This window comes from Delphinapterus leucas, chromosome 17, assembly GCF_059928025.1.
Source record: "Delphinapterus leucas isolate spDelLeu-1000000601 "Yukka" chromosome 17, BTC_Dleu_Yukka2, whole genome shotgun sequence".
NCBI classification, from domain to species: Eukaryota; Metazoa; Chordata; class Mammalia; order Artiodactyla; family Monodontidae; genus Delphinapterus; species Delphinapterus leucas.
The window spans coordinates 63,908,786-63,980,874 of NC_143145.1; the positions used below are offsets into that span (position 1 = coordinate 63,908,786).

The 72,089-nt window shown below is 36.9% G+C and overlaps 1 pseudogene; it reads right to left on the reverse strand.

The window, feature by feature from the left end:
- Window positions 1-14,133: 14,133 nt before the first annotated feature.
- LOC111164936 (glyceraldehyde-3-phosphate dehydrogenase pseudogene) lies at window positions 14,134-45,190 on the reverse strand (annotated as a pseudogene).
- Window positions 45,191-72,089: the final 26,899 nt, after the last annotated feature.

Genomic DNA, 72,089 nt, shown 5'->3' on the forward strand with positions numbered 1-72,089 from the left:
TAAATGTTTTATTTTTAACCATAATAGTTAACTTCATTGTTCACTGCTACTGCCCCCACATTAAATTCTTGCTAAAATTTACATCATTTAACTGTGACAAAACAGTTAAACTAGTATTTTAGTTCTATGTAAACAAAGTAATTAACAGACAAAAAGAACTTTCACTTTTCAACTGATTGCCATAAGGCTGTGTTGACAGTCAAAGGAAGAGATAAATGAAATTATAAACCATGAGGCTGTCAGCATTGATTTCAATGTAAATCAGGCCTGATTAGAATTAACATACAACACTTACTCATTTACTAACAAATATTTATCATATGTCATATTTTATTAGAAGGGCTTAAGAAGGCTCTTTACACATGATCATTGATCAACTGGTAGTGTATATGGGCTGAACTGAATCCCAAGGTAAAGGAGTTAGTGATATAGTCACATAAAAGAAAATAACAGAGGAATATTCTATTAAACACCAAATCTCTCTTTGTTTCCAGCATAGCTGAGCAGGCAACCTATGGAAAAATTGGCAGTGAACACGCTATATTTAGAAACATAAATGAAGCCCTGCTGAGAAATATCTTGATCCGATTACTTGGGCTTCTTTCAGAATAAAGTTGTCAGGCAACAGATAAAGATCTAATTTCTCAGGAATAAGGGTGTATGTGTGGTGGTGTGTGTGAGTGATGGTAGACAGAATACCCAAAGCACCTTGATTCTAAATGGTTGGTTGCAATAGGTTGACTCGTGCCGGTGAGTATAATAATGGGAAGGTGCTAATGGCAATAATTTTTTAAAAATCTTGATTCTCACAAAGCAAACAGTTTTTTTTTCTTTTTTCAAAAGACAGCAATGCAATGCAGAGATGAGAAAACCAACCTGTGATAACTGCAGATGTCAGAGGCCAGATATGTGTGTGCCACAGCATACCATTAGAAGGACCAAGCCGAGAAAGGCATATTTCTTGACGGTATTGCTGAGCAGAAAATATATAACGTGGCTCGAACTACAAACAGTTGCAGGCTTTACAGGCTTTACCCACAGAATAGAAAAGCCAAGGGCCAGCAAATGAAGGTCTCAGACCCCCAGTGGAAAGGCAGCAAGGCAGAGATGAGCAAAGAGCAATGTATCATTTTCATTTTTTGTGTATGAAAAATCAAAATATTTGCTTGTAATGGTCAGTAATGGCTAAAGTATACTGTTTTCTAAATCTCTAGCAAAATACTCAGCAAGGGTCCAATCTTTGTATCTCACTCATTCCTAAACACACACACACCCCTCCCCTTTAGGTGCATGGCTGTCACCTGCTGTAATCTCTGTCAATATCTTTGCCAGGCTGAGGTGTTCTAATTGGATACAAAAGCAATCAATGTAATGGGACATAGTTAACCTCCCAGAAGCATCTTAGTCTACTCAGCTGTGACAGCTTGTAGGAAATTTAAGTAGTTCCAATAAATCACTCAAAGGTAGGTAGTATCTGCTAATAGAGAATTTCAGGAAAAAAATATCGGGTAGGAAACATTCTAGCATTATATGCATCAATCTATGATTCTTTAAGCTTTGCCCTAATTTCTGTCCCTCTTTAGTATTCTCCGTACAGTAGTGTTTTTCTAAAGGACCAAGCTTGAATTGGATTTTCCTAAATTTGAGTTTTTATCCTGAAGTGTTTTCATAATGTTTTCTTGGCTCAATATTGACCTTCTGGTAATTTTTATTAATAAGGTCCAGTGCTTAGTATCACATTCTCACATGGTCCATATTATGCATGTTTCTACACACACATGCCACACACATGTTGACAATTCAAAATGAGACCAGCATTATGACATGGACGCATGGTATTCACAGATTTAGCATCCCAGGTTTTCGCTATTCACAAAACAAAACTTCAAAGGACCATGAGATCTTGTGATTTTTAATTTAGCCGAGGCAAAAAAAAATTTCTGAGGCTGTTTTGCAAGAGTATGTTATGTAGGTCATGGGTCAGCTCAGCTAATCCTTGAAATTCTGCTCATATTTTGTATATTTTAGATGAGAAATGCTAAGTTATGTTGAGGTTAAATGACTTATTCAGGGTCAACAAATGGTGAATAGATGTACTGCATCCAATCTAGATCTCTTGAACTGTGCCTAGCAAATCATTAAAATTATAAATTTCCTACATAATCACTTCAAGATCAATTCTTAATCCTTCTTTTTAAGAATTTTCCAGACTTATTCTGCACATCAGGAAACAGATATTTTTACAAGTTGAGGGTTAAATTGTTTAAAGCATAGTAAATTGATACTTTTATGTGTTTCATAAATTTTGAAACCTATATAACTTGGAGCTATAGACAACTTTCATAGTTAACTATTCTTACTGAATTGCAAGTTATCTCATTTCCAGACAGAATCCACATCTCAAAACATTTCTTTAACTGGCTTCTTTTTCTCTCTCCGTTTTCTCTCTAGAATTCTACAGTGACATCCTGACAGAATTCTACAGGACCTCAGGGACATTTCCAACCCATTGCTGCCTGTGTGTCTTTGAGTACCTCCAACCCTTAGAAAGCAGTGAACTGGTGGAACTACACGCTAGTGGGTGGAAGAGCCCCAGTCTGGCAATCGGGAAAGAAATGACTGTAGCAAGCACACCCTAAGAGGCTCATGCAGATGCCTTCTAGCTGTCAGCAGAGGGGTACCATTTATACTCCTTGCAGTCAGTCACAAGAAAAGAAGCAACCCCATTTTCCCAACCTATATAAAAGCAACAGCCTGATTCACGACACAAAGGGGAAAGACATCTATGGATAAACAACAACAATAAGAAATAGAAGTTATTTAAAGCAGAAAAACAGAATGTTTACTTAAGAAGAAAAATCAATTTGGAAAAACAAAAACTGGTAGCTTCCAATGAAATAGAACCAATAGAAAAGATGAACAAAATCTTTGGGCCCAAAGTAATAAGGGACCTCAAGGAGATAAAATTAGAGCCCCAAAAAGACTTTTTAGAATAAATGAATATGGTTTCTGCTTTTTAAAAAAGTTGAATTTAAAAAATGAAAAATAAGAGAATGATAAATGCCAGTTGGCTATTTAGGGTTCTCAAGGATTAAGAGAAAGTGATATGCCATAACAAAAACTTAACTCCCACAGAGCTGGAATTTATGAATGAGAGAACATGAGACATGCAGAACAGATTCAGGAGATCTAATGAGAGTATTATGAGAGTGCCCAGAAAGGCAGTGGAGGACAGATAGAAAATGGATCATTAGACAAAAAATTTGTTTTAACGGAAGCTACCAAAAAAGAAAAAAGAAGCTACCCTGAATTGTACAGTATTCAGATCAAAAGAATTCACCATGCCATAGGCAGTATTGATGAATACACACACACACACACACACACACACACACACACACACACATCTAGACATATCATAGCAACATTTCTGAAATGCAAGGAGAAAAAGAAAATTTTACAGCTCTCAGAGAGAAAGTTACAAAAGAAAGAGAGAAGACACACTTTCCAAATCATCGTTCACTAGAGTTAAGTCTATGTTGACAATGGCAGAATGATTGGAATTTTGTAAAACGTATTTTAAAAGAATTGTTGAAATAAAAAGACATAATTTAAGAGACAGTCTCATAATAGCATGATACTAAAAATTCTAAATTGTTTTAACTAAGGATTTGGAGCAAGGGTGGAAGGAAGTGGGAAACTAAATATTTTCTAACGGTTTAATTTCTACATGAAGTGTGAAGACACAGCAAGTGAAACATCTTGGGAAGAGAATATTCAACACTCCTAAAATATTCTAAAACGCTAATTTTGATTGGTAAAGACTGGAAGGGAATCACATCAGAATCTAATTCTAAATTAATAAGGGTAAAGGGGAACAGAGAAACTTCCTCAAGACAACAAAAGTGAAGTAAGATAAAGAGAAGAAAAAAGTAATGGAAAAGAAGATAAAGTAAAATTTAAGGAATAAAACCACTGTTATGTTACCAGAACAAATGTGCAGAAACACTGAAAATAAACGAACCGTTTAACTTAAGAAAATAAAAGGAAGAAATAAATCAAAATGGAATTAATCATAATAAATAGTATATGTAGTGAAAATAATTAAAATAGAATACAAGGGAAATATTGAAAGAATAATAAAAGCAAAATCTAGGTTTTTTAATGACTACTTAAATAGATAAGCAAACTGAATAAGAAAATAAGAAATCTTAGGAGAGTAATATTAAGGAATATACATGTGGATAAGGTATTACAATTGCTTAGATAAGCAATTAAAAGTATTAAAGATAATATAACACACAACTTCCTAGCAACATATTTAGACAGCTAGAACAGTGCTGCCTAATAGAATTTCTGCAATGATGGAAACATTCTCTCTTTGCATGATCCCCATGGTAGCCTTTACCCTTATGTGGTTGTGGAGCACTTGAAATGTGGCTAATAAGACTGGAGAACTAAACTTTTAAAATTTATTCAATTTCGATTAATTTACATTTCAATAGTCACATACAATTAGTGGCTACCACATGGGGCAGCACAGAGGAAATGATGTTCACCTCCTGAATTTGACACAAGGAGAAAATCTGAGTAGATCGATATCATACAAAAGATCAAACAATTGAATTTCTGCTAATTTAAAAGGCAACAAGCCTAGACTGAACAGCTGAGTTCTTTCTAACCTTTAAAGATCAGATAATTCCTATGTTATTTAAACCATTTCAGGTAGTTTAAAAATAAATGGAAATTTCTCTAATTCATTTTATAAAGTTGGAAAATCTTGATCCCAAATTCGACAAAAATAATGCAAAAAACAAAACCATAGGCCAATTTCACTAAAGAATAACAAAACAAAATTCTAAATATTAGCAAATCAAAGCTAGTAGCATATTTAATGTTTCATAACTAAGTTTTCTACTAAAATTATTGGTGTAGTTCAACAAGTGAAAATCTGTCAACATAATTAATTGCACCATTAAGTTAAAAAGGAAAAAAACATTCTTATAACAACAGCTGCTGTAAAAGAATATGATAAAATGCAAACTCATTCCTAAAAATACCTTAATTTAAAAAACTTACTTAAACATGTTAAAGGTTACCCAAAATCAATAGCAAATTCTATAAATGGTGAAGTACTGTAACCGTTTCCAGTAAATCATAAAAAAGAAAAATATTATCTTTACTGTTAGTTCAAAATTATTTTAGACTTCCTAGACAAAGCTTCAAAACAATAAACTTAAATACTATAAATTTTCAAGAATACGCTGATTTATCTTTATTTGTAAATGAGTGAATGCCTTAAATGGTTTTCTGAATTTAAATATTACAATAAATTTCAGGAAAAAATTTATGTAAACTTAGCATGTGAGAGATCTCTCAAGAAGTCAGGGACTCTGGAATACTCAAAATAATGAAAGAATAAATCTGACCACCAAAATCAAAATATTTCACATGTCAGAAAATAACATAAAGTTAAATACTAATGATTTAGAAAAAAAATTTGTGACTATGAGAAAGTGTATTTATTTAATTTCTTACCAGTATTATAAAAGAAAAAGAGAAATAATTCAATAATTTAAATAATTTACCAAACTATTTATGAGGGAGGAATTAAAATGGAAAATGAGCAAATAAAAGATGGTTAATCGTATAAGTGGTCAGAAATATGTAAATTATGACTATAGTGAGATACCATTTTATTCACATTAAATTGACCTACAGTTTCAAGAAATGGTATCATCCAATGTTGGTAGAATGTTGATTGCTACAGTCTTTGGGAATTAATCTGGCAAAATTTATTAAAATTAAACGTACTATGACTTATGTTCCACGAAGGTCACTTTGGAATTTATTCCACAGAAGTAAATGTATATGTACAGGAGCTGCATTGCAGCACTGGTTTTAGTAATATAGAGCTAGTATGACGCCCATGGATGGAAGACCTGTGAAATATGGTGTGACTATTTAACAGGTACAGATGTAAGCTATCATTATATATAGAACAGATAAACAAGGTCCCACCATATAGCACCCAGAACCATATTCAATATCCTATGATAAACCATAGTGGAAAAGAATATTTTTTGAAAGATGTATATATATGTATAACTGAATCACTTTGCTGTACAGCAGAAATTAACACAACATTGTAAATCAACTATACTTTGATAAAATAATAAATGAATAAATAAATAAATAAAGGGATGAGTTTGAGGTGTCTCTGTTGTCCTGATGGGATGTGTATGTTGTACTGTTCAATACAAAAATCAAATTATAAATTAAAGTGTGTAATATGATTCAGTTTTTATATAAAATAAATCCTACATATGTGTTTATATGTTTCTGGGAACATGAATAAAATTGTGGGAAGACACACCTATTAGGCAGTGTGTTTGTTGCTGTTTGATATTTTCCCCTTTTTAAACTTTCTTTTACATTATATTTTTTAATTTTAAAGAGTAAAACAATCTTGCTGTAGCAAATGAAGCTGTGTAGTACAAAGATATACAAAGGAAAGCTAAATATTGCCTGCATCCCACCTCTCTGTTCCCTTTCTCCAATGCCACTCTTTGTGATAACAAATGCCAACAAGCCTAAGGTGCATCCTACCTCACCTTTATCTTTGCTTAAACAAATATGAATATATACAAGCATATGCACATACATAATGGTTTGCTTCTGTGTAAGGAAATAGAATCATACTGCACACATTACTTGGTGACTTGCTATTTTTACTAGGCAATCTATCAGGAATATTCCTGATATACAAGTGAAATATAAGTGTGGGTGTGTGTATGTGTGGGGTGTATGTCTTTATTCCCTCTCTGAGCACTTTCACACACACAATTTTAGTTGAGTGGATACGTCACAAATGTTGGGAGAATTTTTTTTTCTTTTTTGGTATCAGTTTAGATTGATTTTGTGTTTTGTTTTTGTTTTTTCACTGGCCACTCTTCTTTCCCTGTCTTTCATAGGCCAGGCTGTTAATACAAGATAACTCAGATGAGTAGAAGTTGAAGAAAAAAGAGAAAAAGATGTTTACTTTTTAATAAATCTTGCTTTAGCTTCCTCTTTAAAATGAGCAGTCATTATAGATAACTAATAAGAACCTGCTGTATAGCACAGGGAACTCTACTCAGTACTCTGTAATGGCCTATATGGGAAAAGAATCTAAAAAAAAAAAAAGAATGTGTATATGTATAACTGATTCACTTTGCTGTACACCTGAAACTAATACAGCATTGTAAATCAACTGTACGCCAATAAAAATTAAATAAATAAATAAGTAAATAAAATGAACAATTATTGGTTTTGTAGTTTAGATAATCTAGCAGGGAAGACCTAAAGGGACAATGAATTTATGCTGTGTACTAATATGTTCTGATTTGCATTCCTTTTATTTCTATCGTATTTTTATCATATGGTACTCCATATATATAAAGAGTAATTTAGTATTTATAATGTATGTGGAAATCCACCTAAAGAAATATAACATGTTAATCAGAAATTGGGGAGCAGAGGATGCTCAATAAAATATTTATTAACCCTGAAAATTATGAGGAGTCATTTGGCAAGAATAACACATAGCACTAGCGTATGTACAGTCTATTTACTGAGACAGATTAATTCATTGAATTAATATATCTACCTGTAAAGTCAGTTCTGTGAGAAAAACCCATAGTGTAAACTGTTTTCACCATAAGCGAAAGGATGGTTTAGAACACAAAATACCAGCCTTGACATAGTATCTTTAGCTTTAGCTGTCTACACTTTGCAAACTTTGAATACTTTGAGACTAATATAACCCTATTCCCTTTGGAAAAGCTCTTTACCAGCTGTCATCACTAAGAAGCTGTAGTGCATAGTGCGTAGTGTGTAGTGGGTAAGAGCATGGGCTTTGGACCCAGACTTTCTGGATTTGCATCCTGGATCCACCTCTCCTTATCTGTGTGATCTCTGTGCTCTATTCCTTATCTGTACAGCAGGCTTAAGGATAGCATTTACCTCCGAGGGTAATGGGGAGGATCCAATAAATTAATGATATGTAAAGCTTTAGAACAGTGCTTGGTACCTACTTAGTGATAAGTGTTTGCATTATTTTTGTTGTGTTGTTGTTAAGATGTGGTTGGCCATTATGCAATGGGTCAGTACCTAAGAAACAGTCAACCCAGCACTCTTCCCAGGAGACCCCTTGCCAGCTCAAGTCAGGATATTCACAATGTGAACTCTCCTGGCTGAAGCATCAATCTAAGGTCAAGGTGAATGGTAAAAGATTCTGAGAAAGGCAAGAGGGTGATATTGAAACATGAAGTTAGGTGAAATTTTAAAAATCTGAAATCTAAAATATTTAGAAAGTTAAACTCTCAGCCATGACTCTTACAGCTCCCAGTATGTCTGCCTCCAGAAATGATTTCCCCGACCTTGTTCCTCATCCTAATTTCCCGCTTCTCATCTTCCATGCATTAAAATTTTAATTAAGTTAAAATTGTTTCTAAAATAAGAGTTAATATCATCTTAGCCAGAGACAAAAATAACCTACTATGGATAGAATGTAAGAGCTTAATTTAAGATAACTTTGTCATACCTATTTTGGAGCTACTCAACTGTTTGCTGTATGATTTTTATTTGTTTGTTTATTATCATGGTTTGTTTTTTGGGAGGTGGTTATATTTCAGATAGTTGAGTAGTTTTATGGATCTCCTGGTAAGTGAAACACAGCTAAAATCCCATTTTTCCTGGCAGCCAACACCTCCTTCCAACTTGCTTCACTCTGAACATAAAATGGTCTTTCTCCCAAACCTTTTAGTCACCAAGTCTCAATCTTTAAATTATCTCTTTCATTGCATCTTCTCCATTTCTATCACCACTGTTGTTACTTCAAAGCAGGATTGCCATCAATGTCTCCTATCTTGATTATCTGATTCCTCACCAATGCATCCTATATCGACATGAACAAGGGACTTCCTTCTCTCAATATAATCTGTCTTCTCTTTTAAATTCTGAAATGCTCAAAGTCTGGGACCATGTTACATCCATGTCTGTATTTCCAGTTTTTAACCATGTGCCCAAAACAAAGCAACTGAGGAGGTGGAAGGAGATCTTGAATTTAAATTTTACTTACAGGGCTAAGAGTGCTGCCATTAAATTAAACACTTTTACTTTACAAAGACTAGCTTACAAGCTCTTTTGGGTATGATGAGCTTGTTTAGGAATCAGGCTTTCTTTGTTCTTTGTCTATTCAACCTTCTCAAATGTCTACTGCGTATGCCAAGAGGAAAATCTAAGTCTCTGCATGGTCATGACTGAGTACTTGAAAACCTGTTTCCCCAACTGTTAGAGATGAAAAGATTTCCTGTAGAAAAAAGTATCAAGAAGAGAATCTCATCTTAATATTGGAAATAATGATTTTGATGAGTAATTTAGGTTAAAAAAAAAAGTATTACCAGTGAGTCATTTCCTTGGTAGAACAACAGGTGGCAGCAAAGGGGGCTAATCTTGGCATTTGAATTTTTTACAATAATTAAAACTGAAAAATGTTTTTTATAGACCATTCTGAATCCCCTCTAAAAATTAACAGAAATTCCAAAGGACAAATGAACAGAGATGTGGACCTTTAAGAGCTCTCTTGGAACTTCACTTGAAAAAGTTACTTTTTGGTAGATCTAAAAAGAAGAAAAATAAACCAACTGAACAGATGCTTTGCTTCCAAAAAGATGCTCATGGGACCTCTCTCTTGCGTTGGCAAAATCTTATCTTCCTGTTAAACAATCTGTCCATCACAGCAACATTTCAGTTTTTAAATCACCAAATTTAATTTATCATATGGTTTGGTGTATGACTTTTTTAATCCATAACTTAAATCTTTTGACAGGAAATGTTAAATTTGAAAAAAGAGCATTAAAGTTTTATAACAGGCACCACAATTTATCTATTCTTGGAAAATGAAAAGAACCATGGCCATTAACCTAATAATTTCAAAGGCTAAAGTGCTCCTTCACATGAATTATCTGGATAATTGACTGAATTTTTAATTTAACTATTTATGTGATTTTAGCAGTGATGGCAACTCTTTCTTTTACAGAAATTCTTTTTTTTTTTTTTCACATGTAGTCTTATTTGCAGAGGAGACTAAGATCAAAGACAGGGAAAAAGCTAAGATCCTCTTTGTACCCAAAAGGGAACAGAGAGAAAATAATGAATAATCATAGCAAATCACTGAAGCAGCTCCAGATGTACCCAAACTGATAATAGTCAACAGTCCACATATTTGAAGTCTAGACCCAGGTTTAGTTACTGGTACAATTTTGAATACATTGAAGACTTTCAGGCCACTTACAAGTGTAATGGTCTTTTTTATTTTTATTTTTTTTCTCTTTAAAGGCAATAATCTGTGCTTTCAGAAACAGATCTTGTTGGGATGGCTTACAGATACTTTTTTTTTTTAGCTGAAAGTGGGAGAAAAATAAAGCTTGCCAGATAACAAAGGTAAATTCAGAAGTGTAGACTGACATCATGTTTTAAAATAAGCAGTCAGGTATTTACGTCCCCAACTTTCCTTCCATCACCTCCTCCCTCACTCTTGGCAATGCCACCTCTACCAACTCAGGCCCCCATGTCTTCTTACTTCCTCTTTCCTCTACTTTTTAAAGCTTACTTTCAGATTCACATTCACTCTAAATAATACATAACTTATAACAGGTGTCAAAGCCCTAGGTTAAAGTTCTACTGAGTAAAATGTCAGGCTCCCACCTATCGAATAGAGGAGGGGCTTAAGAGGCATAGAGAAGGAGGAGTTATGGTCATTGGACTAAAAGCAATCCATGTAGTTGCTCCTTCCTCTGTTTCCATGTACAACTTACTAAAACCATTGTGGCCTCACATTGCAGACATGGACATGTGATTGGTCTTCCAGGTGAATAACTTCTCTATTACTGTAATACACATGTATAGCCAATACAATAAAAAATTGTATAATTCATTTAAAACTGTCTGAAGGGCACAGTTTCTCAATTAGAAAATTAGACCTTCTCTAATTAACCAGTCTTTAAGAAATAAGGTCAACACCCACCCTTATTTCCCAGAGAACGTCTTCTCTCAAAAGAAAATATTGAAGGGGGCTCACTCCCGAATGGAGGGAGCCCTAAAGTCAAAATGTGACTTAATAACAAGGGAAAGATAGCAAACCAGAGAAAATAGTGAAAAGGCAATCAGCACAAAGGAAGAAAGAAAAGAGAGTCATAATAAAGGAATTTTGTTTTCAGAGCAGGAAGAATCATGCACACCAGGACTGCCACGTTCAGTCAAAAACATGTGGAAAATCTGTCCCCTAGTCAGGCCACTCTTGGCAACTGGATGATAAGTGTGGGTGTTGGGTCAATATCAAGTCCCCCTGACCACCAGGGCTTCCAAACAGGAAGCAAAGGAAGCATCTGAGTCAGGTTCCAAAAATGGACAACAATGTGTATGTCCTCACTGTGTTTGGTTATCTCTAAATGAAAATAAATCTGGTGCCACCTGGATCACCACCAAAACAAGGTGATGATCTCGAGATGGATTCATTCTGCTTTCTATTCACTTATAACTCTTGTGGGAAAGAAGAGCTGTTAGGACACAATTATATCACTAAAAACAAGAGCAGAGAGACCATGATGACATGTGTTTTACCTCACAGATTTAGGATTAGGACATGTGAAAGCACATTAAAATCTGTGAAGAAAGCATAATTTGTGAGCTGGAAATTAAGCCACAGTGTTGGGACATCTTTCAGCTCAGCACAGTGCAACTAATCGATCGCATTATTACACAGATCTGATCAATGGCAAGGAGGCTTAAATTTCATGGACACAAGCCGATATCTGTCTGATGTCCACATAATGAAGGTATATATAATTGTGGGAATGGGTCCTCATTGGCAAAGTATGTTTCTTGGTTTTAGGCACCAGATCTCCTCCAAAGTTTCCAAAGAGCTGAGACCACCTAGGATTTCAGGCTACAGAGAAGAAAATTTGTTTAATTCACGGAATGTTAGAAAATGCAACTATGATAACAATTGTAAATTATTACTGGATGTATATTATGTGGCAGGTACTGGATTAAGTCTATCATGTGAATTATCTTGTATGATTCTCACACAATGTAATGGAATAGACCCTGAAAATTTATAATTACTGACCAAAACCCTCGGGGACAAATAAGTTCTGGAAGTCCAAATATTTTGGATTATAGAAAGGCAATAAGATACATATGCCATATATTTTGTAACCCCTCTGGAAGGGCTTAGAGCAGGACACTGCAATCAGACAATAATATTTCCAAATTAAAATATATAAGTATTTACACTAAAGTGGGATAAATGAAGATGATAAACAGGTAATGTTTTGCCACCAAATGAAATTATTCTAAATCTTAAAAACATTTTTTTAAGAAATTTTGGATTTTAAAATTGTGTAGAAAGATTTTGGACTCAGTTTCTTCTATATTTATATCCAACATTAGTATGGTACATTTGTCGTAATTAATGAACTAATGTTGATGAATTATTATTAACTAACGTTTACAATTTATTCAGATTTTCTTAGTTTTTACCTAATATCCTTTTTTCCTTTTTCTAGGATATAACAATCCATTTAGTTGTCATGTCTTCTTAGTCTCCTCTTGGATGTTACAGTTCCTCATACTTTTCTTGTCCTTGATGACCTTGAGTTTTGAGGAATACTGGTCAGGTAGCTTGTTGAATGTCCCTCAGTTGGGATTTGTCTGATGTATTTCTCAGAATTAGACTGGGACAATGGGCTTAGGGAGAGAACACAGATGTAAAGTACTATTATTATCACATCATCTATTGGGTACATACTATCAACATGACCCATCACTGTGGATGTTAACCTTGATCGTCTGGCTGAAGTGGTGTTTCTAACACTATTTGGAGAGTAATCAGTATGCCAGATCCACATTGAAGAAGTGGAGGATTGTATTCCCGTTCATCATCAGTGGTATATCTACATAAATTATTTGAAATATATCTGAACAGATTTGTCTATTCTCTCCCAAGTATTTATTTTTTCAATCACTTATAGACTCATGAAAATTTATTTTATACTTTGGATTATAATCTATTACTTTATTTATTTGTTCAAATAATTTCCACTTGAGTCATTGAGAGCTCTGTCAGTTAACTCACCTTGTATATTCCCTGCCCCAGCCCTAGAATCAGTCATTTCTCCAAAGAGCTCTGGTTCCTTTTACTGAAGAATAGTATTAGAAACCAAGATCTGGGTGTTAGATGTGCTTGTTGCTACTGAAGGGTTTTTTTAGGCCCTGAGAGATGAAAGAGTATGGAAATATATGTGTATATACTTGTCCAGGTATATATACACATCTATAATTATCCCTGTATGTAACTATCTTTATCTATGTTAATCTAAACATGAATTCATACTGATGTCTCCAACTCTAATCCATTACCAAATGGATCATTCTAGCCTTTTCCCTTGCACGTCTATAAACTCCCACTTCAAAGTGAGAAACACCATCCATTTACCTATTTGTTCAATTCCAGTATACATATATAGTGCTTTCAGAATTGTTAATCTGCACCCTCATGGAAAACAACTTTATTAACTAGAACACAGTGCTTCTGTGTAGTTCCTTTGTCTTTACTCACAGCTTCCCTTCATTTCCCAAGTTACTTAGGGCAACACGCTTCCGCTCACTCCATTCAGTGAGGGTATGTCATACATTTTTAACACAGTTAAGAGTCTTGTGTCACATTTTTCATTCTATCTCAGGAAACCCCCAACCTCCTGAATGATTTTTTTTTGCATACATTAAGGTCCACACTTTGTGCCAAACTGCTCTGTGGGTTTCGACAAATGTAGAGTGCCAGGCATCCACCATTACAGTGTTACAAAAATAGTCTCACTACTCTAAATAATCCTGTGGGCTTCAATTATTCAGCCCCTCTTCCCCAAACTCCTGCAGCAGCTGTTCTATTTACTGCCTCTACAATTTTGCCTATTCTAAAATGTCATATAAATGAGTCATCAATGATGAAACCTTTTCTATATAAACTTCCTTCTTTAATTTCGTCAACAGTTCATAAATAACAGAAGTAAAACCAATGAATCACAGAAGTAGTAATTAGTAAGTTTATTTTGCACACACAACAAAAACAATTCATGAACCAAGAGCGCGCAAACCAATACATGGAGCGAGGCTCAGTATATACTGTTACAAAGCAGTTTACACAGCGGGAAGCAGTGACTGTTTATTCTTCACAGTGATTGATTATAATATTAGAATTTTCTTAAATGATAGGGAATTGGTTAGTGATTACCTCATATCCATTTTGGGAAGCAGCTTAAATTTTTCTTTCTTTTCTATTGAAGTATAGTTGATTTACAACATTGTGTTAGTTTCAGGTGCACAGCAAAGAGATTCAGTTACACATACATATATATCTATTTATTCCAGATATCTAAATTTTTCTTATGATTTCCAGAGGCATAATGAGAAATGATCCAAGTCAAGTTAGTCTTGCAAACGAAGCTAAATTAAGCTTGGTTTGTATGACTAAACTGTTTTTTTCTGAGCAGGGAATTTTCAAGACTGGTTTCCATTCGTTTAACAACTTGTTATTTAAAAGTCATCTATGTTTTCACATGGTTTGATAGCTCATTCCTTTTTATCACTGAATATACATTCCATTGGATGAATGTACCATAGTTTATTTATCATTTTACCTACTGAAGTAATCCTTGGTTACTTTCAGGATTTGGTAATTATAAATAAAACTGCTGAAAACATTGGCGTGCAGAATTCTGTGTAGATAAAAGTTTTCAAATCAGTTGGATTGATACCTGGAAGTGTGATTGCTGAAATGTATGGTAAGACTAGGTTCAGCGTTGAAAGAAACTGGTATACTGTCTTCCAACGTGGCTGTATTATTTTGCCTTTCCACCAGCAGTTCTTTTGGATTTTAGCTACTTTAACATGGTGCGTTGGTATATCATTATGGTTTCATTTGCAATTCCCTGATGACATATGATGTTGACCATCTTTTTATATGCTTTCTTGTTATATGCATATCTTCTTTGGTGAGGTGTCTATTCAGATATTTTAAACATCTTTTAATTGGGTTGTTTTCTTATTGAGTTCTAAATTTTTTTCCCTGTATTTTGGACACAAGTACATTATCAGATATACTTTTTACAAATATTCTCTCCAAGGCTGTAGTTTGTCTTTTCATTCTCTTACCAAAGCATGTCACAATGCAGAAGTTTCTAAATTTTATAAAGCCCAACTTAATCAAAATTTTTCTTTCACGGACTGTAATTTTGGTGTTATATCTAAAAACTTATTAAATTCAAGGCCACATATACTTTCTTCTGTTTTCTTCTAGAAAATTCATAGTTTGCATTTTATATTTAGATCAGCAGTCCATATTGAGCTAATTTTTTGTGTGACATAAGATCTAGGTTAATTTTCAGCATATAGTTGTCCAATTGCTCCAGCACCATTTATTGAAAATACTTTCCTTCTCCAATGAGTTATCGTTGCATCCTTATCAAAAACTAATTTACTACAGTTGTGTGATCTATTTCTGGCCTCTCTATTCTGTTCCATTGATGTATATGGCCATTCTTTCACCAATTACTATGGCTTTATAGTAGTCTTAAAATTGGTAATCAGACTTCAAGGGTGAGGGAGTTCTGGTTAAAGTGACTTAGCAGGGTTCTTGCTAGAACTGGATTTTATAGAGAAGTGTACAAATAGGCTTAGGAGAAGGTTCAGGAGCCTGACTTAAGTTTGCTCAAGCAAAGAATCTTCATCAAAGGCAATGTCTTGCCTCATAGATTGAGCTAGGAAGTGTTCCTTCTGTTTTTGTTTTCAGGAAGAGATTGTGAAGTATGGTATTATTTGATATAACTTCTTTCTTTTTTTCTGCATACAGTATACTTTATTGATGGTACATGACAAGACAAGGTAGGGCTCCCTAAGCCCCTCCCCTTCTTCAGGGGGTCTGGGATGGAAACTGTGCGGAGGTTGGGAAATTCTCAATGTGTTGGTGGATGGAGCTGGGGCAAGGACTGCCCAGCAGCTGAGAACCTCTCTTCTTCTCATGCTCTTGCTGGGACTGGTGGCCCAGGGACTCTTACTCCTTGGAGGCCATGTGGACCCTGAGGTCCACCACCCTGTTGCTGTAGCCAAATTCATTTTCCTACCAGGAAATGAGCTTGACAAATGATCGTTGAGGACAATGCCAGCCCCAGCATCGAAGGTAGAAGAGTGAGTGTCACTGTTGAAGTCACAGGAGAAAATCTGGTCCTCAGTGTAGCCCAGGATGTAGCCCATCCCTCTACGATGCTGAAGTGGTCATGGATGATATTGGCTGGGGGGCCAATCAGTTGGCGGTGCAGGAGGCATTGCTGACAATCTTGAGGTGGTTGTCATACTTCTCATGGTTCATGCCCATCACAAACTTGGGGGCATCAGCAGTAGGGGCAGAAATGATGACCCTCTAGGCTCCACCCTTCAAGTGGGCCCCAGCCTCCTCCATGGTAGTGAAGACACCAGTGGACTCCACCACATACTCAGCACCAACATCACCCCATTTGATGTTGGCGGGATCTCGCTCCTGGAAGATGGCCTTTCCATTGATGAAAGCTTCCCGTTCTCGGCCTTGACTGCCATGGAACTTGCCATGGAATCATACTGGAACATGAAGACCATGTAATGAAGGCCAACGAAGGGGTCGTTGATGGAGACAATGTTCACTTTGCCAGAGTTAAAAGCAGCCCTGGTGACCAGGCTCCTGATACGGCCAAATCCGTTCACTCCCACCTTCACCATCTTGTCTCAGGGACACAGCTGGCACTGCAAGAAAGATACGTCTGTCAAACGGAGAGGAGCAGAGAGCTAATTTCTTTTTTAAATATTTAGTAGAATTCACCAGTGAAATCCTCTGAACCTGGTGTTTTGCATTTTGGAAGGTTTTAAATTATCAATTAAATTTTCTTAATAAATATAGGGCTATTAAAGTTATTTATATCTTCTTTTGTAAGTTTTTATAGATTTGGCTTTCAAGAAATTGGTCCATATATTTAAGTTTTCAAATGTATGAACATAACAGATTGTTCATATTATTCCATTATTCCTTGAATTTCCATGGACTCAGTAATGATAACCCCGCTTTCATTTCTGATATTAGCAATTTATGTCTTCTCTCTTTTTTTTTTTCTTGATTAGGCTGGCTGGATTCATAAGCTTTATTGATATTTTCAAATAACCAGCTTTTGGGTTCATTAATTTTCTCCATTATTTTCTCCTATACTTTTTATATTATTTCCTTTGCCTATTTTAGGCTAAATTTGCCCTTTTTTGTGTAGTTTCCTAAGGTGGGAGCTTAAATTATTGATGTTTGATTTTCTTTTTTTTTAAATGCATGCATTTAATACTATAAATTTCCCTAATTGGTGGGATGCAGCATTGCTTTTGCTGCATCCCACCAATTTTAATAGTTGTATTTCTATTTTCATTTACTTCAATTTTGAAAAATTTCTTTTGAGACTTATTCTTTGATGAATGTGTTATTTAAAGTGTGTTGCTTAATTTCCAAATATTTAGGAATTTTCCGGTTATCTTTATGTTATTGATTTCTAATTTAATTCTATAGTGGTCTAAAATATATATCTTCTGTAATTTCTATTTTTTACAGTTGTTAAGGTCTATATTACCATAATATACATTCAGAATGCAATTTATCTTGGGGAATGCACCACACGAGCTTGAAAAGAATGTGTATTCTGCTGTTGTTGAATGGAATATTCTATTAATGCCAATTAGGTAAAGTTAAAAATAGTGATGTTTAGGTTGTTAATATCCTGATTCTCTGCCTCCTTTATCTGTCATTTACTTACAGAGAGATATTGAAATTTCCAGTTGCAATAGTGCATTTGTCTAGTTCTCCTTTTAGTTTCACCCAGTTCTCCCTCATGTAGTTTCACACACTCTTGTTAGTGTTGTTATGTCTTCAGGAGAATTGACCACATTATCATTATTTAATGCCCTTCTTTATCCCTTCTTTGTTGTGAAGTCTATTTTGTCTGAAATGAATATAGCTACTTTAGCATTTCTCAAACATTAGGGTTAACATGGCATATATATTCCACCTATATATTTTTAACACAAGTCTTTATGGTTAAATAGTGCTTCTTTTAGGTGACACATAGCTGGGTGTTGTTTTTTATCCACACTAACAGTCTCTGTCATTTAAGTCTTAAAGTAATTATGTGTATTTGAATTTATATTTACTACGTTTGCAACTCTTTTCTATCCATTGCTTCTTTTTCTTGTTTGTTTTTTTTAACCCCTCTTTTCCTACCTTCTATGGTTTTAATTAAGAATTTTATATGACTTCATTATATTTTCTTAGTATCAGTTAAACTTTTTGTTTTTAACTTAGTGGTTGCTCTAGAGCTTACAGTATCCATTTTAAATTAATCTAAGTCAAACTTCAAATGACCTATTCCACTTTATTATCTAGTGCAGGTATCATAATTAATTATTTCCAATTCCTTCCTCCTGTCTCTTCTAACATTGTTGTAATTTATTTCATTTATTCATATGTAATAGTCACCCAATATATTTTTACTATTACTGTAAAAACTATTTACTATTGCATTGTAAAAACAAGCAGGTTTTTTTTTGATCATTTAATAAAAGATTTTATTTTACCTTCATTTTTTTTCCTTCTCCAATTGTCTTTCTTTCTTTATGTAGATCATAGTTTTTGATCTATATTATTTTTCTTCTTCCTAAAGAATTTCTTTTAGGACTTCCCTGGTGGTACAGTGGTTAAGACTCTGCCTGCCGATGCAGGGGACATTAGTTCGAGCCTGGTCTGGGAAGATTCCACATGTCACAGAGAAACTAAGCCTGTGAGCCACAACTACTGAGCCCATGTGCCACAACTACTGAAGCCTACACTCTACAATAAGGGAACCCACCATGATGAGAAGCCCACACACTGGAATGCAGAGTAACCCCTGCTCGCCGCAACTAGAGAAAGCCCAAATGCAGCAACAAAGACCCAATGCAGCCAAAAATAAATTAATTAATTAAATAAATTTTTTTTAAAAAATTAATTTTAATATTTCCTGCAGAGAGGTCTGCTGAAAATTCCCTCAGTTTTTGTTTCACTGAGAAATTTTTTTTCTCCTTCCGGGTTGAGTGAATTTGTTGGATATAGAATACTCAATTTTTTTCCTTCTTTCAATAACTAAATATCACTTCTTGCTTGCATAGTTTCAGATGAGAAGTCCGTTGTAATTCTTAGCTTTGTTTCTCTATATGGAGATGCTCTTTTCCTCTGGTTTCTTTCAAGATTTTTCTTTGTCATAATTTTCTAAAGAAGTGTGAATAGAATATACCTAGATAATTTTGTTTGTTTGTTTGTATTTACCTCCTGGTGTTCTCTAAGCTTCCTGTTTTGGTGTCTGCCACCAATTTCAGAAAATTCACCATCATTACCTTAATATTACCATTATTATTATAACAGTTCTTCAGTTCCATTCTCTCTTTCTTCTCTTTCTGGTATTCTCTTTATACTTGTGTTATACCTTTTGAAGTTGTCTCAGTGTTATTGGATGTTCTGTTCTGGGTTTTTTCCCCATTCTTTTTTCTCTTTGCATTTCAAAATGAGGACTTTCTGTTGATCTACACTTGAGCTCTCGTATTTTTTCATCAGCCATGTTGAATCTACTGATGCGTCCATCTTAGGCATTCTTCATTTCTGTTATAATGCTTTTGCTTTCTAGCATTTCCTTTTGATTCTTAGAGTTCTCATCTCTCTGTTTACATTATACGTCCATTCTTGCATGTTCTCTACTTTTTCCATTAGAGACCTTACCATATTAATCATGGTTATTTAAAATTCTATCTGATAATTCCATTATCTGTGCCATATCTGAGTCTGGTTTTGATTATCACTCTGTCTCTTCAAATTGTATGTTTCTTATTTTGTGCCATGCCTTTAAGTCTTTTTGTTGTTGTTGTTGAAAGTTGGACATATTGTAATTGGGTAATAGGAACTGAGGTAAATAAACTTTAATGTGAGAATTTATGTTAATTGTGCTAGAAGTTCAGCTGTGCTTAATGTTTGCTGTAGTTATGTGTCAGAGACCTCAAATTCCCTTAATGTCTTTGATTTTTGTCTCCCCTCTTTATTTGAGATTCCCTAAATTCACCTCAGGGAGAATGGCTTGCAGCTCTTTCAGCTGTAATCCACCCTGTTATACCAGAGTGCTGTTGGAATGGTGGTAAGACGTGGAGGAGAGGGAGCATTCTATAATCTTCCAATTAAGTCTCAGCCTTTTAAGGTCCTATGTCTCAGGGCTGTGACTTTCAGTCATAGTTTTCCCACTAGTTTAAGTTTTCTCTCCCTTACTAGGTTCACAGGTGAAAAAAAAAAATGAAAGCAAAGCAGTTTGAATAACTTTGCCTAAAATCAAGAAGAGCCAGAATTTGAATAGAATCTGTTATATTCCAGTTCTGCTCTCATAACTTCAATGCTCTACTGGTTTCCTGAAGCTCAAACCAGCAGAGTATCCCCAGCTCATATTAAAAGCATGTGTTTTGGTAAAGGTGTATGTATACTCAAGGAACATCTGAAAGGAATGCTCTGATGCTTTTCCCTTTTCAGCCCTTATCTTCCCCACTGATGTTAAGTGAAGTATATTGTCCTTTAAAGATCGTTTTACAGGTTATGCACTCTGATATCCAGTATTCAGATGTAAACACTAAACACTTGCCAGCTGTGTGAATTTAAGCAATTTACCCCACATTTGTAACCTTAGTTTACTCAACTGTAAGATGAATAAAATAATGGCATGAAATTTAAAGTTTTCTGAGAGAAATAAATGAAATAATGTAGGTGTTGGGCTTAGCACAATGGTGGCATAGAATAGGTGCTCAATAAGTATTAACTATCACCATATTGAGCAATCTTTAAACACCATAGATTTACACATTGTCTCTTAAGAGAGCTGGATATGTAGAATAAAGGAGAAATAAAAGTTTCTTCAAGGAGGCATTTGGGAATCTGTGAGGAGATATTTCGATTGTTACAATGACTAGGGATTTCTCCTCGTGTTTAGCACTTTGAGGCCACCTTTTTTCCCCTACACTGTTTTTGTCAGAGTTTAAGGGCAACACCAAACTGCTTCATGAAAACTGCCTCCTGGAAGCCCATGTCACCATTACTTGATCACGCATGTCCAAACCTGTCTCAGTACCAGTATATGTTCAGACTGCCAGGCCCTTTGGTTACATGTATGTTTCAATCAGTTTTAACTGTAATTATCTAGGACATTACAAGACAAAATATTTGTATGTATAAGGAACAGCACATGCTAACTAACCTGGTTTGCAAGGTACGCCATGCAGATTGTATTGCTTCCCTGATTTTCCCACTCTACACATGGCATGTTGACTGTGTATATCAGTTGGTTCCACAAAATTCAAAGACCTCTTTTTAATAATATCTGTCAGTCTTTTAATATAAGACTTTAAAAATAAAATTTTAGATGATAGGTAGATATATAGATAGATAGGTAGATAGATAGATAGACAGATAAAGGCACTGAAACCAAAAACCATGGAATGAGAAACTTGGACAAATTTCTCCCCACCCCATCTATTTATGTTCTAATCTTCAGTGGGTGGGTTTACAAACAAGTCTGGTCAGCCCCTATTGATGTACCTTATTTCTTTTCTCTTCTCCCACTCAAACTCATCATTTTACTTGTCTCATCAACGGGAAGACACTATTTCAGCTGGAATTCCCCACCTCAGTCAAGAGTACCATTAATCTGAGCACTTCTCTCCTTTCTCTTGGACATTGCTGGACCCACAGGATATCTCTGCCTGTAGTAGTCACCCCTACTGTGTACCCAGCCTTCAAGGTGTCAAAGTTTTACAGTATTCTGTGGGGGAAAGATAAGGAGAATGCTTTCCTGCACATCTTTTCAAAGAGGAGCAAAGTGTTGTGTTTATTTCACAATGTCTTGTGTTTACTAAACAGGACTTTTAACTTTTACTTATAATCTTCTTTCTAGGACTCAAACAATCACCCAGGCATAAGCAACAGGCATAACTGTTCTCAGCTTTGTTAGTTCTACCCATCTGAGATTTGGTTGCTGGATCAGGCTTGTGTTGGTATAGTTACCCTCCCAAGGATATATTTTTCCTCATGCATAAATTTCTAATGAAAATACCCCACCATATCTAGTCATGAGCATAAGCATGAATGAGACACAAGTTGAGAACCCCCAGAAATACATGAGAAGAGATTCTGGGGAAGCTAGGAGTTGTTCTGAATTAAAGTAATGTGTCAATTGCCAATAAAACATGTACATTTTGGGAGACCAAAGTAAGATGATAGTAGGAAGATGTAGATACATTTCTAGATATAACTACATAACCGCACTGAGTATTAATCCTGACTCAATCATCTCATTAGGGTACTAGTGAACTCTTCTGTCTCAGGTGCCTATCAATGTCTATTATAGTTTTGGTTCCAGTCCTTTAACTTTTTTAATCTTATGGTTCTTCAACTTTCTCTCTTCCTCTCTTTACTTGTTATTCCCCTCCTCCTTATCCCTTTCCCTCTTTCTTTCACATTTGTTAAATATTTAGAAGTGTGTTTCAGGCTCAGTGTTAAATTTTGTCCTCTCACTACAGTACTAATGGAATGGTGGTCTGCCAGTCCATGAACAGCCAGTTTCTGGTGGACAGTGAGAAAAGCACAGAAATTGAGAGTAAAGAGTTAGAAATGAAGACAGGAATAAAGACACAGACCTACTAGAGAATGGACTCGAGGATATGGGGAGGGGGAAGGGTAAGCTGTGACAAAGCGAGAGAGAGGCATGGACATATATACACTACCAAACGTAAGGTAGATAGCTAGTGGGAAGCAGCCGCATAGCACAGGGAGATCAGCTCGGTGCTTTGTGACCACCTAGAGGGGTGGGATAGGGAGGGTGGGAGGGAGGGAGATGCAAGAGGGAGGAGATATGGGAACATATGTATGTGTATAACTGATTCACTTTGTTATAAAGCAGAAACCAACACACCATTGTAAAGCAATTATACTCCAATAAAGATGTAAAAAAAAAAAAAGCAATGTTTACAGCCACTGAACATTACTGCAACATTGAATTTTAGGTCTAATGAATCTAGTAATAAAAAATGGGGCTCAGGATTTTCTATGTATTTTTTTCTTAATTCCATTTTCCTGGTAATATAGTTCCCGCCCTTTTAATTCAGCATAGGATCAATCTGTGACAGATTTGGAATTAAAAATTCCAGATTAAAAAAATCTGGTTCTTCACCGCAGATTGTTTGAGTAGACCTGCTCCGACGTGTTGCAATATTCCTTTAGCAGAAATGAATGTGTTACAAGTGTATTGGCTGGTTTCCAGAATCCATGAGATGGGTGAAGTTTTAAGCTAAGTCTAAGGAACTAAAGGAAAACTGAGTGGCCAGAAACACCAGCAAATTCAGGCCTCAGAACAAGCTGGTGAGAATGACACTAACATTGTCACTTCCACCACTGTCACAATGTAACCTGACACTGGACAGCGGGGGGTTGCTGCCACTGCTGCCACTGAACAAAGATGCTGCTGCCACCTCCACTGCCCCTGGAATGGTGTAGTCTCTGACCCTGACTCTTTGCATCACTCACTGTAGATTCAAACTACTGGGATAGAATATCTGCTTGCCAAGCCAAGATCCTTCATCAGGTGGCTTCTTAAAATACCTATATTGTCTATGAATGCCATCTGCAACTGATGGCTGTCCCATTTGTGGTGGTTCACCTTTTCCCAGGAGCCAGACTTTGGTTATAGGCGATGGGCTAGCAGACGGTCCCTCGGTAGTCACTGAAGATACTGAAGAGATTCAAACCAGGAATTGAGAAGCAATGTCATGGTAACATTCCTAAAACATATGCCACCTATTGCTTTGTAAATAAAACCACTTGTGCCTAATTGCCTGTAACTCAGGAGTATCTGTTCCCCTAATGGCAATGTTTAATTAAGGGCATAAAGCCTTAAAATTCTCAGAAATACAGACTCAGGATCAATATTGCTCCTTATTTAATCTTCATCCCCAGGAAGAAAGAGGAGGTACCTAATCTTTAAACCAGTGTTCTCTAGAAGTCATAAGAAGAAAAATATCAAAACTACATGGAAACTGATTACTTATACATAAGATTCTGGACATTATCCACATGTAAAGCTGGCATAGTCTCTCCTTAATACTTTGTTTTTCTTTGCAAAATAAATATTAATACAGAAATTTCATGCTTTTTCAGGAGAGAGACAGAGTTATGTTTCTAATAAGAAGCTGCTATTAAGGAACAAGGCAAAAGAAGCCTCTAAAAATGGGAATAAAATCACACAAAATAATGTATCATAGGAGACCTAAAATACTCAAAACATTTTTTGTGTGATATAAAATAGTGTATTTTGATTGTGGGACATGGGGAGGAAAATAGAAGAGGCTTGGGGAGAGCTTCCTGTTTTCTTTACTGCAGAATTGAGTAGAAAATAGTTCCAAAGACTTAGCACGTGACAAGCTCTTAGTTATTATGAAAATTAAAGTGAGTTTCTGAAGCATGGTGTGTCTGTAAGCCTGACATTTGTAGAAATGACAGTTTGAGAAAAAGCTTTTAGCATATTCTCAGCGGTAGCTAGATGTGAAATGCAAGACCTCTCCCTGTTCTGTAGAAAGAATTTTTATAGAGCCCTCATGTGTGATTATATCATTTTGTGGGTGAAGGAGAATTTTGGATGTCCTTAGTGTATTTTGCATCAACATTCCCTATGCCCTTACTCTACAAAGTAACCAAGTTTAAAATTCACAGAATGCACAAAAATTATGATACTATATAAAATTCCAACACCATAGAGGAAGTCCTGAAACAATACAATTCTGGTGATGCAGAGAGGAGAAAACAACATTTTGACAAAAGCAAATCTAACGTACAATATCTTAAGTATGACGTGGACAAGCTATGATGAGCTGTGAAAAATACGTCCCTGGCCAGCGTTACATAAGTTCCTAGTTCCTGGTTCATGCAATAAAATGTCCTCAAGATCTGGCCTGTCATAGAAGAACACAGCACACCGTTGAAACCCTCTGCCTTGGACTTGAGGCACCAAATTCTACTGAGGCACCAAATTCTACTTCTGTGTTTTCAGGTAAGAGAAAGCCACCCTTTTGACAGAGTCCAAGAGCCGCTACCCAAAAGCCCAACGTGACTCACACATCAAACTTTCCAAGTTTAAATTGCAAGATTGGTGGCATTACATAGAATATAGGTTCTGCTTCCCAACCTGCATTGCTGAAAGTTTGAAGAGACAACTAACTTTTGCTCTGAAATGACAAAATTCCTGATTTTAGTATAAGACAATTACATAGGTTCTTTGAGAGTCATTATTCAGAGACCTGGCTAAGTGCCCCCTCATTCTGGAGATATGAATGAAATAAGGAACAATGCTGATAGCAGGTAGGAAGTGCATGTTCTTCCCATTTCACTGACTGCTATGAATAAGAGAGAAAAGAGATTAGAGTACTATCAAAATTAATGGAATGCTATTTTCATGTCAGCAGATAGAATTTCATGGAGGTTTTGTAAACAGTTCCGAACCGTTCTGAGTGCCGATGTTACTACAGATTGTCGAGTCTGTATGGCTTGTCATTTGAGGACAAGGCCCACTTTCCATTCATTTCTGCATGCCCACTACCTTTCACGGTGCCTCACTTGTAAAATTATCTCACTTGTTAATGCATAAACAAATCTGAGTAGGTAAAAGCAGGCACTGAGATTTGGATTGTTATGAGAACTACATTTTTTTCTCTCTTGATTTTCCCCCCTTCAAAAACAATAATAACCAAATTTACTAACTGATTTCATATGACAGACACTACTCTAAGTGCTTTGCCTTCTAATTCATTGAATCCTCACAACAACCTTTAGAGGTTATACTATTACCTTTACACGAATGAGTAAACTGAGGCCCGGGGAGGTTAAGTGACTTGTTGGAAATACTACAGCCATTGAGTGACTGAGCTGTGATTTAAACGAATGCAGCTCTGGGTCTGGAGCTGTGATCATAATCATTCCACTATGCTATTGAAGGCACAAATGTGTTTAAAGAAGAATAACAAAACCGGCACCTCTCAAAAGCTTTTTGGCAGTTTCAGTATCTAAGGAGCTTATTTTTATCTCTTGATTAATATAGCTTTTCACTGGGATCCACTTTATTGATAAGCAACTAGGATTTCCATGCTTTTTAAAATAAATTTAAAGTAAATCTCTTTTTTATAGCACTCAACTCTGAAAACTTCAAATACCTCTAAATATGTGAGATAGGTTCTTCCTTTTAAAGATAATATTTTTTATGCAATGTTTCTACTAGTTTGCTTGGAAATCCTAGTATTTGAGGAGTATAAAACTGTAAAATATTTGAAGGCATAATTAGATATATCTTTTATGTATTTATTGTATACGGCTAAAATGCAATTAAACATTTTTTACTGCAGTGGAAAGAACAATGCCTATTTTTATCATAAAGCCCAGCCTTTACTTGACACACAGATCCTTACTTGATACATAGAATGCTATGAATTACAAAGCACCTTCCCTTGGTGTAGCAGCGGTGTCTGAAATCCTACTCACTCATTGCTCTAATTTTGAATTTTGATGGGCATTAATTAAATTCACTTGAAAATCCCTGCAGCTATTACATCTCACTTCTTTGTTTTTCTAAATTGAGGTATAGTTGATTTACAAGGTTGTGTTAGTTTCAGGTGTACAGCAAAGTGATTCAGATATATATATGTATATATATAATATATGTATGTATATATACATATATATATTATTTTTCAGATTATTTTCCAATATGGGTTATTATAAGATATTGAATATAGTTCCCTGTGCTCTATATAGTAGGTCCTTGCTGTTTAGTTTATATATAGTTGTGTGTATCTGTTAATCCCAAATTCATAATTTATCCCTCCCCCCACATTTCCCCTTTGGTAACCATAAGTTTGTTTTCTGTCTGTGAGTCTATTTCTGTTTTGTAAATAAGTTCATTTGTATTGATATCATTTTTTAGATTCCACATACAAATGATATTATATGATATTTGTCCTCTGTCTGACTTACTTCACTTAGTATGATAATCTCTAGGTCCATCCATATTGCTGCAAAGGACATTATTTCATTCTTTTCATGGCTGAGTAATATTCCATCTTCTTCTTTCTACATCTTCCACATCTTCTTTATCCTGATTAGAGTGTTGGTGGCAGTGTTGTGGTATCTTTTATTGTTGTTTGTTTTGCTTTGTGTAGGTCCTGATATCTGTGCTGCCTCCTTTCCAAATGCTGCTTCTAAAATAATTGCTGTTTCCCAGCCCAGGTGGATAGAGCACTATTGTTTTAAAGTTTAAAAAGCTATTCTACTCTGGTTACTTATTCAAAGAATAAAAAACAGTATTTTTAAAGCTACATTGAACCCTATGTTCATTGCAGCTTTATTTACAATAGCCAAGATATGGAAGCAACCTAAGTGTCCATCAACAGATATTCAACTGTTGAATAAAGAAGATGTGAGATATATATAAATGTCCATATATATATATAGACATTTACACACAATGGAATACTACTCAGCCATAAAAATGGTGAAATCTTGGCATTTGCAACAACGTAGATGGAGGGTATTATGCTAAGTGAAATAAGTCAGAAGGAGAAAAAAAATACTGTATAATTTTAATCATACATGAAATATAAAAAAATAAAAAATAAATGAACAAACCAAACCAAACAAAGCAAACATGTAGATACAAAGAACAGATTAGTGGTTACCAAGGAGAAGTGGGGTAGAGGGAGGGTGAAATGGGTAAAGAGGCTCAACTGTACAGTGATGGATAGAAGCTGCACTTTTGGTGGTGAGCACGCAGTAGTGTATACAGAAGTCAAAATATAATGTGTACACATGAAACTTATATAATGTTATAATCTAATGTTACCTCAATTTTTTAAAAAAGTTTTGACTGTGGTGTTAGCAGACATGCTTTCAACTACAACATATTTTATGTGTAACAATCAAATCACTTAAATTTACTTGCTTCATGTCCCTTATTTGCCCTATGGGAATTATGATAGTCCATTCCTTGCAGAGCTGTTTTGTTCATTCATTACTTCATTCCGTCAGTCAACAAAGAATTCTTGAGCATCTGCAGATGCCAGGCACTGTTCCAAATGCTGGGGTACCTATAATGAATAAACCAAGTCTCTTCCTTCTGGAAATTAACAGTGGAGTATTGCTGGGATTAAAAAAAGAAAAACTTAAGTAAAGCCCTTAGTGTTTGGTTCATAGTAAACCCTAAAAATACATCAGCTATTTTAATAACTAACTCAGAGCATTTCCTTCGCCATAAGGGTTTAAAAGGATGATGAACAAACTTATTTTCAGTCTGCAGGCTCTCTAGGGAAACACAGAGATCACCAACTAAAGAGAAATGGGGATTTGGAAGGTGTATTGAAACACAGCTGTAAGCGATTAATTTTGCTTAAAGTTATATGAAAAGCTTGGTAAAGGAGGGTATTGGATATTTTATATTTGATCAGAATATGAGGAAGAGGAATTTAACAACTGGATAAGAAAAGAATGGGCAACTGGGACCTGGGTGGAAGAAACAGCATGAGGAAAAACCAACAGATGTGAAGGTATGTAGCATATCATGGGAAAAGGAGCGAAACGATCTGACAAGAAGCTAGAGAATGACAAGAAATGAAGTTGGTAAGGCAAATAGTAGTCATATTGTAAACAGCCTCAAATGTCACGCATGCTAAGAAGCTGGAAACCATCCTAAATATAATGTGGGAAAATACGAAGTTTTTAAACCAGGCTATGACAGGACTGGTAGTGCATTTTAGAAATATCACATCAGTACATATTGGAGTATGAAAACTGAGAGATAAGAAAGCCTATTATCATCTGTGGTAATAACTTAGGTAAGATACAAAAGTATCATAGTGAGGTGAGAAGATGGACAAATAGATTACAAAATCACCTTGAAGGAGAATCAGGACAATTTGGTTAAAAAAAGTAGGTAAGGAAGAGATTGAGGGGAGTGAATCTTTCCAAATGACATTCTCAATCCTTTAGGAGGTAACGTTGAATATTGAAGGAGTCAAGAGTGAGGAGGGACAGAGAGAAAGAGACAGAGAGAAGGGAGGAAGAGAGCGAAGTAGGAGAGGGTGGGGGTCGGAGGAGGGAAGAAATGGATGCCAGGTGTTTAGAGATTAATCAGAGGTTAATCAGTATATATATAAAATTGTTGCCCCTGGTAAATGGCTAAGTTGCTGTAGTTTTTAAAATTTAGGACAAAACTCAGCAAAATCAAAGATGACACATGCAGAATGCAGAAACAAGACACAATGAAGAAATATGGTCCAATTCCCCACAAAAAAACAAATATAGTAGGTTCATGGATGAAGAGCACATATACAGGGACTAGAAGGTGAGAGTAATGGATGAGATACAATAACTACACTGAATACTTTTACAGTCTAAAATGGCATCATAGACAGGATTTTTTCCCAACAGATTTCAGTACATTAAAAATAAAACAATCTAAAACTAGAAATTAGAGAAGCTCAGTGAAACAGACAGGGAAATGATGATTTTGTTTTATATATGAGGAAATTAAGGCTCAGAGAGGCATCATAGCTAATGATGAAATCTGATACTCAAACTCCAATCTCTTCCTTTAGAATTTGAGAGATCTTTTCATTATACCACGCTTTTTGCCTTTCAGATGTAAAATAAGATACTTACTGATGTTATAAAAGAATACCGGCTTATTGGATGAGGTGGACTTGGTAGGATACTAACAGAAAACAATTCTATTTTCTCTTACCTTTCCCTTTAACACTAGTTGTTGAATAATATGCAATTAATAACATGACCAACAAAATCCAATATTAATATTCTCAACTTTTTGCCAATTAAAGACATCTTTACCTCTCATCTTGGCTCTACCTTAGGTGAAATATGCTGGCTTATTGTTTCTCTCCTACTGGCTCTAGTTTCAGGCCTCTTCAGAATGTGTAAATGGGGTTCAACAGAGACGTTAGGGGTCAGTAAAGGTCGCAAGAGACTGGTCCTAAGGATTTTAATCTGGTCTTCTGGGTTTTCTCTCATAAGATGCTTTTATGGATTTCTCAGAAATACCTGCCTTAATGGAAACTTTTGATGACAGTTTCCAACACGAGTTGGAAATGCCTTCTTCCAACTGACTGACAGCTTACAAAGTAAAGCCCTTCATCTTCAGCATTTGCACTTGGAAATCCATCCCCAAACTCTTTCTGAAGTGTTCCCCTCATTCCTGGCTGAAAGTCCTCTTGAATGGAGTCATCTCAAGATATCTTCCCCTTCCATCATTCATTCTGCCTTTGCTGAAGTTGAGACTGGCTCCCAACATGGCCTCTTAGTTATCAATAAACCAACCAACCCAGAAGTCAGGTACCTGTCATTGTGTCCCCCAAATCACAGTGGTGCATGTCATGCTCTGTGAGAGGGTCTCATGAAGCTAGGAGTACACCCTGAAGCACCTTTCTTCCCATCGTCAAATGGAGGTTGTGGTAAGCAGCTTCTAAGATGACCCCATTAAAGAACATGCCAGTTTCCCTGCTCCTCCACATTTCTCAGGGATCCTTCTCATGTCTAAACCATACAAATGCATACACATTTTGCATTAGACGCTGAAAATCCTGTATTAGTTTTCTGTCGTTTTGTGCTGATTGTCCTAGAGCAAATGATGAATCCCCCTGTTTTCTGTCTTTAGGGGCAAGGGGTGTCACAGGAAAATGAAACAATACATGCTGTTCAGTGTCTCAAGTTTTAATCTACAACAAATTAACACTTCACATACCACCTGCCACAATAGGAAAACCAGAAACAAAATAAGCGCTTCATGTTTTTTCAAATATGTAGTGCTGAAGCCAACTATAACAAAGAGGTTCTCATCCTGCACTTCCTCTTCCAGGACTTCCTGTTGACCCCTCTCCCTCTTCCTCCTTCCCTAGCCTTTCTCTGACTTCCATTCATTCTACTTTTCCTTTTTATGACATTTTTTCCTTTATTTTTTTCAACTCTTCTTCCTGAAAAATGATTGCTCTAGAGAGTTCATAGAGCTGCATTCACTGCAATGTAGGCTGTTTCCCCAGTACATGGCAGTACATTTGTTTCACAGGCAGTTACATCTCCTGAACTGGCTCAAGATCCAGTGAGAAATCTGCTATTCCTTGAACGATCTCAACCAGCAGCTTTGCATGGGAAACAATGCTATCTTCATACACAGTGGACAACTGTTCCCAATAAGAAAGATTAAAAGATAAAATATTGAAATATTAACTTGAGGACACTAAAACTTGAAAATAAAATTACTTTTGTATGGAATATGCATCTCACATTCATAAATATGATGTTATGCAGATTTTCAGAGAGAGAAAGGTAACGTGATAACGTGTTTGTATTGCTAGTACTTATCCTAAAACATAGTAATATGGATATAGAGTTTTTAATTTTTAAAAACTAAAGCCTGATCCAAGCTAACCACCATCATCATGTCTTGATTTGGACTTTCCTTCTTCTGCCAATAATAATGCTGTGTCCCATGAATCCTTATGTACTCTAGCCCCACTGGACTTGACACAGTTGAGTGAACCAGCAATGTCCTTTTGCTCTCTCTGGCTTTATAATATTGTGATCAATGTTATATGCCAGGCAGGCTTCCCATGTCAACCTTCCCTCCTAACACTCATTTCCTCCTCCAACCCTTTGAACACATACCACACTTGCACATGCCTAGCACTCACAGGTGCTTAATAGCGTTTTTGAATAAATGAGAATGAAGGAGTTAATGAATGAATGTGTATCATGGATATGTTGCTAAGTGGCTTTCTGATGGAACTGAAGTATAAGAAACAGACACTGGGATTGACTGCCCCCAATCCTCAGGCTAACTTGTTCCTTTGTAAGAATGGAAGCTGCAATGATCTCTTGCATTCCCTCCCTCTCAAAAACTATTCCCCAAGTTCTGTCTGACGATCTGGCATTAACAAACTATAACATTCTTCTATAAATTACCTTCTTCAAACAGAAATTTTTAATCACTCTTTGCATGACCTTCTGTTCTCAACCTTTTATAGTATGGCTATCTTCACTGTCAGACAAAAATTTTTCTCACCCAAATCAATAATAACCTTCCAGTTGCTAGATTCAACCACCTATTTTCAGTCCTACATAACTTCCCTGTAGCACTTGGCATGGTTCACCCTCACTGCTTCTTTCTAGAAGTTCTATCCTGATATCTGTATTCAACTCTCTCTGTTGTCTAGTAATCCTGTGGCCATTCCTGCTCTTTCTTTTGTTGGCTTATCCTTTGTCCATTCACTGTGTGTTAGGCTCCCAGACTAGGGCCTTCTAAACATGGACCAAGTACTCTCCCCTGAAAATACACTCACATTGCTTTAATTATATGCAAATTTCAATTATGTCTTTAGCTTTCATCTATTTTTCAGCCTCTAAATCCAAATATCCAATTGTCTCTAGCGAAAAATAAACTTTGATATTTTACAGCTCCAACTTAACATCCAAAATAAAATTCTTAACACACCTTCCTTCACACACAGGATATCCTGCATATGCCTCCATCAGAGAGGAAGCGTGTTTAGTGTTCAATAGCATGGACTCAGGGGCCACACTTCTTGAGGTTAAATATTGACTCCAGCACTACCAGTTCTATGACTTTGGACAAGCGGCTTAATCTTCCTGTGCTTCACCTTGTTACATGTAAAGTGGGAATAATAATAGCACCTCCTTTTTAAGATTGTTATAAAGATATAAAGAGGTGGTTCATGTAAAATATTTAGAAGAGTGTGTGTCCCCCCAAAGTCATATGTTGAAATCCTAATCCCTCAATGTGAGTGGTATTAGGAGATGGGCCTTTGGGAAGTAATTAGGTCAGGAGAATGGAGCTGTCACGAATGAGATTACTGTCCCTTAAAAACAAAAATCCAGTTTACTTTCTCTCTCTCTGCTCTCTACCATGTAAGGATACAATGAGAAGACAGCCATTGGCAAACCAGAAAGTCCGTACCCTAGTCAGATATGGGATCTGCCAGGACCTTGATCTTGGACTTCCCAGCCTCCAGAACTGTGTGAAATAAACTTCTGTTGTTTGATCTATCCAGTCTATATTATAGCAGCCTGAAGGCACTAAGTCAGGTGGCTAGCATGGATGACCCTTAGAGAGTCCTAGTTATCCTTTAAGATTAAAAGTTTGCATTATTAATCATTACTGCATTTACCACAATGTAATTAACTTTTTTTTTCTTTCTTTCTTTGCGGTACGCGGGCCTCTTCACTGTTGTGGCCTCTCCCGTTGTGGAGCACAGGCTCCGGACGCGCAGGCTCAGCGGCCATGGCTCACGGACCCAGCCGCTCTGCGGCATTTGGGATCCTCCCAGACCGGGGCACGAACCCGTGTCCCCTGAATCGGCAGGCGGACTCTCAACCACTGCGCCACCAGGGAAACCCGATGTAATTAACTTTTAATCCCATATCCGCCCTGCCCAACGCTGAGATTCTTGATGGTAGGAACTACTTCTCAGTCATCTTATGCCAGGTTCCTAAGCAACTCTTGGTGCACGGAAGAATCAGTGAAAGGTGTGTTGAATAAATGAAAACCTTACCTGCATCTGTGTTCTCAAATTAATTTAGTGACATGCCACTGTTGGGGTTCAGGGCAGGCTGCCCCCAAAATGTGCCTCAATAGCATATGGATTATTTTGAATTAAAGTTTTGAAAGAAACAGCCAGTCCGGGGAAATGGTTAAAACAACAACAACACTCTGACACCGACCTTTCTCCTTGAAAGTGGGAAATAAATCTCCCATGTGAACGTATCCTCCTTATGCCAGGGGGATAGAAAGCATCCTCAGCACCACAATCGGGGGATTCAAGGCTAAGAAAGCTGCATAAACCAGCTTTGTTAATTCTTCATTGGTCTGCTACCCCTAGCACAAGCCCCTTTGTTTTGTTAAATCTTCACAAATAATTGTTTCTTTGTCTAAAAATGATATATAAACAGCCTTCTTTGGTCACTTTGGGGGACCCGTTTCTATGAGACCTCAATGTATACACATTAAAATGTTTTTTCTCCTGTTAATCTGTCTTGGGCCCCCTATCTCCACTCCCACTGAGAACCCTCTTCACGTCACTGGGGCTATTGACATAGCTCTCCAACTAGTTTCTCTGTCAAGACCGTCATACATATCATCTCTAGATTTCCTTTCTTCAAAAGAAAAACAATTGATCCCACTACTTCTCAGGTTGAAAGCTTCTGCTGCCCACAGAATAAAATCCAAGCTCGCCAGTATGATGTACAAGACTTTTCAAACTCTGGCTCCACCCTATACCATCTCCTGCCACTTCCCTCAATACTCCTGCCACACTGAACTTCTAAATGTGCAGCAAATATGCCAAGTTCCTGTAATGTCCAAATCTTTACACAGCCTGAAAGCTTTTTTTCATATATGATCCTGTGTCCTAGTTATCCTTTAAAATTCAGTTCTAGCATTAATACTTCTTCAAGCCTTTCCTGACTCCCCTGGGGAATTTGTCATTTTCCCTTTAATGATTCCACTGAGATTTGTTCCTGTCTCTTAATGACATTTATCAGGTGGCACTGTTTTTACCTGTGTTTCTCTTCCATTAAGCACAGTAAGTTCTTTAATCACAGGGACTCTCTCCCCTTCCACAAAGCCTGACCAGTGGTAGGTACTCAAAAATGACTACTAAACTCATCACCAAATCCAATCAATCTACCTAACAAATATTTTCGGCATCTAATCTTTATTATATACTGTATTAGAGCTTTAGCTACAAAATTATAATGTTCCCCTATGTAAAGTAAATACAAACTGCTCGTCTATAAAACAAAGAGATTCCCTATCCTTTTCTTTCAATTACAGGAAATAGGTTGGTGAAGGAAAACAAGATTCCTAGGAAGGTGGATAGGAGTGTAGAGAGGAGGTGATGATGGGGACAAATTTTTTGTTCCAGTGAGGAGGTGAGATTACCAAAAATTAACATGCAGGTGCTGTGAGTCAGACAATGAATTTATTTCTAGACCGAGATACCAACAGCATTTCTATACATTAAAGTCATTTGCTGGGGTCTCTTTTCCCTTCCTCCTGGGCACTTCCTGTATCTCCCCTCTTCCTTTTCCCCCAATTCTCAGTGCTGGACACTTTCTGTAGTAAGAAGAAGAAAGACAAAAAGGAACCTGAAGGGTGGTGGTAGGGAAATGCCTAATGGATTGGAATGAAGGAATAATTGCACTTGCAGATTTTGCATCAATCATGAGTTTTTATCCCCAGGCATATGTATGGCTATGTAATAGTCGCTGGCTTCAATGCAACACAAAGGCTTAGTTTTGCTATTCCAACACACAGGACAACAGCCAGGGCTACTGGGTGCCTTCTACCTTCCTTTTCCTTAGTGACAGAGAATTTCCTCTCTCCTTTTTGTATTGTCCTTTTAGAAAAAAAGATTATAAGAAACTCAAGGTAAAATAAATTAAAAGGCTTGTCTATCCAAATGTATAGTCAATGAAATGGAAGAATGTTGCAGTGAGGGTGGCCCTAGATTAAATTCCAAGCACCCGCTAACTGTGGGAACTTGGTTGAAGCACTTGTTTTCTCTAGGTCTCAGTTTTCTTCTCTAAAAACAAGATTATGATCACATGAACACTTCTTTCTGCTTAGGGTCTAGTCAGGAACAAGACTGAACAAAGTGTAGAATTCTACTAATTAAAAAAAAATGTAGAGCATGTTGAAAAAAATCTGAACATAATAAAGCCCAAGCTTAGGCAAATGATAATTAAACATATAATGGCCACATTAAAACCTCAGGTCAAATTCTCTTCCTTCCATTCTTCAATGACAGTTCCAGCTGGTGATATTGAGGAAACTGCATTATTTCCCATTAGAAAGACGTTTAAAAATGGCAAAATTAAAATAAGTCATGCCAGGGTTCTTGTTTGTACTTGAATATGTACATAACCTTATGTGCCTTTACAATACCCTTCTGTCCTTTACATCATTTTCTTTTTCATAATTAACACAATTAACCCTCCTTCATAAAAAAGGGGGGAAATGTCTGCCCTCTTGGAAAAGCAAATCATCTGAATTGAGCCCATTGTTATTTCCATAAAAAAGTAGAGAAATTATTGCTACATTTTTATCTTTAACTATTATAGACTGACGAGACTGAATGTTTCAGACCTTTCACCTTAATTTATCTCTTTCTCACTCCTTGGAAGAACCAAGCATTAGAAAGAGCACCTAATGGGTGACAGTTCTCACATTTGCCCCTAAGACCATCTGTGACCTTGCTTATAGGTTTAGACCTCAGGATTCTGATCTTCAAAAAGTTACAGTTAAACTAAATAACTGGCTGAATCTAAAACTCAATAAATATTCTTGTTCTTATTTTTCGATTTTATTTCTCTAAATGAGAGTAATATTAGTTACCTCAATGGCACTACTAAAGCATTCATTGAGCTTCCATAATAAGAGTAACAATAACAATAAAATTTTATGACTTTTTCTCAAAGGAAACTGGAACACTTTACCAACATTATAGTCTCATTAATCTCATGCCTTTGAAAAATGGTGCAGGGTTGTATGGATAAAAGGGTATGAGCCAGGGAGTCAGACAGACCTGTTTTCCATTTACCTGCAGATTGTTTGAGTAATGAGTAAATGAGATAATGGACATCTAGTATGTGTCTGCACGGTAAGCACTCAACACGTAATTCTCTCTCCTTCCTTCTCTGTCTCTCCAGACCCACCAGCCATTTCTCCCCAATCCTCTCTCCCTCCCCCTGCTCCAGCAACCTTTCTTCCATCCCTTCTTTCCTTTTACTGTAGTGCAATCTGAGACAAGTTTGTTGGGGGGTTTGTTTTATGTTGTGTTGTTGACCCAAAAGCATTCTGATCGCCTCTGAGAGAAGTTGTAAAAGTATTATCACTATTCCACTGTCCTGCCTGGGCAATAGAGTCCAACTCCTACCTTCAGTCAAGTTTCCAGAGGGTAGGATAAGTAACTGCTCTCTCAGCATCACTCTTCTTAGGTTCAGAAGACTCTTAAGTCTGAAGCATCATAGTGTCTACATTTTGACACCTGGGTGAAACAGAAAATATCCAACTGGAGCTAAGCCAAAAATTAATGGGGAATGAGACCTATAATTCCAAGAACTCAAGTTATAATCTGCATGCAAGATTCTCTGTCTGTATGTCTCTATGTTGCCCAAAACCCTTCACCACAATCTTGTTTAAATATTGTCTGCTTGCCCTTGTGCACTATGGGAAAGCCTGCATGTCCTCTTGGGTCAGGATGGTAAGCAGTAAGGAGTGCACAACTTGAAGCCAGCATGGTGGTGGTGGTGGAACCGGTGTGGAAGAAACAGAAAAAACCACAAGAGTCTCTCCACCTTCCACAGAAATCTTGGAATGAAAGTTGTATCTTTAAGATTCAACTGAGGGTTTGCCTACCCTGACACCTTGAGTGGAGATTTTTATCTCTCCATTTCCACGCTAGCAGAAGTGGGAGTTTTGTAACTGCAAAGTGTGGCGTTTTCTCTTATAGAAGATGGTGTAACACATGGCATTTTTAAAAACATTTAGATGGAATAACTTATTCAAGAAAGAGTCAGTCGTGCAGCTATCCTCAAGTTTTGCCCAGAGCAAGATGTATTAAATAACAGTATATTTATTCAGATGATATATTTGGACAGCCTGATACTCCAGGAAGAATTTAGAATTGTGGGATACTAAACTTAATGATATCTTGGAGAAAAATAAATCATGGCTTTAGGAGCTGACGGCAAATTTCTCTGAATCTTGGCAGAACTGTGAGGTCCAGTCACTGGCTTGAGCACCATATTCATTTTCTATAAGAACTGAGCAAACTCCTTGATTCTATAAATACACACACACACAAAAAAAATAAAATTATATGAAACATAGTTCCTGAATTAGAGCAAGTGGGAGTGTAGTGAATAACCCTTTAGAAAAGCAGTGGATTTAGATGAATTTAGCAATGAGGACTGATGTCCAAAGTAGTATTTTAAGAGGCAAAGCTGTATAGCTTGGCTCAAATAATTACAAAGGAAGACAATAACAATTTTGTCATATTACAAGGTTGTAGGTTTTAAAGGCGGGGGAACAAAGGAAAGTGTGGTTGCATTTTTAAAGGATATAGCAGAGCAGAACAATGTGAAATTAGGCAAAAGAAAAGCTGGACTGCTCTCAGCTATATTTTCTCAACAGGAAGACATATTATCAGAGAGTAGAGTCTCCCCAGGGCTGCTACAGATGCTTCACTGTTCATGTCATTTCACATGAAATGCATAAACATGCTATAGGAGGTGGACAGGGTGACCTGATGGGTCTCCTGTCTCTAATTCCTGTGATTTAAAGGTTCTGTGCTATTACCAAGCAAGAAGCACTGCTTTTTAGTATCTCATTTGTAAAATGACCCTGCAGGTGTTTTCTCTTAGCTTCCACCTTTGCAGAACTCTTTTTTTTTTTTTTTTCCCACCTATGTAGTGAGACTCAAGATTATAGTATTCAGCATCACAGAAGTGGAGAGGGTATGGAGCGAGGGATAAACAGGAGTAAATGTTTGCTTACTTAAGAGGGAGGGAAACTGGAGGAGAAGTGAAAAGATCATCACACACTAGCAAATTTCTTTGCATCTAAATGGAATTTGGACTTAGACACCACATTCCTGTAAGAAAAGCTGTATTGAGTGCAAAAAAACCCCAAAACTGCACATTAATCTTCCTTTTGACAAGACTAAGGAAAAGCAAACAAAGGAACTAATTTAACACTGACTTATTGAAGTTCTTAGATTATAATTTAATTCTCAAGGAAGCCACAGGGTAGTGACAACCTTTGGATGACACTGAATGTCTCTGACCTGTTAAAAGCCTTTTAATGACAATTCTAGAATGTAATCTGTATGTGCCATTTACATGATCTATATAAAGCTTTATCTTTTAGTCCAGATGGACTTGGAAGCACAAGATGAAAAAAAACCTTCAGATGGCAACCCTTGCTGGGTTTTAATTTTAAGTACAAGGCTTAGCCTGAATTTTTTTTTTCAATTTTTATCGGGGTATAGTTGATTTACAATGTTCTGTTAGTTTCAGGTATACAGTAAAGTGAATCAGTTATATATATATCCACTCTTCTTTAGATTCTTTTCCCATATAGGCCATTACAGAGTATTGAGTAGAGTTCCCTGTGCTACCCAGTAAGTCCTTATTCGTTATCTATTTTATATATAGTAGTGGGTATATTCAATCCCAATCTTATCTCCCTTTTTGTGGTCAATTGTGAATGGGACACATTGTGAATCCTGTGTGTATTATAAGACACTGGGTCACTGGTGGCTGCAATAGACTTCAGCAGAATTCAAAGCTGATTTTTGGTTGTCAGAATAAAAGAATTTTAAACTGGGCTTAATGTTTTAGGCTACAGTAGAATAGTAAAGGAACTTCTTACCAGTTACCTAGCAAGACACACTACCACTGAAGCATGATGAGTTAGTAAGGAAATTCATTAAGTTTCCTTGTAAAAAAAACCATACAATTATTAGTATCAATATTAATCAGTAGTAAATGCTTAGAAAATCCAGCTACCTACCCATTTACAAGAGCTACAAACTATTAACATAACTAGCATTTTGCCTACAAAGTAAGCATGAATTCCCACCTTCCTTGCTAAAAGAACTCTGATGGTGTTCAAATTCTTATCTCTCAAAGAAGGGGACACCATTCCCAGCTCAGAAGTAAATTCTTGAAGACTTTATCAATTACTGATTTTTACCATCCTCTTTGCTTATGATTGGTTTTGGGATAGCCTTTGAACCAATGAATAGTACATTGGAAATGTGATGGGTGTGCCTCAGAAAAGATGAGTGCTTGCTCTTAAAACTTTAAACCAGCAACTTTTCTAGTAATTTTTTCCATGTTTGGGTGTGACGCCTCAGTGACAAGACAGGAACAAGCCAAAGGGCAAAACAGAGACCTTAAGCATGGTGGAGCTGAAAGATGGAAAGAATCTGTATCCTTGATGACTGCTGAAGTCACCAAATTGACCAATCTTAAGACAACTACTCTGGAATTTGTGCTGCATAAGAACGTTAAGTTTCCTTACTGTTTAAAACTCTCAACAAATAAGAGAGACAATCAACTCAGGGATATTATTAACAATACACCTGGGCTTCCCTGGTGGCACAGTGGTTGAGAGTTCGCCTGCCGATGTAGGGCACACGGGTTCGTGCCCCGGTCCGGGAAGATCTCACATGCCGCGGAGCGGCTGGGCCCGTGCACCATGGCCGCTGAGCCTGCGCGTCCCGAGCCTGTGCTCCGCAACGGGAGAGGCCACAACAGTGAGAGGCCCGCGTACCGCAAAAACAAACAAACAAACAAACAATACACCTAACCAATAAAGAATTAACATCCAGAAAGAAAAGAGAAAGAAAGTGAGAGAGAGAACAAGAGCTCTTGTAAATTAATAATAAAACTATAAATAATCAAATGGAAAAATCAGCAAAGGATGTGAACAGGGAATTTACAGAAAAAGAACAACAGAATATTCATGAACATATCAAAGAATGCCCAACTCATCAGTAGAAAGCAGAGAAATGCAGAGTAAAGCACAATGAGTATAATTTCCAACTCATGAGACTGGCAAAAGGAAAAAAATGTCTGACAAAATTAAAACCACGTTGATGATGGTATGGAAAATTATGAACACTCATGGAGGCTAATAGAAGAATGAATTGATAAAACACAGCAATTCAACTATATCTGCAGATGTCTGTATCCTTTGATCCAGTAGATTACCTTCTAGATACAATTCCTGGAGAAACTCTAGCACATGTGCACAAGGATACATGTACAAGAATATCTAAAAGAATTTTTATGATAGATAAAGGAAACTACTTTAATATCTATTCAATGGCATAGAATAACATAGTTTAGATGAATGAAATAGATAGATATATAGCATGGATAAATCTTATGCAATCCAATATGGAAAGAAAAACGTGGCCATACTTTCTATCTAGTATGATATCCATTATATAGAATTTAAAAACATGGAAGATGTATATTATTTTTTATCATAATCACATAGTAGTAATAAAAGCAGACACACGAGGATAATAAACACTAAATTAAGGATAACAGTTTCCTCTGGATCATAAAAGGAAGCTTCAATTTTTTAAAAATCTTCCACTTTTGAACTCTTTTGAAATTCAACTTTTTGAAAGTTAACATTTTAAAAACTGACCACATGATTTTAAGAATCCCACATGCACCAAAAATTTTTAAACAAACAAAAGAATTCCTCCTTTCCAGCATTTCCCATGATTCTTTATTTAATGACAAATCCATTTATCCAGGCGCTCAGATGAAAATCCTTTGAGACACTCTTGACTCTTCTTTATCTCTTACACCTTACATCCAATCCATAAGCCAATTTTGGTGGTTCAAATATCAAAATATGTACAGTGTATATGGAACTGAATCACTACTTACCAATTTCACCACCACGCTAGTTAAGTTTACCACTATCTCTTGCCTGGACCACTGTGGTTGTTTTCTTACTCATCTTCCTGCCTCCAAACTAACCCCTTGGAGTCTGTTCTCTAAACAGCAGCCAGACCTCTTTCCTTTAAAAGATTAGTTCAATCATGTCAGGACTCTGCTCAAAGCACTCCATGAGCTTCCTATGATGTGCAGAATGAAATCCAGCTGCTCTGACTTCCTTAATGCTCCTTCAGCACTGTAAACACGTTTCCACTTCTGCAAGCATGGGGCTGACCCTTCCATCTTCCAAGAACACCCTTCCTTCCACATGGGCTGTGCTCTCACCTACTTAAGATTCTGCTTCAATGCCACCAGATCAGAATGGATTTCCCTGACCACCCTTATCCAAAGTAGCACCCCCATCACTCTCTTCCCCTTCTCTGCATAAATTTCTCCACAGCATTTCTCAACCCCTGACATCCTATGTATTTTGTATACAATATGTGTATTTTGTACTGATGTTTTGGTTTATTGCATGTTCTCCCCATTAGAATGTAAACTCCTGGGTGCAAGGATATTGCTTCATTGTTATATTGTACCTCTTGTAACTAGTACAGCACCTGTCATACAGTAGAAGCTCAAAAAAATATTGAATGGCTGAATTTACTGAATTGGTATTTTTTGTAATCTAAAACAAATATGACAACATATTAGATTTGATAAATCTAACTGTTGTCATCATGGAATTTTGCTATATTTTACAATTGTAAAAACTGAAGGCCCCTTATTCTAGAAAACACCTATTATAAGAAATAAGTTTGGGACATGGGAAGGGCCAGATAATAAGAGAAATGCAGGAGGAGACCAGATAAAGACAGATATTTCCCTTACTTTCATCTGACAGGATAGATCATCAGTTCTTTTTTAGGATGTGATTAGAAATTAATGCTAAAAAATTATCACATATTATCTAATACCATTGTAAATAGTGTGCCTATGTATGCATTTGCATACCAAAATTAATTGTATAAAGTAAATAAAACTTTATTCCAAAATTATGGATTTAATCATCCTCGATTCCTTTCCAGTTTTTATGATGTCCTAAGTTAAAGGCGTAGATTGCATTGGTATCTACTGACAATTCTTTAAAGATAAATACTTTTTTTAGAAAAAAACTCTTTACAAGCTTCACTTATGTCTCTGTATGCGATGTTTTATACACTCATAAGGCCTCAGTTTGACAACATGCATTTTTCTTCTTTCCTTCTTCTTATTCAACACAATTTATTAAGCCCTTGCTAATTAGTAAGTCCTCTAGGAATAGAGCAGAAAAGAATAATGATGGCAATAATAATGTTATTTTGTTATTATATTATATAATAGTGATAATATATATTTATTATAACAAGCGCTAACACTTCTACAGTACTCATTATGTAAAGACAGTATTCTAAGAGTTTTACATACATTCATTCACTTAATTGTAGTAACATCCTAATAAGGAAATAGAATAGATATGAGTAAAAAGGTACAGAAGGTTAAGCATCTTTCCCAAGGTTACTCAGGGTCAGTTTCATGAGCATGAATTCTGTGTAGTTGCAGTGAAGGACCCCCATATTTAGAAGGGGCCGCGCTTGATTTAATGCTCTACTGTCACTATCTCAAAATTCTCAATAAATTTTTCATAAGTTGTTCTGCAGTTTAATTTTGTATTGGGCCCTGTAAATTATGTAACTAATCCTGCTTGGATTTGAAACTGGGCTGTTGGTTTCTGGTGAACTTGTCATTATCCACTACACTCCACTACTTCTCTCTTGAGACATACAGGGGGCTGTTCTCATTCATTTATTCAACAAATATCAACTGCCTATCTGCTATGTACCAGGAACTATTCGAAATATTGAGGATACAGTGATGAACAAGATAGGCAATGTCCCCATAATCACGAAGCTTATTTTGGTGGAGCTACAGATAATAAATAAATGAATAACCAAAAAACATGGAATTATGATAAATTCTATAAGGAGAATTAAACTAGAGCCATAAGATTAGAAGTAACTGATGGCTGCTGCAGGTTGGTCCAGGAATGATGGCTTTTAAAAAACAAAATCAAACTAACAAGAAGACACCCCCCGCCATGAGAAACTCTAAAGGAAGAATTTTTCACTTAGTTCTACATTTGCTCTTTATAGTTCACCTTCAGAAAAAGACTTAACCAGAAAAAAAAAAAATGGGAGCAAACATTTCCTAGTCTAGAAAATAGATTACTGTTATAAACATTCTCTCCCTAATTTCAAATGCTTTTCTTTATTTTAGTTTTGATTCCTGGCTAACTCATTTTTCAAAATGGAAGTGATGTCCAAAGATTCGTTGAGATATCTTAGTATCTCTTATATTGAAATGCCAAAGGAACTTGTCAGTGATTTATGTGTCTGTAAATTAAACTCGGTATGCTTAGTAAAATCTGGCCATGATACTAATTAATTGCAATGAGAACAAGATACAATTAATTAAAATATTGACTCAGCAGATCTGGGCTGCCGTGTGCTCTACCTGGGGAGCACCACCTGGAACTGTGCAGTGTTACATCACTGATCAGAAATTGACTTACAGAGTATGATTTCCAAAATCAGTAGAAATATAAAATATTACAGTTTAGACCTTTATTTTACAGACTAGGAATCTAAAGCCCAGCAAGTACATCTAGATCGTCAAAGGTAGTTCAGGCAGCCTTGTTAATTCATTCCCAGTGATTTTTTTTAATTCAGAAAGGAATAACCCATTAAAGACAAAACATAATGACATATTCCTACTGAAAATAAGGACCCTGGAGCAAGTGAGGACCCTCTGCAGGATGATTACCTCTTCTGAAATGTTGATTACATCCCATCTGTTTTATCCTTCTCTATACCACATCCAGACACTAATCTCACCTCTACAGACAACCCCACATGCACATTTCATTCAGGAGGAGGAAGATCCTTATTGAATACAAACGTTCAAAATTTTAGAATTAAAACAAGACCCCATTAATGAGATCAGTTTATTCTTTACATCCCCTGCCTGTCCTAAGTGTTTCAGTATAGGCTTCAGTAAATTGTTTCTCACAAAAATAAAGATACTAACAGTTATTAACATACCTTGCTCAATTAATAACAATTCCTTTCACATGTTTAAAAAACCTGTTCTCATAATAGTGATCAATTATTTGTAATTAGATTCTACTTTCCTTCATTTATCAAATTCCACATCACTGAAAATGACAAATAGCCCCTAGAAATTTGAAAAAACAAGGAGTACAGTCAGAAATATGAAAACCCTTGTCTCTTAAGGACTTTAGGGGAAATCGTGCTCTTGGATTTCTAAGTACAGCTCACCTCAAAGCATGTTCTCATCTATTTGGAAACTCATAGGCTCTCCCTGACTTCTTTTTAGGGCTATATGTACATATATATATATATATATATTTTTTTTTTTTTTTTTTTTGTGGTACGCGAGCCTCTCACTGTTGTGGCCTCTCCCGTTGTGGAGCACAGGCTCCGGACGCGCAGGCTCAGCGACCATGGCTCATGGGCCCAGCCGCTCCGCGGCATGTGGGATCTTCCCGGACCGGGGCACGAACCCGTGTCCCCTGCATCGGCAGGTGGACTCTCAACCACTGCGTCACCAGGGAAGCACAGGGCCATATTTTTGATAATGGTTATTCACAGATTAGAAAATAATTTTCTCAAACTAATTTACTTTCTAATGAAATCAATGAATTGTTCGCTACAGAGAGAATACCAATAAAAGAATTCCTAGGAATGAGGGAGGAATGAAGCTACTGTCATGGTTTTCAAGCCATCGTTTATAAAGACTCAGAGTTCCAGAGGTATCCTTCGATGGCAGGATGACTGTGGCGGTGGAAGAGAGGGAAGTAAGGAGTAAGACAAAAGTCAGAGCGGGGGTGCCAGGGGAGACACCCACATCCTTCTTCTTCATAGTGGACTCTGATTATTTGTTCTGTGTATTAGGGTTCAGAGGAAAGCCTTTAATTAAAAACAATATTTGACAACACAAGTCTAGTAAGCTGCCTCTTTCTTAACCAAGTATTGTTGTTGCTGCTGTTACTGTTGAAAGAGAGAGAAGTGAACTTTAAAGTTGTTCAAGACACACACACAAATAACCAAAAAGGGAGGGAGGGAGCGAGGGAGGGAAGGAGGGCGGAAGGAAGGAAAAAGGAAGGAAAGAAGGAAGGAAGGAAGGGAAGGGAAGGAAAGAGGGAGGGAGGGAGGGAGGGGGGGCAGGAGAGAACGAGAAGAATTTATTGAAAATGTAACAGAGTTTTCATAGAATCCTAAGGAGAACAATGAACTGGGCAGGGCAAAGACCAGAAACTGAAGAGCTGCCTCAGAATTCCTGAACTTATGTGCCTTCAATTCAGTAATCCAGCCCAGACAGACCTGACGCTCTTGGTCAATTCAATATTCCCAGGATAATCTGATTACCTCAGCTAAATCACATATCCATGGAGGAACATTCAACTCTGGTCAAGGGGGCAGGTTCACATGGCACCAAAGTGACTGCTGAGGCTTGACCTTTATAGAAGAGCAGGTCTCCTAGAAGAAAGGTGGGCTTTGCAGACATCCCCCCTTCAATCCCAGCACATAAGTTGCTAGCAATTAGGAGACCAACCATATCACGTTAAAGGTCTAAAGGTCATTGCTATGGGTTGTATTTTGTCCCAATAAAATTTGTCTCTTGAAATTCTAACCCCCAGTGCCTCAGAAGGTGATCTTATTTGGAAATAGGGTCTTTACAGAAGTAATAAAGTTAAAATGAGGTCATTAGGATAAGTCCTAATTTAATATGACTGGTGTTTTTATTAAAAGGAGAAACTTGGACACATATATGCACAGAGAGATGTGAAGCTATAGGGAGAGCACCATGTGAACATGAAGATAGCCATCTACAAACCAAGGAGGGAGTCCTAGAACAGATCCGTTCTTCACAGCTTTCAGAGGAACCAATGCTACCAACACCTTGATTTTAGACTTTTTGCCTTTGGAAGAGTGAGACAATTCACTTCTATCATTTAAGCCACCTGGTTTGTAGTACTTTGTTATGGAAGCCCTAGCAAACTAACAAAGTCATTTTAAGAGATAGTCTTTCTTTCTGCAGGTTGCATAAATTCATCCCAAAGAAAGGAACAGTTTGAAGAGTCAGGCCACTTAGATTACTATATGACTTCAGGAAAGCCAGTTCAATTTTTGGAGCACCAATTTCTTCATCCTCAGAGGAGCCGTGATGCCTCAACTACCTACAATTTGTTGTGAAGTTCTGAGGATGAATGAAGACATTGTATTCAAAAGTTCTCTAAAGAATGTGAAGCAATCTGACAAGAATACATTTTTCTGCTATAAAAAAAATAGACAAAGTTGCATCTATTTTACTTCTAGCAGTTTAACACAAGCATATTAATCAGATAATGGGAAAATTTAGAGTAGAGTCGTTTTAAGCGTTATTACTTTCATGATTGTACATTTAAAAAGTGGAAGGAAATGTAGGAAGTCTTCAATTCACAATGGCAAGAAAACCTAAGTTTATAATACCACTTGCTTTAATGTTTAGTCATTTTCTTCTGATCTGTTATGATTACTGCCCCCCCTATTTCTTAAAACTTTTCCATTTTACCTAGTAAGAGTTGAATAATCCAGTGATTAATAAGAATTAACATTTAAAGAACCTGAAAGTACCCTGTTACATTAACTTATATCAAAATACATTATAACACTTTCAAGATAGAAATATCCCTCCACATTACCTCTAGCTTGGAGCTTTTTATTGTAAATTTCAATAACTATGAACGCCATAGATTGGATTTCAGCTTCATAAAACTGATGCGTGTACACACGCTTTCTCTCTTTTGGGTCATGTTCTTGATCTAATTTAACTGTTCTTACTAACCAGTGACATGCTTTTACTGGTGTAAAAGTAGATCAGAAGGCATCTCATCTTCATGCTGGATAAAGATTCAATTCCTGAGTCTGTTACACTTGACTGTGGAACTTGCCTGAGAGATTTTTGTGGGATATTGCTTTGTGGCAACTCCCTAAAAATCCACAGTGAAACTTGAGCTTGGAAAGGAGCTTTCTGCTACATCTTTGCAAAGCCTCAGATAAATAAAATGCAGTTTCACTGTTCAATAAGTTAAACTTAACAGGATTCCAAGTATTGTTCAAATATGGCCTTTTTTGAGGAGGTTTTTATTATAACTATGTTCACTGTGCTTTTTAAGTTAAAGAGATAAGTTCAATTTCATTTTTTAATTAATTTAAAAACAAACTACAAACCTAACATACATCCTTAGAATGATCAAACTATTTCCAGTTCTTTCTAAATAATAAATCCATTTAGTATTAAGTTCACTAGTAGCATTTAAAAAATAATCTATATCCAGCATTATAAAAATAGCTCTTCTTGTATTTTCTCCTTATTATTTCTCTGTTAGATAATTGAACCAAATATCTAATAGCATTGTTGACAGACTTGTCAGAACAGTTGATTTGTTATAACTTTCCTCATACTCATAGACCCTCCACACAGCTGCTATGCAATGTGCTGAAAAGTTAACCCTTCATGTTTCCTTATATAAACAGGTAATTTGACTTCTCTTATACATATTCTTAAGTTTACTAATATATTCCTCTAAATTGGGAATTTACAGGAATACATGTTAAAAACATGTTTGACGAATAAACAAAAGTTTGATTCAAGTACACATTCCTAAACTCTAAATTTTAAATATGATACCAAACATTAGAATCATCATCCCATTGACATTTCGTTCCTTCACATGGAAAAACTAATTGGCCAACATAATTTTATAGAGTCACTTTGCTGTACCATCTATTTTAGTGCTGGTTTGTTGGTATTGATACAGTATGCATCATATGACCCTGCATATGCATACAACTGATGAAAATGACAACAACTTCATAATCAACAGAGAAAATACAATTCTGTATCCAGGAATCATTTTCCCAGAATGATTCAATATTCAGAGCTTCTAAACTCCGCTTCCTGTTGCTCCCAAACATTCTCTACTACTCAGGTCAAAGAGGTTGCTTCTGAATGTGAGTCTACGCACTGTGTCGTCCATAGAGAAATGTTGGCTCACCGAAAAATGTCACCTGAACTTAACAACGTTTTGCAGGATGTGATCAAAATTATCAACCACGTTAAAGTACATGCTCTTAACTCACATCTGTTCGTATGCAGAAAAACTCTTCCTGTAAAAAGAGAGATTAGCTGTTTTAGACAACCAACACCCAAATGCATTTTCTCTTTGCTAATGAAAAGAACTCAAATTGTACTGCAAAAAAAAGGACTCAATAGAAAGTAGCATCATATAGGAAGCATTTTCCTTAGGGTTAGATGCTAACACAATTTGTGTAGTCTAGAAACCTCGGGGGTCCTATTTCCTAGGAAGGACAAACATTACCCACATATTATATTTTTTTAATCATGTATCTCTGGTCTTTCTCTTTTAATAATCATTTTATATTGTTTGTGGATTCTGTATATCAGAAATTGGGAAAGGGCTCAGTGGGGATGCCTTAACTCTGTTCCATGATGTCTGGAGCCTCAACTGGGAAGACTCAAAGCCTGGGGGTGACTATATGTGGCTGGAATCATTTGAAGGCTCGTTCATTCTTATGTCTTGTGGTTAATGCTAGCTGTCAGCTGAGACCTCAGCTGGGGCTCTAGATTACCGGAGGTCCCTCTGAGTAGCTGTGTGGGTTTATTTATAGCATAGTGACAGCATGAGTTGCAAGAGCAGGTATCCTCAAAGCACAAGGCAGAAAGCATAGCACTTTTATAATCTAGCCTCAGAAGTCATAAAGAGTCACTTCTACTATACTCTGCTGGTTGAGATAGTCACGCAGGTCTACCTGGGTTCGTGGTAAGTGAGCATAAACCTAATGCTAAATGAAAGAAATGACAAGGTTATATTATAAGAAGAACGTTTGGGATGGGAATATTTCTGTGGTCATTACTGGAAAATACAATCTGTCACAGTATCACTACTCTGACTTTGGTATTTACCATTTTCATATATTTTCAAAATTTTAGTATATATGCATGCAGAAATGAAAATATTATATTTCAAGCTATCTGTGGGGTTTTTTTCTCAATTTTGTCTTTAAAATTGATCCAGATTAGTATATGTAACTCTCGTTCTTTTAACTTCAGTACAATAACCTTTTGTATAAGAATACGACAATTTGTTTGTTCCTAATCCTGCTTCTCTGGTCTTTTAAAGGCCCAGCAAAAGTGAATTTTCAGCACTCTGCTGGCAATGATGTCATGGTTCTCAATACGTTCGTTATAAGTTGGTATAACATATTAAAAGAAGGAAACAAAATAAAACTTGAAAAGTTTATTTTCAAAATTCCAGGTGAATGTTTAATTTATGTGTTCAATCTAAAAGATTTTTTTTTTTTAGGTTTTAAATGTAATGCTTGTAATGTCATTTTAAAATGACAATATGCTAACTGAATGAGTGAATGAATCAATGGGCCAATAAATGTCCTGATGATTAGCCAAGCAGTCAATGAATTCAAGACCCTCCATTATCTGGGGACAAACTTCCTGACTTGACTTATCACGTTTCTTCCTCCCTCTGCTGACATCGGTGCCTCCTTTGGGATGCCTTCCATCCCAATTTCTGCCATTTGCAAACCTTTCCATTCTTCAAGCTGCCTCAGAAAGTCAGTCTGGCAAAGTGACAAAGGCTCAGGCTCCAGATTCAGACAAATCAAGTTTTAAATATATACCTGCTCAGCCACTTTTAGACACTATGAGCTTGATCAAGTTTTCTAAAGGTCGTTTTTTTATCTATGAAATACAGATAATAATCGTATTAACCTGATAGGTTTATTTTAAAAATTAAAAGACCTAATATATGAAAAATGCCTATCATGTGGTAGTTTTTCGCTAGATATTAATTTAAAAAGTTCTTCTTTGACATTTCCTCCATGATACCTTCCTTGAGCACCATGTCCCTATAGTATAGTGAAGTAGTTCCCATGATTTTTTGTTCCATAGAATCATCTGGAGGATTTTTAAAAATCCAAATCGCTGGCTGTGCCTCAGAACAATTAGTCAAAGGACAGCCCCTCGGGGTGGGAAAGAAGAATTTTTAGTTTTTGAAGTTCACTAGGTGATTCCAATGTGCAGACAAACTTGGGAAATATGGCAATAGTGTCTACCCAATCTGCCTGATCATAAGAATCATCTGGAATATTAATTTAAAAAGTAAAAGAGCCTCCATTCCAGATCTAAAAATCTGAATCTCCAAGGCAGAGACACAGGACTCTTTCTTTTTAATGTGTCGTAGGTAAATCTCATTATCAGGCAGGTATGGAAACAAGCTATTGGTATGTTAGATGTACTTCTATATTAGAGTCTCTTAATAATTTATATTATTAATCTCTTTTTCAATGCAAGGACAGTGCCTCTTTTAACTTTGTTTCTTAACGTAGAGCTTACATATATTGGGTGTGCGATAAATGTTCTGAGTTGAACTGAATTAAGAATCATCATAGTCGAGTAATTATTATAAGCCCATCTCTGAACTGAAACATTTCCAATTTGTATTAAAAATTGAAGGTGTACTTAGTGTCCAAAGTACAAACAGTTGTATATAATCTGACATCTGAAAAGTGTTGGCATTAGTCTCAGCTTTGCCACTATCCAGCTTCAGGAACTTGGAAAGTTACATAACTTCTCTGGGCCTCAGTTTCCTTCTATGCATAATGCTGTATATATGCATATGGATGATAAGTTCTCAAAGTTCATTCCTATTGAATACCAAACTGAGTCCAAACTTTATTCAGGATACATGAGGAGAAACTGAAGCTACTATTTCCCTATTTTAAGCTGCCTCTCTTAATTATCCTTCCTGGAAGAATAATTCTTCCATCACTTTTCTATGACCAAACATTCTTTCACATTTTAGTTTGCTTTTTAGTATCTACAAATGAAATGTGCTTAGAGCCTCGATGCCACTGCCCTTCCCACAGGGACGACAGCCTCCATCGTTCCACTCTGCCATCGACACATATGTCTACACTTATTTTTATTCTGAGGCTTCTCTCTCACTGTCTGGTTTGTGACTTATGTGTCTGCTTTCTGTTTCCTGCCAGAGTGTTCACTCCACACCAGTCAGCCACTTTTCATCAGTAGAGACACACAGTCATCACCCTCATTGGTAATCCTCTCACTATACCAAATGAAAAACATATTTATTTTTGTTCCTGTATTTAACCCCATCTCTTTTCACTTTTCTGTGAATCTGGCTTTAAGATTAAGATGACCAGATTAAGAGAACAGTTATGGAATGTTTATTCTCTGGTTTTCCTATTCACAGATTATAACAGAATCACCTTCAGAAAGGAGAATAATTAGCTATTAACTGTCAGTTTATTTTTCATGAATTATATGGAATAAAAATAGTTTGATATTGAAATACACTTGATCTCAATAAACTTAAACGACTGTAATACCTCTCATAAGTATAATAAGTATAATATTTATAGTTAACTGATAGAACTAAAATTGTTAGTGTTTCTATTATTTAAAAAAATTATGCGCTTAGGGCTTCCCTGGTGGCGCAGTGGTTGAAAGTCCGCCTGCTGATGCAGGGGACACGGGTTTGTGCCCCAGTCTGGGAAGATCCCACATGCCGCGGAACAACTAGGCCCGTGAGCCATGGCCGCTGCCTGCGCATCCGGAGCCTGTGCTCCGCAACGGGAGAGGCCACAACAGTGAGAGGCCCACGTACCGCAAAAAAAAAAAAAAAAAAAAAAAAAGATGCGCTTAAAGATGATTAATTTTTAACATTTAGGACAAAATGGATATTAAAGGAAATAATAATAACCAAAATATAAATAATATCTGATATCAAAATATATTTTAAAGAAAAATAATATAGGACTACAATCATAGTGCATGTCTCTTGAATAAGAGCATGCTTATTTTCAGTACTGCCTTTTAGGAGATGTGATTGAAAAAGCTATCCAAAAAGGAGTTAAATTTTTATTACTAAATCTAATCTCACATTGGGACCAAGATCTGTTTCATTTTGTCAATTGATGATCTAAATGTTAGGTACAGCTCAAATGTCCCTGATCATTCTGTAGGTCATTCAACTACCCACAGTCACAATGTCATACAGCTTACAGAACAGATGGAGGTATTTTATGGTGATTCTGCTTCTGTATCTAGATGAGACTAGCAGTGAGATTTTTCAGGAAGATATCTGTAATCATTGCCCTAAGTTTGAACAAATCAATAAATCTCTGTTCAATGCTAGTAAATAGTACAGATAAAAAAGTAGAAGATGAAGAAGAGCAAAGAATAACTGTCGTTTCAATTTTTAAATGCATTTTGAGGACTGATCATACAGAAATGGCTGTTGAAGATACACAGATAACTGGCTCATGAGACAGATGGTTTTAGTAAACTTTAGGACTATAATCCAACTGAGTCCTGTTCCCATATCCATTGACTGCTGGTCCTCAGGATAATCACTTTGAACAGATCCACAATATTCTCCATAATTGCCATTGTTCAAAACAGTTTTGAAATACCTCTTTTGGCAGTGATATGTATCTTCCATATGACAGAATGACTTGCTTGTGATGGGCCTTAATTTTTTCACTGTCTTTGGTATATAGATTGTTAGCATATATGCATGCATAGTAAAATGGTTACAAACATGGAATCTGAATTAAAAACACCTGGGTTTAAATCCCAACCCTACCAATTCTTACCTGTAAGACTTTGAACAAGTTACTTAACCCATCTATACATAGATTTCCTTTTCTCTAACTCTACACATAATTTATTGAGAGATTGTGAGGATTAAACGATTATACATATACATGTGAATATGTGTGTATACCATAGACATGCATATATGACAGGCTAAATAAGTATTTGCTACTACCACTATTATTATTATTATTAAATAATTAAAGAACATCCTTCTCTTGATATTGTATTTTTTTGGTAAGAAGTTTTCTCTGAAGTTATTTTACTTTTCACTTTGTAAATAACACCTTTAACCATGTCAAGTATATTTTCAAAATACTGCAAGATTTACTAGAAATACATTTAATATAACCATTTCAATAAAAATTTTGACATGGTAATCTCAGTATGGTGAATAGTATTATGTATTAATTCTTCCATTTGTTTTAGAATAACTTTGTAATGGCTTTAATTTTTATATAAATTTAGGATAAAATATTTATATGATATTTAATCTTCCTACATAAGTCCATAGCCTGTCTATTTTCAAGCCTTCTTTTAAATATTACTCACTAACATTTTTATAGTTTAATTCATATTGTTATTTATAAGCATTTTACATTTTTGCTGTGATTTATTATGAATGGAACTATAGTTTTTCATCATATTTTCCAGCAGGTAATCGCTGATGTCTTAGGTTGGCTCCCCCAAAAGCAGATGCTGAAACAAGGGTTAATAGGCAAGTAATTTATTAAGAAAGTGTTCCCATGGAAAACTAGCCAGGGAGTGGGGGTAAGGAGATAGGGAAGGGGTAAAAGTCCAGCAAGGATACAACCTCAGATTAAGTCCTGAATAAAGTACCTTCAAGTTGATCCCACAGGGAACTGTGATGTGTAAGCGAAGACCCATGGCAAGGAAGCTATGGTTTTCATATGCCCAGACATGTCAGTGTATGGTAATTGGACACACGCAGGAAATATACATTCCCTTCGTGTTCCCTGAGTGAACACTTCTTCGTGTTCACTCAGGCAATGTAAGGCACAAGTAGCCTTAAGGCAATTATACAAATACTATATAATGTTCACCAATGCTGGCTGTTGGAAACAAAATCACAGTAAGGCCATGGCACCTAAAAACAGTAAAAAGAGGATCCAAGAAGATATTGGCAAAGTACCAAAATTGTCCACTTTGGTCCCAGCCTTGCCCTTCTCAGGTCTACTCCCATCACACAATTAAGTTCACTCCATCCTGTAACAGATTCTTCAAAATGATGGCTGGTCAAAATATCTGAGGAAAAAAAATACTTAGAAAAAACCTCCATATCTGGAAGCGTAGCTGCAATTGCAGTTATACTTGATGAAGTTTAAATAATGCAATTATTTCCAAAGACCCATCACCTTCTGCACAAGCTAGCAGGAAGAGATAAACGGGAATGTGAACAGCATCACCACCCTGCATCTTTCAAGCCTTTCACCTTGGCACTCACTTCTGCAATTCCCTGCAGGGGTGCAGTGCTGCTTTCAGTTAAATATCCTGGCAGGGAGGGAAAGTTCAGAGGCTTCCACTTACCCTTTCTACCATAATAACCCTCACTTCCTGGATCAGAGGACCACTGCAGAGATTCTGCCAGATGCCAAGTGTGTCTGACAGAGGTCAATTACGCATTTAGGAATGGGAGAAATAACCACCAGGTGAGTCTGTGGACTTTATTGGGCACTTGGTGATTCAAACTTGGAACATCATTTATCACCTGATTATTTATAAAGCCCACTTTGGTATTCTGCGTCCCCAAGGATTAGTGTCAATCCCCAAGAGTTTAGATATTTCACTTTCTCTAATGCACAATTACTGTAGTAATTGGTCTCAAATCTCTTTTGACAAGGTTGGATGAAAGATAAGTGGTAGATTTCTACTGGTAGTGTTTCAGGGGACCCAAAACTCTCCTTCAATCAAGAAGCGCTTGGTCAGTGAACTGCCTTCAGTCTGGAATTAAGGGAGAACACATGATTTTCCACCGTAGTGAGTCAAATCATAAATTTGGCACACTACTTGGAATTGTTCTTGTTCTACATCAAGTAATGTTTTGTTGGTCTGCATTTACATTGTTTTTAGGGACATGAAATTAATTATCCCCTGCAAAAGATTTCTGTGGATTAAAGCTTCAGAGCATATGTATATTACACTAATATGCCCACTTAGTCTCTGGCAGTTAAATGTTGCATTATTCTCATGAGGAACCCAACTCAATGATGCCATCTTCCAACATTATATCTCATCTATCAAAGACATTCCCATATTTTAAGGATATGGATGTTCCACTCACCTATGTAATTTCTCAGTGACTTAGTGAAGGGAGTGCCTTTTGGGCCCTTTCAGAAAAAGCAATGTGGGAAGGACTGGAAAGGAAATCCATTCTAACTTGCCTATTTCCTTAAGCCCTTGGATTTTTTCTCTATATTATACCAAGGAAGTGCATATATTTCAACCTCACTGAGTAACCTCTGAGTCAAAGTTTTACTCAACCAACCGGCGTAAAATGTTAGAGCCCCTTCCACCTGCCACAACCAACACATTACATTTAAACTCACTTGTAGGTGCACCATAATTTGACTTTATCCATTCATAAACACTTTGCAATTCATTGTGGAGTACAAAATGTTTCCTCCCATGTCACTTTGAGCATAACCCCTTGGACCATAATGAGAATTGACCCTAGTTACAAGATGGTTGAGGTAAATCTTGAGAAAAAAAGAGGTGTTCCATATAAGATAACTGTACCAGGAAAATTTATTAAAGAATCTTTAATAAGAGAAGACTAATTTCCTCAAACACAAAAGGGAGGGCTGCTTCCACTAGCAAAGAAACTTCAGATGTTCAACATTCTTAACATTAACCAAGTCTTCCCAAATGTTCTATTCCAAGTTTTAGGGTCTATTCCTTCCCGATTGATGCCCTGACTTTCATATGAGAGACTTGATGAGGCTGTGAATTTACCTTCTGTAACCCATACAATTAAATTTTCTTTCTGATTTTTCAGAGGGATTATCATAGAACTTTAGGAAGGAAGATATAATGTTTAGGTTCACTATAGAAATTCTTTGGCTCTCCAAATGTGACTTGGCTGAAAGTCACATGTCTTGAGATTTTAAAGATCTGAGAGACATCATTTTTTTCCTGAAAGCGCCTCATTGCATCGAGGAGCAACCATCTCACTCCAAGCATTTTTGGTTATCACAGGAGCCATAACAGGTAGAAGCAGCAGCCACTTCAGTTCTCCAAACATGTGCTTCCCTGGATACTTTATCACAAATCAACTATAAATGATGTTTGTTAGTCATGATGTCGCTAGATGCCATGAATTATTTGGATCCCATTTCCTTTGGCAAGGATCTCAGCACTAAATTCAAAGTTAGTTCAAAGAGAAAACTGAACCAAGCCCTAAAGCAGGGGTCCCTAACCCCTGGGCCATGGACCGCTACCGTTCCTGTTAGGAACCAGCCTGCATAGCAGGAGGTGAGCAGAGGGCAAGTAAGTGAAGTTTCATCTGTATTTACAGCCGCCCCCCCATCGCTTACATTACCGTCTGAGCTCTGCCTCATGTCAGATCAGCAGTGGCATTAGATTCTCATAGGAGCATGAACCCTACTGTGAACTGCACATGCAAGGGATCTAGGTTGCGTACTCCGTATGAGAATCTAATGCCTGATGATCTGAGTTGGAGCTGAGGCAGTGATGCTAGCACTGGGGAGCGGCTGCAAATACAGATTATCATTAGCAGAGAGGTTTGACTGCACAGAGACCGTAATAAATCAATTGCTTGCAGACTCATATCAAGACCCTATCAGTGAGTGGCAAGTGACAATAACGTTGCATCTGGTGGCAGGCGTTATAGTGGCAAGTGAGTTGATGTGCTTCAATTGTACAACTGCATCTGGTGGCAGGCTTTAAGTCAGAATCCGACACTTATTTTAGTCCGTGCGTGGCCCACCCATTATTTTATTTACCATTTCCATCCATGCCTCTTTCCCACATACTTGTCTCAGTCACAGTTTTGGTAAGCCCACAAGCTAACCCTAGCCAAAATGAGTAAAAAAGCAATCATTGCAGGAGAGCTTCTTTGAAAATGGGGAAAGACCCAGTGATGAGACAGCAGAAGACTCTAAGACTGCCAACAAAAAGAAAGCTGCATTTAAAAGAAAATACCAAGAGTCCTACTTAAATTATGGGTTCATTGCAACAGGTGATTCACATTCCCCAATCCTGCTTTGTATAATATGTGGCGATCTGCTATCCAGTGAAGCCATGAAACCTTCAAAACTTCTTCACCACATGGAGACCAAACACCCTACATTAAAAGACAGCCTTTGGAATTTTTCAAAAGAAAAAAATGTGAACACGAAGAACAGAAGCAATTATTGAAGGCCACCACATCATCAAATGTGTCTGCACTGAGAGCATCATTCTTAGTGGCTACCCGCATTGCTAAAGCTAAGAAGCCCTTTCCTATTGGGGAAGGGTTGATACTGCCTGCTTCTAAGGACATTTGTCATGAACTTTTAGGAGAGGCTGCAGTTCAAAAGGGGGCACATGTTTCTCTTTCAGCTAGCACCATAACTAGATGAATTGATGAAACAGCAGAGGATATCGAGGCACAATTGTTAGAGAGGATTAATGAGTCACCATGGTATGCAATCCAGGTTGACGAGTCTACCAATGTGGACAACAGAGCAACAATGCTTGTTTTTGTGTGATATATTTTTCAGGAGGATGTGCATGAGGATATGTTATGTGCACTTTTGTTGTCAACCAACACCACAGCTGCAGAACTATTCAAGTCTTTGAATGATTACATATCAGGAAATCTGAATTGGTCATTTTGCATCGGCATATGCATGGATGGAGTGGCTGCCATGACTGGACAGATTTCTGGTTTCACTACTCAGGTCAAAGAGGTCGCTTCTGAATATGATTCTACGCACTGTGTCATCCATAGAGAAATGCTGGCTAATCGAAAAACGTCACCTGAACTTCACAACGTTTTGCAGGATGTGATCAAAACTATCAACCACATTAAAGTACATGCTCTTAACTCACATCTGCTCACGCAGCTCTGTGAGGAGATGGACGCAGAGCACACACGTCTTCTCTGATACACAGAAATGAGATGGCTTTCTAAAGGTAGATCACTGGCCAGAGTTTTTGAGTTACGAGAGTGGCGCCAGAGATTTCTTTTAGAAAAACAGTCACCACTGGCAGTACATTGGTGCATGATCACCTATCTCAGCTTTCAAAAGAGATTGAGCATTACTTCCTGTCCACAAAAGACCCCTGAACTGGGAAGGAATGGATCCACGACCCATTTGTGAAAAAGCCAGGTGAATCGACTTTGTCCATGCTAGAAGAGGATTAAGTGCTTGAGATCGCAAATGACAGTGGCCTTAAAAGTATGTCTGAGACAACTTCAGATCTCCATACCTTCTGAATTAAAGCCAAGGTGGAATATCCTGAGATTGCCACAAAAGTACTGAAAAGCCTGTTTCCATTTCCAACATCCTATCTTTGTGAAGCAGGGTTTTCTGCAGTGACAGCAACCAAAACGAGATCAGGGAGGAGACTCGACATAAGCAACACACTTCGGGTATCACTGCCTCCCATCACCCCTAGATGGAACCATCTAGTTGCAGGAAAACAAGCTCAGTGCTCTCCCTGATTCTGCATTATGGTGAGTTGTATAATTATTTCATTATATATTACAATGTAATCATAATAGAAATAAAGTGCACAGTAAATGTAGTGTGCTTGAATCATCCCGAAACCATCCTCCCTGCCCCCAGTCTATGGAAGAACCATCTTCCACGAAACCAGTCCCTGGTTCCAAAAAGGTTGGGGACCACTGTCATACAGTATTTGTCTTTCTTTGTCTGACTTATTTGACTTAGCATAATAATACTCTCCAAATCCATCCATGTTGTTGCAAATGGCAAAATTTCATTCTTTTTATGCTGAGTAGTATTCCATTATGTGTGTGTGTGTGTATAGCACATCCTTTTTATCCATTCATCTGTTGATGGACAGTTAGTTTGCTTCCATATCTTGGCAATTGTAAATTATGAACACTGGGATGCATGTATTTTTTTCAAATTAGTGTTTTTGGTTTTTTTGGATATATACCCAGAAATCAAATTACTGTGTCATATGGTAGTTCTGTTTTTAGTTTTTTGAGAAACCTCCTTACTATTTTCCCCAGTGGCTGCACAAATTTACATTCCCACCAACAGTGTAAAAGGGTTCCCTTTTCTCCACATCCTCTCCAGAATTTCTTATTTGTGTTCTTTTTGATGATAGCCATTCTGACAGGTGTGAGGTGCTAGCTTATTGCAGTTTTGATTTGCATTTCCCTGATGATTGGCAATGTTGAGCATCTTTTCACGTGCCTGTTGGCCACTGCATTTCCTCTTTGGAAAAATGTCTATTTGGTTCTTTTTTTTAAAAAAAAAAATCTTTATTGGAGTATAATTGCTTTACAATTGTGTGTTAGTTTCTGCTTTATAACAAAGTGAATCAGTTATACATATACATTTATCCCCATATCTCCTCCCTCTTGCGTCTCTCTCCCTCCCACCCTCTCTTTGTGACCACTCACCTCTAGGTGGTCACAAAGCAGTGAGATGATCTCCCTGTGCCACGCGGCTGCTTCTCACTAGCTAACTATTTTAAGTTTAGTAGCATATATATGTCCTTGCCACTCTCTCACTTTGTCCCAGCTTACCCTTCCCCCTCCCCGTGTCCCCAAGTCCATTCTCTAGTAGGTCTGCTCTCTATTCCCGTCCTGCCCCTAGGTTCTTCATGACCATTTTTTTTTAAATCTTTTTTATTTTTTGATGTTGAGTTCCATAACCTGTTTAAATATGCGACTATTAACCCCTTATCGGTCATAAAATTTGCAACTATTTTCTTCCATTCAGTGGGTTGTCCTTTCATTTGTAAAGATCCCTTTACCTTTGGTGATCTCTGAGGAAACTCTGATGCATATAGGTATTGATACCATCTTCCTTTTACCTGCTTAAGGTTCATTTATGCTTCTTGAATACAAAGATTCATGTCTTTAATCAATTATAGAAAATCTTAAGCTTTATCTCTTTAAATAGATCCTTTCCTTCATTGGTTCAATTCTCTTCTAAAATTCCTATTGGTTTGAGTAAATGTTTCATGACAAATATGTTTGATTAGCTTTTTCATTACAAGTTTTATATTTTTTTGTTTCCTTCTAAAATATGTTTGTTCTTTTTATTATTTGTGCTTCTTTCTCACACTTTCTATGTTGCAGTTTTTCTCATTCACCATGGCTAATTTCCTTGTGTTTTAATTTTAATTGTAAATTTGTATTCGGTGGACTTTTCCTGTGGAATTTTCACCTGGCCTGGGATAAGCCATCCTTCTTCAGAGGACAAACGTTTTTTCTTACAACATATGTGCAACATCTTATTTCATGCTGTTTATTTTGTCCATTTTTCTGTTTTATTTTACTTGTCTTTTGCTATGTATGTTATGTTTTGTTTGCTTTTGAATCAACTTAAATTCAGTTCTCAGCTTGTGGTTCCCTAAAACACAGGAGTTGTGTAAATTTTAACTCCAAACCAATGTGGTCACACATTCTCAGTGGAGACATTTTTGCTCATTTTTTGCCCACTGAAAGTAATCGCCAAAACAAATAATCTTGTCTTCTGCCTTTGTTAGCAAGAAACATTTCTTTTTTGTTGTTTTTAGTTTGTTTGTCTTGTTTTATTTTTTTCCATCTAATCTTTTACTAATAATACTTTAACCCTTTCTTTGCATTTTTATTTATTTACTTATTTAATTTTTTATTTTATATTGGAGTATAGTTGATTAACAATGTAGTGTTAGTTTCAGTTGTACATCAAAGTGATTCTGTTATACATATACATGTATCTATTCTTTTTCAAATTCTTTTCCCATTTAGGTTATTACAGAATATTGAGCAGAGTTCCTTGTGCTATACATTAGGCCCTTGTTGGATATCTGCTTTAAATATAGCAGTGTGTACATGTCAATCCCAAACTCTTTTCTCAGTTTAGGTTCAAGGCTTTGTCTCCTGAGACAGCTTCTTGGTTTTCTGGAACTCTTCTGCAGGAAAGTTATGGATTTCAGTTTTATTTCCTAATCAGTTTTCTAACTCTTTATTTTTTACCTCTAGGGATTTCCTTCCATTATAGTGAACACATTAAAAATGATTTGTTACATTTCATCCATATAAAATGTACACTATAGTGAAGCTTTTCAGGTTATGTATTTTGCATTATTGACAAAAATACAAGTCCTGAAATTTTCTTTTTAACTTCCTCTTTAATAAAGAGCTCCTTAAAGGATAATTTTTAATTTCTACATAGTAGTGAATATTGTTGTTTAATGTTGAGATTTATTGAAGGATTATTCTTAAACAGTGGTCCCCAACCCCCAGGCCGTGGACTGGTACTGGTCTGCGGCCTGTTAGGAACCAGGCCACAGAGCAGGAGGTGAGCAGAGGGCGAGCAGGCAAAGCTTCATCTGTCGCTCCCCATCGCTCCCCATCGCTCGCATTACCGCCTGGACCATCCCCCTCCCCCTGCCCCCGGTCCATGGAAAAATTGTCTTCCACGAAACTGATCCCTGGTGCCAAAAATGTTGGGGGCCACTGATCTAAAATATTACCAAACTGGGGAATTTATTGGGATTTTTTTGTGTGGTTTAGTGCATCATCATTTTGATAAATGCTGTAAGGAAAATGAAAAGGATGAAATATCTTTAAAGGAAGAAATGTCGGTTATCAGTCTAATAATTAAATCTACTAATTAGACAGTTCTATGTCTTTATTTTATGTCTTATCACTTGTCAAAAATTGAAAGTGGCCATAACATGTCCCAAAGCCATTGCACTGTCTTATTTTCTTCCCATTTCCTCTAGCAGTTTCTGCTTTGTATATGTTAATACCATGTTATTTGCTGCTTAGATTTTGATTCTAACCTGTCTTCACTGTGAATAGTAGCTTTTATCTTTCTTCCATTTACTGTTTTGGTTTTGGAATTATGTCTCAGTGGCTATTCATAGTCTCACTCATAATAAATAACAGATTTTGTTTGCTGAATATACCTTTGCCCATCCTTTTATTGTTTACTTTTTCTACTATTTTGTTTTGGGTTCTCTTTTCTGCATATTTATATATTTTGGAGTGGCCAAATTTTAATCTTTGTGTTTTAATAGTGAGTTTAACCTTTTTTTCATTTATGGTTGTATAGGAAATATTGTCATATGCGCATCACTGTGTTTCATGCTCTGTTTATTTTGTGCTTTCTTGCTGTTTCCTTTTCACTTGTCTTTCTCTATACAGATATTTTCTTTGCTTAGTTTCTGTAGTGATTTAGAAACCACCCTATTTTTATGTTTCTACTAATTACTTAAAAATTAACATTTAAAAAAATGTACTGTTATATATATATATTTTTTAATTTTTCTATATTATTGTAGAAGTGCCATCCACTGACTTCCTCCTAAGAAAGATAAGAAACCTAGCAGGCTTTACTTCCCCTCCTCCTGCCATCAACCCCACCCCACTGCCTAGTTTTAGTAAAAGATAATCTGGATTCTGAGGTTCAATTTGGTATTAATGCATGATATGTATCTTCCCTTAATTTTTTTTTTATATTTACATGAATTTTTACAGCTGTTGATTTAAAAAAAAAAAAAGCAATGTTTGAATAGTTTCAAAGCTTACTGGCTGACAGTTTATACCACAACTTCCTCATTTTTGTGATCTCTATTTTAATTAATCTCTTGTTTGACTGGTGAATTTTTTTTTTTCAGAAGTGAATGTTGGCAGCCTATTTTCTGAGAGTTTGCATACGAGAAAAGAACTTTCTGTTGCCAAAGCACATGACCAATAATCTGGCTGAGTACAGGATTTTTCAGTGGCAACATTGTCCCTCAAAAAAACTATTCCTCCTTTTTTTTCCCCAGGCATTTAGCAATGGAAGGTTAATTCTTATGTCCTGATGGGTTTTTATTTTGATCTTTTAAAATTATATATTAGGTCACAGATCCAGTTGTCCTTAGAGAAAAAGCGAGATAATCAGCTCCCTGCATAATTCAAGCAGGGCCTTTGCCTCTCTACCATTCTTCCCTGCTGTCTTTGCCTGCAAAAGAAACAAGCCCTGATAGGATACGGCTTACCATTTGCCTAGCTGCTCACATAAGAGAGGCCTGGCCACACTGGGGTCTATCTATGTCAGGAGCCAACCTCCATGCTGTCAACTCTTTGCCTGGTTTGAGCTGTCCATTCCAGGAGCAAATTCTGCAGCTCTCTAACTCTACTGGTGGAAACCAAAACCATATGTTTGAAAAAGAGAAAAGTAATTCAAGTGTAACGCTACAAGTCTACTTTGCCTCCATCATTCACCTCCTGATTTAGATAATAAAAATTATTTTACTTCCTATCCCCATCTTTCCATATTCATGTATTTCTGTCCAACAATTGCTTTTCATAAGAAGAGATGTATGGACCAACCTCTTAATTCTTGATATCACCAACACAAAACAAAAACTCCTTGGCATAAAAGTAGATCATATATATCCATGGAATACATGCTGAATGGCCCTGCTTTGACTTTCACTGAACTGCACTTGATTTCGTATGCCATCTGCCTTTGTCAAGGATGTTAAAGGAAATCAGCTTATGAAGCTTGTAAGCGTACTCGCTGTAAGATACTGGTGAAATAGTGTTCATTACATTGCACCGTGAGGCTGTCGTCTGTAAATTCAGCCTTAACCTGGGTTTTAAAACATACCCTTTCCTTAAGCAGAGACATTTCTAATCTTGCTCTCATGGTATATCTTCACCTCTAAAATTAAGCTTTTGTCTTGTAGCTCAGTTTCAGTAACTTTATTCTGCCCTAGTAAGGCTGTATTTTTTCTACCAGGTCTTTGTGCTGCCTTCTCCTTATCAGTCTGCCTAAGTATTAGAGCGCTGCCCTGAAACTCCACTCCCTGCGATAGGATGAAGTCTACCTGGTGCTAGATGGACTGCCCTGACATAAACTCTTCCAACACATAGTTCTCACCGACTATTCTCCATGCAACTCTTGGCCATTGATCACACATTTCCTCAGAGCCTTCTCATTGCCTTCCAATTGCCTACTTTAGAGGCTTTCCAAAAAACTCTGCCACACCTCAGTGGGCCTATGTGGTCCTAAGAACCTACATTCCTAAATTCAATCTGTCCTACCGTCCACCAAGCCCCCAGTTTTAGCATAATAATTCTTTTTCACCAGAACTAAGTCAGTTCTCAAGGCTTTATCTGGAATTGCCTATAGATGTCAAAGTCTTCTGTGAAGGCAATAAATATTTGCACTGTGACTTACTGAACACGCCATAATGTATGAGTGGAGGTTTGTAGGACACATTCCTAGTCATCTGATACTGAAATTCAGTTCTTTCAGAGTAAGATAGAGTCTCCTCCACACCACATAGTTTTACCCCTTTTTTGCATGTAAATAATTCATGTGTCCTTGGCATGGTTTTCATTTTTTCTCTAATCATCCTCACAAAGGAAACCATGAGTAGTTATTCCTCCACCACTGAGTAGCACAAAGAAGAGAGAAACACACAAGTATCTCCTTTTGTTTTGCATGCATCTAAGTAAAGCTTAAAAGTATTTCTAAAAGGCTTTCCAATAAGTAGAAATTCATTATCAATATATTGGTAATTTTTATTGTTTAAGTCAAGAAATGGCTACAAAAGCCAGAGGAAGAGGTTTTATAATATGTGCATTCAACTTTTTTCCTGGAAAAGGTTTTGATACTAAAATATTAAGACTAATAAGAAGAAGAAAAGAAATCTAGAGGAAGAAATTTTTCAGAAATTCTGTCTCAATAATCTCTTTGGAAAGTATGGATTGAAAAGTTCTAATTTGAATCTGATAAATCAAACAACAAAACTAACTAAACCTTTTAACAGACAAGTGTTTCGTTTCTGTGATACTCATTTTATCTCCTTGAATCTTTATGTGGGTTGTCTGAGCTTTTCTGATGACTTTGCACATAGTTATTTCTATTTAACAGTGAGAATTTATTACGTGCCGATTATAGCCTAACTTTTCCCAAGCATGTCACATGTGCTGTCTCACTACATCTCATATCAGACCTCCAAGACAAGATCATCATCACCATTTCATAGATAAGAAAACTGAGACCAGACAGCTTCAGAATGTATTTCATGTCCAACGAACTTCTAATACAAGCATTCTGGGTGGACAGGGAAAAAGAGACCCAATCGTTAATATGAAAATGTTGACCTAGCTCATAGTGATGCTATGAAAAAACACATATGTGTTTTATTTAAACAAATTCCACTGCCAGGCTCTGTTCTATTTTAAAATAAATATCCATAATGGACAAATATCAACTCATTTAATCCTCAGAACAGAATGATAAGTACTGTTATTATCTCCATTTTACAGATGAGAAAACTGAGGCACAGAAAAATTATTGCATGTTTAAGATAACTCAGTAAGTGGTGATGCAAAATTTCAGATCCTAGCAGTCAGGCTTCAGTGTCCATGCTCATCACCATCATGCTAAAAAGTGAAGTTAAGACAGCATAGGCAAGTCTGTATAGAGCAATAACCAGTAATGCTATACTTTTTCATAATGCTTTCCACAGATTTGAGATTTATTTTTACTTCTGCATGTAGTTTATCTCATTGCAAATAACAATGCTTTATGCCCTTTGCTCAGGTTTTTAGAAAGTATAGCAAAGGATAAAAATCAATGACTGGCAAGGGAAGTTAAAATGTTCATGGCCTTTCTCCCTTGGGAAGAATATTTTCTAAGAATGTATTATTTGGGGGATTAGAACATCTGAGTAAACATATTCATAGAATTATTAAATTTCAAATGCAAAGTGTAAAAAAAGGAACACTATCTAGAAGTATTTTTCTGCAGAAAAATTTTATCACCCTAGCTTCAAACCTTAAGTTCATACATCTTTAGCATTAATGAAGAGTCGTTTATTTTTAAATAAGTAAAATAAATGCCATCTCATGTAATGTACTATTAAAGGTGGCACCAGAAAACACATTTGAAAATTTATTTTTTTCATTTTTCTACATTTTTGTAGCTCCCTGCTTGTCCTTGGGAATTTGTTTCTTTAAACACTTGATCTGTCGGCGTCTGCCCCCTGCGGTAAGCCAAGGAGACAGCAGCCTTAAGTTTATTTCAGTTTAGGTTACAGAATGTGTGTCATTGAGGACCCCAGTACTTCAGCACAAAATCAGCCCTGTGGCTTTTTAAGCTGTGGCAGAGCCAGTGGAGGGCAAGGGGAGGCGAACACAGCACTCAGCTCAGGATGCCCCATGCTTCTGAGGGAGCTAGAATATTGCAGGGCCTGACTGGGGCATATTTCCTGGGCACCTGTGACTACAGCTGTGAAAACACTGGCCCAGGGAATAATCATTGTGGGTGAAAGAGCTTATTACTTTCTCGGGAGTCCAGGAGAGTCCTGGACTCGGGAGTCCAGTCCTTATGCATTTAATACTTTATTCACAAATAGTGTTTTAATTACCTAGTTCAAAGGCGGAGTTATGCTAACATCAAGTAGAATATCTTTTTTGTCCAAAATGCTAATATTGAGACAGTGTCTTTGTTAACACTTGTTGATACATTGAATGTATTTGTAAGCAGCCTGGAGAGAATAAGAGGTTAAAGGACATGAGGAAGGAAGAATATATCAATGCTGACTCTGAATGAATATATTTCACTGCTATTCAGTGTTTGTAACTTATTTTTTTTACTAAGACAACATTCTAGTTACGGTGGTGAAATATCTTTGACTTCAACTCAGAAATGGGAATTAAAATACCTGATTCTAATTGAGCACGATGGGACGAAGCAGGCCAGCCTGCAGCTTTGTGAAGCAATGGAAGGCAATATACCAACCAACGCAGCTAAGAGTACTGGATGCAACCCCAAGTCTCTCACTCATCTGCTCCATGGCCTCAGGTAATTTGCTTAATCTCTGTGCACAGCAATTGCTGTGGCCATGAAGTAGGGCTGATGGAGTTAATATGTGAGAAAACTCTGAGATGCTTTAAAGTCAGGTACAGAGGCAGTAGAGAAATGCCACAGTGCTCCCAGGAAGTGCCCCTCCCAAGAGCTGTCCTACTACAAGATACCTGGCAAACGGCAGGGAATGTGACTCAGAGCCTTGCTTAGAAGATGATTGACATTTAAAAGAGAGGTTTTCTGGGAGATCCAAGACCCTTCATTCCTGGAGAGAACCAGTGTGGTAGCCCTGCTCTGCCTGCAGGAAACATTTGCATAATTTCCTCTCCCAATCCACACCCGCATAATATCTGTGGAAACATTTGATTCTCCTAGGGAAAAAAATCCATAGCCTATTATTTAATAACTGTTAATTAAAACGATGTGGTATCTCTAGTAGAACAAGGTTTTAGGCTCTTGATGTACCAAAGACCCAATAAGTGAGCCCACATGCCATAACACACAGCTGTTTGAATTTTTTATTTTCAACCATAAAAGATATAAAATTTACTGCTTATTTATTTTAAGTAGATTTGGGGACTCCCTCTGGTGGTTAAATAAAATATTATTTTTATGCTAGTAAAGCTAAACAAATTAAAAAAAAATAAGGTAGCATCTACATAAAATACCTTCTTGTAGAATATGAAAGTTCTTTGATTTTTAAGATATGACACCCATTAAGGTATGGTGATGATCATAAAGAGGAGAAATTTATTCAACTCTGATTTGGGTTGATTGCCACAATCACAGATAAAAACAACGTGGCAGGGCTTCCCTGGTGGTGCAGTAGTTGAGAGTCTGCCTGCCGATGCAGGGGACACGGGTTCGTGCCCCGGTCCGGGAAGATCCCACATGCCGCAGAGCGGCTGGGCCCGTGAGCCATGGCCGCTGAGCCTGTGCATCCGGAGCCTGTGCTCCGCAACGGGAGAGGCCACAGCAGTGAGAGGCCTGCGTACCGCAAAAAAAAAAAAAAAAACCTGGCAAAAACCAGCAGAAAAGGCAAAGCAAATTATAAATTTTTAAAGATGCGTAAAATTCAGAAATGAACAAAATTCTAGAAAGCAATATGGAAATTGAAAAAAACATTAAAACATTCTGGGGTTCACAAACAGTACCAAAAATTCCAAAGTGCTTAAATGTCAACAAATGCAGCATCAACAACAATAAAAATACTAATAACATTTTCATTGTTATAGCCAAAAGTTTGTCTCTACAACTTTATTATTTTGTCCCATTTTTTCTGTCCCCAATTTTGTTTTGTCCCAGAGTAAAACAAATAATTGCTTTACTAATGAAGTCACCATTTGAAAGTCTGTTTGACAGATGGATTTATTTCTCTCTCATTCTTTACTAGTCCTCATAAAAGAACAAGATTTGGGGGCTTCCCTGGTGGCGCAGTGGTTGAGAATCTGCCTGCTAATGCAGGGGACACGGGTTCGAGCCCTGGTCTGGGAGGATCCCACATGCCGCGGAGCAGCTAGGCCCGTGAGCCACAACTACTGAGCCTGCGCGTCTGGAGCCTGTGCTCCGCAACAAGAGAGGCCGCGACAGTGAGAGGCCCGTGCACCGCGATGAAGAGTGGCCCCCGCTTGCCACAACTAGAGAAAGCCCTCGCACAGAAATGAAGACCCAACACAGCAAAAATACATTAATTAATTAATAAACTCTTACCCCCAACATAAAAAAAAAAAAAAAGAGATTAAAAGAACAGGATTTGGTTTTCAGCTTTTCCTTAGCTCCTCTCTCATTTCCTCTGATCGAGGATGGAATATTATGACTGTTGTCAGTGTCCTTTAGAAAGTGGAGTGAGCTCCCTAACTGCTTGCAGGATCATGGGGCGGTAAAGTTAAAAATTCCCTTCTGCTGAAGTTATAGGGAGCGTCAATTTCCTACCATTGTCAAGGTTCTTTATCAAATACATTTTCTTGGCTGATGGCATAAATAGCACTTAATATGGTGGCATGTGGGTGTTCTGGAAGTAGAGATGGAAATGAGACAGTGGGTCTTATTTCTGGAAAATTTTCCAAGAATATAAAGAACACCTCCTCTTCCCAATTATCACAATCTTCACCAAATTCTTCATGCTTATTTTTTCAAATGGCCTGCTAAGGGACACCATAAAAAGAACAAGTTCCATTAATCTCCTCCTCCTTTGTACCTGATTGAAATGAATTTTTATTATTGTACTTTAAGAACTAGAAGCAATTTTTTCAGAGAGAAGTGGTCTCAAATATAGAAGAAGAAACTCATTTTTTCAGGTTTATAAGATCAGCTTTAGGGCTTCCCTGGTGGAGCAGTGGTTGAGAATCCGTCTGCCAACACAGGGGAAACGGGTTCGAGCCCTGGTCTGGGAGGATCCCACATGCCGCGGAGCAACTAGGCCCGTGAGCCACAGCTACTGAGCCTGCGCGTCTGGAGCCTGTGCTCCGCCACAAGAGAGGCCGCAATAGTGAGAGGCCCGTGCACCGCGATGAAGAGTGGTCCCCGCTTGCCGCAACTAGAGAAAGCCCTCGCACAGAAATGAAGACCCAACATGGCAAAAATAAATAAATAAATTATTAAACTCCTACCCCCAACATCTTCTTAAAAAAAAAAGAAAAGATCAGCTTTAAAATTTTGAGCATTCTCAGAAATCATCAAACACTCCCATGGGAGCAAAACATATTTGCCCCTCATTTCTGAGTTCGTATATATTTACATAAGTATATCTGTACATCCATCTTTATGTAGCCTAGATCACTTCTAGGGCAAACACAACAAACAGGGAAGAAGGAATATCTGTCTGACCAGTTCACATTACCCCGGATCCCTCCTGCCCTGGAGAAATCTACTGAGCTATAAACGAGCAATATGAGAAGAATCTTAAGAGCTATTCATGAATTTAAGAGCTAAACTGAGGCTGAACCACTCCTGAGATGGAAAACTGGCAAACATTTAAGGAGGCAGCCACAGGCAGCAAAGACCACCCTCCAAATGGATATTTTCATCCCTTCTTTCAGCCTCTAACTGTAGTGTTACATTCCCAAATATGATGCCCCAGGACACTTGTAGAGCAATGTTCTGAGGGAGAAAAAAATACACTCAAAATCAATTGAGTTGGGGAATGTTTCATATTATATGATTGGAATGAATAATAATAAGAAGAAGACTAAGCAGAGGAAGGAAAGCGGGGAAAGAAGTGTTCAGGAAGTAAAATACATATAATATATAAAAAATTTTTTTTACTGAATCTAAAAAAGAGAGAGAGAGAATGAAAGGGAGAAAAAGAGGTTTGGGGCTAGGAGGATTCCTTTACATTCCACTTTCCTACAAATGTATGTGGATGAAATGGGTAGACACAGGAAGTACCATGGCCACAGTATGAAAGCATGGCGTTCCCTACTGTCAACACCAGCCTATAAACATTGCATGGAACTAGTATCCTACAGAGCATACTTTGGGGAAAACTTCACAACAGAATCATAAAAATGCCATAGATAAGTGAAAAACTAATAAGAGGATTTTGTATACATTATATATATTAGATAGATAGATAGATTTCCCTAAAGTTTTACTATCCAGGTTCTTGTACCCAATTTATAATTCTTATGTCTTTCAAATTGCCTATTCATAGAGGTCACTAGATCTTAACCCTGGCTACATATCATGATCACCTGGGGAGCTTTTAAAAAACCACTAGGTAATTAAAAACAGAAATTACCTAGTGACTCTGGTAATAATGTTCCAGGATGACTAATATATTTAGAAGTACCCAGATAGTCAAGTTGCAAACCCAACATAAACAGTCAAAATACACCTCCTTTCCTTTTGGTTACAGCTCCTTGATTTTCTTCCCATCCTCCTTCCTCTTCTTGCCCAATGTTGTTTTCGAGGAAACATCACCATTTCCCTCCTTTACTAAGAGCTGGTTCAAAGGGGCAAGAGTAGTGGTGACAAAAGAAGTAAAAACAAGGAGAGGCAGGAGGGACCCACCTGCTCTTCTGGACTAACCTCCTTCCCACATTGCCATGGTTCTAAGCCCTCAGGTGAGTCCTCCCATAATTCTTATATGCAACTTCAGTTTCTTGTTCAGTCCTTAGAGTAAGCAGAATAAGGTACCCCAGTGATGCGTTTCTTAACCCTGAAATCCCCTGGGAAGAGCCTAATGTACACAGGTACATTAGAAAACCTAACAGCCTCTGTCCTTCAATTTGACCAGGTCTTGTCTTCAAGACACATTTCTATAGGGGCTCCACCATGACTTCTGGACTTAGGGATTGTGGGTTCCAAACAGTGATGCCTGGAAGCATTTGTAGCCTTGGTCTTTGATCTCCCCAAGCATAGGACCCAATTGTCTCCTGAAATGCTTATTCCCTAGTCTGGCCTGTTCTTCTACCTAATTTTCTTGCTTTCCCTCTGGGACTTGAAGACTTTTCTGGACTCCTGGTCATGTCGCTGAGTCCTGCGACCTC